Below are 72089 nucleotides of genomic sequence, written 5' to 3' on the forward strand. Positions count from 1 at the left end.
ATTATTAAATTGTAGGTCTGACTTATAATCTCTCTTGTGGTGAGTTCACTTCCCTTGCTGGTTCACCTTTAAACCAGCACAACAGTGCAGCAGCAAGTTTAAGGAGAATAAGGGAAATACTGCTTCTATCATCTTTCCTCATTTTTAGACAGGTGAGCAAGTGCTGTGTCCTCAGTGTTTTAATAACACTATGTTATCTGCCTAACACCATATTCACATTTGTTACAAGTCATATTTTATTCAAACCTGGTACTATACTAATTCCACATACAAACATACCTGACATTTTGTGGCCTTTTTTGCACTTCAGAGTTTCAGTGTATGCAGAGCAGCAAATGAATATTCAGTCATACAGACTTTTTTGTCATATTTGCTTTTCCTGCCAGTCACTGATGCAATTCATTTTTCTAGAGCAGAAAAAGACATTTGGAAATATCATTTTGTAAAGGGACGTTCTATTGTTCTTTATTACAGAAAAAAAATAATTCAGGAAAAAAGAAGAACACATAGAACGTGCTATAGAAGAAAATACAAATGATCACTTGCAATTAGAATAATACTTCAGCCCTTGGGAGGTGGATTAGAAGAAGAAGAAGAAATAGGATTCAGTTGAGCACTAACATGCCCAAATTTAGACAATTTCACATGAGCAAGATGTCTTTCCTTTATAATCAACAGCGGTCACACTCAGGTGAGCCACAGAGCCATTCATCACAACCTAGATTAGACACATAGAGCTTGGTTCAATCACTCAGGCAGACACTAGCTCTATCCAGTTCCCACAGTAGCCTGCTAGGTCTCAGATGCCACTCCAGAAGGGTGTATTTCCCTCCCTGCTTTAAAATATCTTCTAGCCCCATGCATGGGTCTTCTGTACCCTCTTTCACATTGAATGACACTAGGACTCTACATGATGGTGACAGAATCATGGCTGGAAAGAGGGATACAGTTGCTCCTTACTGTCATCTGCCACATTTGCATGCTCCAGGATGTATAAGGCACCTATATTTGGCAGGCAGGTATGACAAGGGTCTTAGAAGAGACAGACACCTCCCTTGAAAGACAACTACAGTCCAGGTTCACAGTGGTCCTAGATACCTCTGTTACATGGCTAAAGCCAATCTCCATTACCTTGTCAGGTCATTCTGGAGGCACTACTGTTGTAGCCAGACTTCCATCAACTGTAATGGCAGCAAAGATCTGTATTTTACACAGAGATGGCTGAATGCACAGGTCTTAATCTGGAACTGAATCCCTCTCAGAGAACTGGAGTTCCCAACTGTTTTGTTATTATGTGGCTAGCCTTAGATAGCTCAAGAATTTTATTTTTTTAAGTCCAGAGATGTAAATGGTCACAGCATAAACAAAATCCATAATTCAAAGTTCTTCATGAAATCCATTAAAAAAATAATTCTGATACACTCTAACATAATGCCATTTACCTCATCCTAAATAATGGAGGATTAAAACTTCACAATGGTGAAATGACTTTTTCAATATTACAACAGAAGTAAAAAGAGAACTCCAGACACCTGACCCAGTCACTGAGCCACAATTAATTATAAAAAAAATCAAACGGCCGGTTCCAGTCATATTGTACCTATCGGACTTCAGGTCAGAAATACGTCAGTAACTATGTGAACCCATTTCTACACAAGAGTAGTTTCACTGAAATCACTTTGCATGAAAAGTTTCACTGAATTCAAATGACAGCTGAATTACTGTCTGTGCAGTGTAAGTATTTATTTTTACTATACTGTACATGCACTCTGGTCTCAGTTTAGCATGTTCATCTTGAGAGGATCTAATTTAATTATTCTCTTTTATGGCACATTCTCTGGCAGTGTTATCTTCCAAATACTCTAACATTGCCAATATTATGCCCAGCTATGTCAGGAATGAATCAGAAGCCATGTTAAGACTTGTTATGTCAGCTTAAAAATTCATGTTATCTACTACTTGAATACTCACAGAAAGTCTCAGGGCACTTTTTCTTTAATTAAATTAAATTCTGAATGTTTCTCAATAGAAGAGAGAGTTTCAAGGCAGTGAAAGCAGGGCCAGGCTTATCAAGCCCAAACAATCATTATTCTGAATCTTAAACAAGGTCATTCTCCAAATCCTTCTGAAATTCCTAAATTTCTACAGAACTACTGCCATTTTAAACCACAATTACTTAGCTAAATTTATCTCTACTATAATGACAATGAAGCAATTAAATCAGTTTTAATATACAATCAGTATAGCCAATTAAGCCCAACATTCATTGATTTTGTTGATTCATAGTGTGAAGATTGAAAGCCCTCACATAATGGCTGGATTCCAATCTCATTTAACAAAGCTGGGAAAAGTTTTGTGATTTTATTTCTGTTTATTCACCAGAAGATAGAACTAAATTAACTCCTGAATCTGCATATTTTATATATGTATCTAAATAGCTCCAGCTTCAACGTAGTATCTAAGCCCCTCCTTGCATTTAAAAATAGAAAAAAACAAAACAAAAAGAAAAAAGAAAAAACAACAAACACAAAAACACCAAACATGAAACCAAAACAATAGCAGGCTGCTTCTTTCTTCCTTTTCCGTCTGAAGGGGGAAAAAAAGAAGAAAAAGCTTGATTAGTTTAAGGGAAAGGGAGGTTGTTTATTTGCTTGTTTATGTTTGTGTGTGATTGAGTAAATGTCGTGTGTGTATGTTTGGAATTGGCAGGCAGCTCCTTATCTGTGCTGGCAGATATGTCCATGATCTAAAAACAGCCGTTTAGAACTGGCTGCATGTCTCACTAAACACCAAGAAACAACTTCAGCAGCTGCCTCAGAGCTGAGTCCTTCTGAGACCTCAATGTCCACTTTCTTTTGGAGGAAAACACTCTGAACAGCAGTGGGAGTATCTCACCTGCTGATTCCAATCCTCATGCTATCCATCTTCTCCAGCTGGGCAGTATGTTATGTATTGCACCTACACGATCCATTGTCAGCAGAGAGCAGACATACAGAATATAGTACACCTTGTCCATTAAATCTTTGGCTGGGACTCACCTAACACTAGACAGCTGCAGGGTGGCTGTCTCCAACTAAGCTGGTCACCTCAGGTTTCCACTACAGTCACATTGTCACTTTTATAGCACAGACCATCTGACCTATTTTTGGATGACTACTTCAAAGTACAGGAAATCATGTCCTAAAAGCACAACTACTTTTCTTGTTTGTTTTGTTTTGTTCACTAACTAAGAGAGGGTCTGGAATAATTAGTTTGAAGTACAACCACTTTAATCTTAAACTACAGTAAATCAGACCCCAAATCACAGAATCAGAAAATGATTGAGGTTGGAAGGGACCTCTAGGGGATCATCTTGTTCAACCTCCCTGCTCAAGCAGGACCACCTGCAACTGGTTGCCCAGGACAACATAGCTTTTGAATATCTCCAAGGCTGGATACCCCAGAAACCTCCTTGGCCAACACCTGCCAGTGCTCAGCCACCTTCACAGTAAAACAGTGTTTCCTGATGTTCAGAGGGACCCTCCTGTGTTTTAATTTGTTCCCACTGTTTCTGGTCCTGTCACTGGGTATCACGGAAAAGCCTGGCTTATCATCTTTATACTCTCCCTTCAGATATTTATATAATAACTCCCCTGAGCCTTCTCTTCTCTAGGCAGAACAACCTCAGCTCTCTCCACTTTTCCTCATAGGAGAGATGCTCCAGTCCCTTTATCACCTTAGTTGCCCTCCATTTGACTCTCTTCAGCATGTTCATGTGTCTCAGGTACTGGGAAGCCCAGAACTGGATCCAATACTCCAAGTGTGGCCTCATTAGTGGTGAGTGGAGGGGAAGGATCACACCCCTCAACTTGCTGGCAATGCTTTGCCTAATGCAGGCCACTAGAACATCTACCTGCTTTGCAACGAGGGTGTATGGCTGGTTCATGCAAAACCTGAGTGGAGATTGTAGAGATGTTCTGAAGTCCTCTGCAAATGGATGAAACCAAGCCATTCCGAACCCAGGTCAAGTCCAAGTCATTCATTCTGCATGAGCTATACTAAGCCTATGAAGAGAAAAGTGATGGTAAGAACATAGGGGACATAAGCAGCCCATATCCCAGCAACAGCTTCAACAGGAATTCTAAAAAACCAACAAGAAAAATCTTTTTTATGAGCTATCACATCTACACATTTTTATGTATCCAGGATCTATTGTTACACATCTGCAGGAACATGCAACAGACTTGCAGCCATACCGATGAACAGCTGCAGGGCATATAGGTGTATATCCCATCTGGACCCTACCTCATACCCTCTCTACCCTCAGGACCTTGACACTCTACAAAACATCACAGATTTTTTCATACACAGAAGAGAACACTTTGGTATGACTGTGAGTAGGTCACTCTTTCATATATCCTATTTTGCATTATATCTTACATGAACTCTATTTTGGATACAACAGGTAAACAGATGAAAATGCACTTTTTATCTTTTTTTTTTAAATTTTGTCATAACACTGAATCATCCTTGGTGAGTGCTCTAAATTTTTCATACAATCATAGGAAATCCAGGACAATGCCATTAATGGTTCATGCACTGTTTTAAAGTCACAACACGTGCAATTTTCATAGAAATTAATGAGTTGCCTAATTTCAGGAGGTGTTCCAGATAATTTTCTATAGAAGCAGTTATTCACCTGCACACCAGGAATAGTCAGAAATGAAGAGTTGAACCCATCCTCACCATTGTTATTGCTGTCCTACCTGGGTCCTTCCACAGCTGGAAGCTATTATGAATCTCACTCTGAGGCTATACACCACCTTCCACTGCATACCTTTTGGTATACAGTCTTGAATTTTATTCAGAAAGCCTGAGAAACTAGCCTCCAGCTCTTTCTGTACCCTTCCAGTTTCTACAGAGCTTCTGAGGCTAAAATTAATAACTAAATAAGTAAAATCATACACTGGGTGTGGGGTGGGGGGGTGTATGATGTAATACAACAGGAAATAGACTGAAGTCAACAGGAGTCATCCAGGCAATCTTCTCCTCCAGAGCATGATCAATAAAATATAAACCATTCCTGGTGTATTTATTTTATCTGTTAAACATTAATTGAAAGAAACATAGAAAGCTTTGTGACCTTAGTTATGCTGCCATGGAATCTCCAGAAGAGAAAAACTAGGCTCAATGCCTGAAATAACTCTTCCCTTCAACAGGGAATTTTTAACAAATGTTTTTCAGTCACTCTGACATATCCACCAGCATTTACTGCTTTGAGGGTGGAGTCAATGAAAAGGTTTCTCTCCACATTCCTTAAATCTACAGATCTTTTCAAACAGATTACACTTTAAATGTCCTTAAGATTAACAGCAGATTCCAAACTCAAGTTAATTTACAGTACCTCTTAGAATTTTCTGGACCATTGGTTTGTCATTTTTTCTACTGGCCTCAATTTGTATATGAAAAGTTGAAATGACTGTTGAATGTTACCCTAAAGATCTGAAGCAGTAAACCAGAATGAAGTAAGTCATTGTTAGATTCGCTAAATTTGATGACAAATTGTACATTTGGGGTCCTGACCTTGGCTATTTATAATGCGGATATCCAAGAATATGTTCCATTTACTGGAATAAATTGCTGTAGTTGTCTTAAATCTTTCTTACAAAAGCATTTTACAAACTTTATTTAAGAATTTATAAGGTTTAAAATGTTCTCTCCTACTGAAGGAATGAAAGAATCTCTTTAAAAAATAATTGGTTAAATTTCATAGGGCTTCCATCAGTGCTTTCACTTTGTCATGACTTGGAACACACACAGCCACAGAGCTGGCTGAGGAAGGGTAGCTGTAGACTGCCTCAGGCCCCAGCTTGGTAAGTGACATTTACAGTAGATGTCTTCAGTAAAAGGCTGCAGATTCCCCACCCCTTCCCCTCATGAGTAAACTGAAGCTCAGACATTCTCCCCCAGACTACTTTTCTGCCCATTCATAATTTGAGGCAAGAACAGCCCACTAAGGCTGAGGATAGTCAGATCTCTGGCAGCCCAGCACTGTAAGAAGCATTCCTTCTGTTATTAAAGTCTCTCTTTTTTGTTGTTTTTTTTTAAACCCTTTTCCATGTATTCAAAATTGATCTTCAATTAGGACAGCAGATTTAGGCACAATGTTGCATTAGTATTCAGACTGAAGAACTGATAAAAACATAATAAAGTTTCCTGCTTTTTTACTTCTGGTTCCTCTGTTTCTTAGCAAAAGATGGGAACGTGTTTTTTGGGCCATGGAATAGCAATAAAAACTTACAGTCTCTGGCTAGGTATATCTCATAATCACTGACTGTCACTGAAGAGAGGTGCAACTCCTCAGCTTGCATTATGCTTTCTTTCTAGCTGTGCCTTTGCACTTAAGGATACCTACATATCATGAAAGCTGAATACTCAGATTGTGTATTGACTGTAGTGTCTGCATACTTTTCTTGATCCTAGCATTGCCCATAAAATCAATAATTTTAATTCTATTGCTTCTACCAAGTCATGGAAAAAGGGATAAAAATAAGAGGATCATCTAGATATACCCCTTCTTCAGGTAAGATTATCCATTCACAAACAGTCTGGAGATATATTGGACAATTCTGAACACATATGCTGTTTCCTATTTCTGAGAGTGCATTGCCTCACTGTCTTTAAGAATCATTCAGTAACAAGTCAAATATCTTAAAGCAATGGAAGTGTACTATATTGGTAGTATAATTTTAATCAACCATGTAATTTTGCCCCCAAAGATATTAGACTGCTTCTATTTTCCTTAAGACTCTTATAAATGGTCTTCATTGTATTTCAGTCCTTTAATTGCTAGTCAATTCCCTTACCAGTCATGAAATCACTTTATCTGGGGACATTTACCTTACGATTTCTTTATTTGGGAGGCTTCATCTTGAATTTTGCAACTGCAGTGACAGAACATGAGTGGAAACTTTGATGCAGATGAGCTCATCTGCAGTTCAAAGGCAACAGAGGTACTTGCCACATCACTATATATGAACGTTATTTTCTTCTATTATGCGGCAGTGAGCATGTAATATGCAAATTTCTATTAACAATACAATCAAGTTTGCCAAGACAAAAGCAGTTAACAGATCTGCTAAAGGAAGAGGCACCTAAAAATACTTTCTCTGTGAACAGTTTGTATGGACAATGCTACTGGAACATCATAAAGTTTGGTTATACTCTGCTTTAAAAGTCATTCTGCATAGAGACAGCTTGAAATGACATACAAACTAAGGGTTTTCATTGTCATGGAATTCAATATTCCTGCCTGCAATATTTTGTCTCCATTATATTTGATCATTCAGATCTTCAGAATCTGAGAAGAATTCAGAATAGCTAACTCTGGTGGTTTCTAACTTATAAGCAGAGACTAATATTTACATAAAACCTCAAAAATTTCACTTGGGCTTGGTGTTTGCACAAAAGTCAATGTGCCTTAGATCGCAGGAAAAGTATCTAAACCCTTGCCACATCTTTTAATCCTTCACCTCTTTAATAGTTTCTTCTGATAAATCTTCAGGCATTTTCCATTTTTTCTCTCAGAGTTAAAATGAGAAAGGGTAAAATTAGCGCAATATTGAGCTGACAATGTAGTAGCAATTCCCATGATGCTCTAATATTTCAGTATCTTGTCACCATTTTACCCATTTCAGAGGAATTGCATGCAACTGTGATCTCCATTAACGTTATATCCAGAATTTTAAAAACCTCACTGAAAGGAGTTGTCATTCAAAGTGGCCTCAGAGAGGTAAATCCATAGGATATATTGGTTAACCCAACTATAAAACATCACAGCCACTAGGATATTAAATAACTGAGTTATTCTTCAGACTCCGATAACAACCTTGTCCCTATGCATACACTAGGCTAAGCTTTGCCTTGGTATCTTACAAATACGTTGTGTATCTTTACAGACTTGGGGGTTTACAGGGTTTTTTTTAGCTTAATTCTTCACAACCATAAGGAAAACCACATTCCCCTCTCTTTTTCTGTGACCTCAACCCTGTGATATTTATTTCTTCTGAAAACACCAAGATAGAACTGCAGGTATGCTATTGTCAGTTATGGAATGATCAGCCTCAAACTTTATCACCTGGTGGTAACTTTTAAAATTAAAATGCATCAACATTTTCAGAAGTTTCTTCTTACTGATAATTTTAAAAAGTTACAGCACCTCCTGTTCCCTTGTGTATTTTGTTTTAATTATTTAAAACTGCAGCCCTTTCATTGGTCCCTGGCCTAGAAACAACACACCACTGCCTCCAACAGAAAGGTATTTTGCACGTGGCAATCAGTCCCACCTGCGCATCCAATAGATTGAAGAACTGCTTTTTACTTCTTTGGTTGAAAATGCATTATAACGTAACAGCCGTCAATAACTACAGCTATCTCTGACTTCTAATGAAGCTACAGCGCAGTGGTGTCCCTGCTAAGCAAGAGGAGGGATGCCCTTCCCTGGGCAGGAGCACTGCCCCAGCCACGTATCCGGGCGGGACAGCACCTGGTGCGCGGGCACAGCCGCGGCAGCGGCGCTGGGACACGGCCATTCCCGACGGGACGGGCAGGCTCGGGGGTGCATAGGCTCTAAAGTCACCTTCTACAGCAACCACAAGAGCAGTGCAGGGATCCAGCACCACGCTCCTGAGGCACATCTGCCTGTCAGCCCCATCCAACCCCTCCTGCCGCGTTAGAGCCTCGGGCCCCGAGGCGAAGGGTTGCAACACCCTCCACGTACACACACGCAACAGGAGGCAGGAAGGGCAAAGTCCTGCCTGCTGGGCGCCGTGACCCCGACAGCTCCCAAAGCCTGCAGGGATCTTTCCACTCCTCCTCTCCGCCTGAAGAAGAGGAAACCCGGGCTACACGGTAGTGAAAGCGAACACAACACCCCTCCCGCCCCGCCCGCGCTTCCGCCGGCAGCGCGCAGGCCCGGCATGGAGGAGGAGGAGGACGACGATGGAGGCGGCAGAGTTGCGGGCAGCGCGGCCGCGCCCGGGCGCTTCGTGCGGTGCCTCTACGCCGTGGGATTCCTGGTAAGCGGGGAGGTTCCTCGGGGGCCGCCGTGGCCGGGCGGCCGTGCCTGGGGAGGGGAATCCGCTCCGCTCCGGATGAAGGCTGCGGGTTCCGGGCGCATCGCTGCGGGTGTGCGTGGCGGTGCGGGGGGGGGGGGGTGTGTGCGTGGCGGTGCGGGGGGGTGTGTGCGTGGCGGTGCGGGGGGGGTGTGTGCGTGGCGGTGCGGGAGGGGTGTGTGCGTGGCGGTGCGGGGGGGTGTGTGCGTGGCGGTGCGGGGGGGGTGTGTGCGTGGCGGTGCGGGGGGGGATGTGTGCGTGGCGGTGCGGGGGGGGGGGGTGTGCGTGGCGGTGCGGGGGGGGATGTGTGCGTGGCGGTGCGGGGGGGTGTGTGCGTGGCGGTGCGGGGAATTGTATGGTGGTGCGGGGGTGCGTGGCGGTGATGTGCGGTGCGGTGCGGTGCTGTGCTGTGTTATCCCTGAGACAGCCCTGCAGCCTGGGACACAGGTCGCGTTGGTGTCCTATGAATGTCATGGAGTAGTGCAGCGCCCTTAAAGCTGAGTCTTGCCGTGTGCGTGTAAGAGAACTGTTCCTGTTTCCTTATAATACCCGTGGGTGATGTAAACTTATTAAAAAACCCAAACACTAAAAACATGGGGTTTTCTAGGTAAAAAAAATAAAACGAATCATAGAATCGTAGAATCGATTGGGTTGGAAAAGACCTCTGAGATCAACAAGTCCAACCCTTGGTCCAACTCCAGTCCATTTACTGGATCATGGCACTCAATGCCACGTCCAGTCTGTTTAAAAACCTCCAGGGTTGGTGAATCCACCACCTCTCTGGGCAGGCCATTCCAATGCCCCAATGCTCTCTCTGGATAGAATTTTTTTCTGATATCCAACTTAAATTTCCCCTGGCAGAGCTTGAGCCTGTGCCCCCTTGTCCTATTGCTGAGTGCCTGGGAGAAGAGACCAACCCCCACCTGGCCAGAACTTCCTTCAGGTAGTTCTAGACAGTGATGAGGTCACCTCTGAGTCTCCTCTTCTCCAGGCTAAACAACCCCAGCTCCCTCTCCCCATAGGACTTATGCTCCAGTCCCTTCACCAGCCTTGTTGCTCTCCTCTGGACCCGCTCCAGCACCTCAATATCCTTCCTGAACTGAGGGGCCCAGAACTGAACACAGTACTCAAGGTGAGGCCTCACCAACGGAGAGTACAGGGGAAGGATCACTGCCCTGGTCCTGCTGGCCACGCTATTTTTGATTCAGGGCAGGATCCCATTGGCCTTCTTGGCCACCTGGGCACACTTGGCTCACGTTGAGCTTCCTGTCAATTAGTACCCCCATGTCCCTTTCTGCCTGACTGCTCTCCAGCCACTCTGTCCCCAGCCTGTAGCGCTGCATGGGGTTGTGGCCAAAGAGGCCCTTCCTGAAAGAACACAGTTTATAGACTTTTTAAAAGGCTTATACTCTGTAGTGATTCACAAGCCTCAGGAAAGTGTCAATTAATTTGACATTAAAAGAGATAACTTTGTAAATTAATTACACTGAGTACGAATTACACTGTGAAATGTCAGGATATTGTCTTACCTGCTCTTAAGTTGGGCACTAGAAACAACATATCTGGTTTGTGTTCTGGAGCAAATTTTCCAGAACAGGTGTATTAGAACAAGCTTTGCTTCTTAACTAACTCAAACACGGTGGTTCTCCAGCCCAGTAATGTCTTGCTGACACCAAGCTGGAGCACACACAGAAATCAACCAAGTGGGTGTCCTTTTAGAGGTGTAGAGTGTGGTGATATATCATCATACTTGAGCTGTTGCTTATGGGGTAAATTTCTTGTAGCCAGGCAAATACAGGGTATCTGTCATTCAACATAAGGAATTATATGTGAAATGAGAAGTAACTACCCATCAGAGGATGGTGGTTAATGGGTCTTGCTCTTGTTCTACCTACATGCCTGTGACAAGCCCAGTACTGCCAGGGCATATTCTGAGACTTGTTCTTTTTAATGTCTCTATTGATAACCTGGATGAGGCCATTGCACCTCTCTTCAGGTTTGCAGATAACACCTAAGATTGCTACTGAAGATACTTTTAAGTCATGTGATCTGTTTGTTCATGTTAATGTGTTTAGTAGTGATTCTAACCTTGGAAGTCTCAATTTCAACCACAGAAAGATAATTAATGACAGATTGTGAGAATGTAGTGATCCACATTGTTACAGTTAATAAGGCTCTGTCTGGGGTAGTCTGGTTCAGTTCAAGCAGTCACTGGTGAAAGGTGATCTTGCTACAGTAGATCTTCCCCAAGGGACAGTAGATGCTGTGCCAGATTGTAGTAGTAGTGAAAGAACTACTAGGTCAACATGGTGAGTATATCAAAAGGGAAAAAAGGAAAAGCAAAGTCTTGTAATCTTCAGGATGGGCAATGTCCTTTGACCTCCTCTTACAAATGTTTTTCATTTACACTTTTTCTTTTATCTTTTTTTTTGTGTGTGTGTCTGTCTTCACTGCATTTCTTAGGCTATACACAAAGGTAGTCTGTAAGTAGGTTTAGATCTACTGTAGGTTCTTCTCCATTGCAGTTGAGTTAAGATATTGTAGTTTTGCAAAAGATACTTTCTTTGCACAAGTAAAAAGTATTTTAGGTGATTGAAATAACAGATTACTTTGAACATAAAATACTGGTACCAAGTACTTTTCCTGTTAAACAGGTAAAGTTTAATATATGTTAAAGGAATAATTAATTTTTAAATATATATCTTCAGAAGGATTATATCTGGTGGGAGGGGAGAGGATTGATGTTTTCATAAGTTTAGCTCCTCTGTGAGGCAATCTTTCAGTTTGTGTTTTGTAATTTTGTACGTACTTGATGCATTGTAAAGGTTACAACATACCACATTGGCCATGAGAAATTTTCTTTTAACTTTGTGTTGATATGGAGGTAATTTACTAGTTTGTTGGGTTTTTTTATGTTGACTGTTATTAAGCCAAGTTTCTATTGTCTTTGTAAAAGTTATTAAACATTTTCCTGCCTTCTTTTCAGGATTTATTTGGGGTGAGCATGGTTGTTCCTTTAATGAATCTTCATATCAAATCTCTAGGAGCAAGTCATACAGTGGCTGGAATTATAGGTGAGTTGTAGTACTTGACTGATTTACCAAAGAATAAGATAAAGCCTGGATTATGCCTTACTGTAAGCTGGATATTGTAACATAATTCTTCCTAGCTAATAGCATAATAAAAAGTAAGGACAACTTCCAAGTAAAACTTTAAGGGCAGCCATACTGTGTTAGACCCAGAGACCTGTCCAAACTTGCATACTGACAGTAGCCAAAAGCACATGCTTAGAATAGAGCACACTTGGAAAGAATTAGGAAGGCTTGCAGTAACATTTGTACAGGTGCTTTTCCATTTGCCAAGAATTCACAGCTCAGCAACTTAGGGAGCCAGAGGTGTTGCTTGTAGTTTTATTATTATTTACAGACTTTGCAAATGGTACTTCTGTAGTTGGTTCTCCACAGCTTTCCAAAGCCCATGATTCCTCCGAGTTTGATTAAAATCCTTGCAGCTGTCTTGGCAAAATATTTATTCACTTTGAGGAATGTTTACAGGTAGATTCTGAAGATGTGGAATTTTATCTTAAAATATTAAGTGATAAGGTAAGTTCTGTGGCTCTAAAGTTCTTTAAAGTGCATTTTATGGTACTGTTTATTGTTTGTAGTAATACAAGTATGATATTCTTTGTAGCTGTGTGTCATTGACCTGTGCTTTTTAAATCAATTTTTGTTATCTTGCTTTTATATTTTAGCACTTTCCCGTAATAACTCTGGGTTTACACTGACTTGACATTATCACTTTAAGCAGCAATTAATTAGCAATATGTCTTCAGTTTGTTTTGATTTTTAACTTTAAAAAAACCTGGGGCTCAAGGTGTATTCTTATAAATGAGAGTCTGGCATATGTTTCTCTCTGCTTCTCTTTGCTCCTTCCCTTCTGTCACTAAGTGCTGATAAATTCCTAGTGTCCAAAATGAAAAAGTAGCGTCTGTGGTTTCTTCAGGGCTTCTGTGGTGCCTTGTAGCAGGTTAAAGTGCCAAGTGAAAAGTCATGAGTCCCTCACAGTAACTTCTGATTCTGAGAAAGCAACTATAAATGCTTAGATCTGCTTTGTGTAATATACATACAAAGCAACATCATTCTACCTTACATAGTTTTACAAGTTTTCAGCACTTTCTTCTTTTTATTTTTGTCATTCCTGAAACTATTTCCTTGATAATGCACTAAATTCCACCCTTGGTTTGTTAAGCTCCCTTTTCCCATTTTTCTGGTAAATTATTCCCAGAATTTCTCTCATTTTTTATCATTTAAAATTTTGTGCAGTTTTCATTTAAAAAAAAGTGTGATTTTTAACACTGGTATTTTATTTGTTTTAGGATCTCTCTATGGTGTAATGCAACTATTTTCCAGCACTTTTGTGGTGAGTTCTAACACTGCATTCCAAGAGCATGTGGATATTTATATGGATTGTAGGGCAGAAAAGGATGAAGCTAATAGTGGTGTTTCTTGGCATTTTGAAAATGCTTAAGGTGTTCACACAAGCATTTTTGGTTGGAGGAATGACTTTTCAGTTTGCATGAAAAATGTTTGTTTTATTTATAGGGAATTACTACATTTTTGAGTCCCAAACAGAATACAATTTTTAGACAAAAGTTAGAATACAGATTTGAGCTCAGATATTACTGAGCATGTCTCACTCACACAGGGTTGTCTTCAGAGTTTGTGAAGGTAGAGCAGTTTCCTTTGGTACAGTCTCCTGAGTCAGCTCTTTATAATCCTGTTATCTAGTTTGCTTTCTTTGCTAGTGAGCAGTGCCTTGTAATTCACCATATGGTCTAAATTGCATTGCAATTGTATTGCATCTTTGCTCTTTGTTTGGTTTTGTTTCCTATTAGCTATTGATTTTTTACACCCTAATATTACCCTGGTACTGGTTTTCTATCTTTCAAGAGAGCAGATTTTGAATGTCTCATGAAAAGACTTTCAGGGTTTGTTATACAGGCCATCTGGGATCGTTTTCTTCTAAAATCTTGTGGCATTTCCTTTGAACTGCAAGGCCATTGTATACTTCCTTAAAAAACTATTTCTTCTTTGGAATCAAGCTGATACATAAGCATGCTAAATGCAAGTTTTCTGTTTGGCCTTTGCATAACTACTTCTTACTTACCTGAACTCAGATGACAAACTCCTCATAGCTAAGATTATTCCTTTTAGGATATTCAAGTGTCTAATACACAGCAACCATTGATGCAAACGAGTATTTGTGGTTGGTTATAATAAGATTTTCAGAAGGCTCCTACTGTTAATACTTTGTGGTGTGTATTGCAGGACTGTATTTTTAAAAGGCAGAAATCATTTTTTAAAAAGCTTTGTACATAATATTAAATGGAATCATAGTTTTGGCAGGTGCACTGCTGGCAGGGCAGAACTCTGCTTGTGAATTCCAGATTTTGTGCACTTAGGAATGTTGTGTAATAATGTTATTAAGCTTTCATTGACAGTCGTTTGATCTGTTTTCTAAATTTCATTTAGAAGCAGTGATTGTTCACTGTACATGGCTTAGTGTTATAAAAAGCTAATCTTTTTTTCCTGCTTTGTAAAAGGGCTGCTGGAGTGATATAGTAGGAAGACAGTATTCCTTGCTTGCTTGTATTCTTCTCAGTGCACTGGGTTACTTTCTTCTTGGAACATCCACCACTGTGTTCATGTTTGCTATTTCCAGGGTCCCTGTAGGTAAGTAAACACTTGGCATTTTGCAGTTTAAATTGCCTGTAGTCTCAGCTTGAGAGTTACTACTGGAAAAATCATATATGGATGGCTACACAGCATCATCACCCAGCAGCACCAACTGAACCTTAGTAATGGAAAAATCTCTACAAATCAAGAATTCTCATGACTTTTTCCTGAAAATAATTTGAAATGTTGTTGTGACTTAACCCACCAAGCAGCTAAACACGACAAAGCCACTTACTCACTCCCCCTCCCACAGTGGGATGTAGGAGAGAATAGGGATTTAAAAAAGTAAAATTCATGAGTGGAATTAAAGACAAGTTTAATAAGTCAGAAAAGGAAAGATAGAATAATAATAATAAAATAGTATTATAATGTACAAAACAAGTGGTGCACAATGCAGTTGGTCACCACTCACTGACCAGTGCCCAGCCAGTTTCTGAGCAGCAGCCCCCAGACAGCTGTCCCCCTAGTTTGTATGCTGGGCACCACACCATGTGGTGTGGAATCTCTCTTTGGCCAGTTGGGGTCTGCTGTCCTGGCTGTTTCCTCCCCCACCTTCTTGTACACCACAGCTTACTCACTGGTGGGATGGGGTGAGAGGCAGAAAAGTCTTGACTGAAGATAAGCCCTGCTCAGCAACAACTAAAACATCATTGTGCTATCAACATTATACTCATTTTACATCCAAAACACAGCACTGTGCCAGGAAGAAAATTAACCCTATCCAGATGAAACCGGAATAAATGTATACTCAACAACTGCCACAACTTTCATGCTACCTTGAATGGCTGAACTTTGAGGACAGGAGTGCAGCAATATCTTGAAAAAGGCTATTGTAAAGTTAGTCATAGCAGGCACACAATATACCAGGTAACTACTGGTAATCTTGGTCTACAATTGCAGTGGAGAATGGAATGGAATTATATGTGTGTTGCTTTTTTCTTAGGCTGAAAATATTCCTCAAAGTGATACTAGAAAATTTCACTGAAGTTTAGGTCATTGCTTCAACCAAACATTTATGTTGTACAAAAGCATGTATATTAGCAGCACTGAAGTTTGTGCCAGGGTTTGTATCTGAGTTCTAAAATAGCTGAACACCTATTGCATGTATTCTGACACAGTAAGTATTGCTGTTACTATAGGGCACTTTTATGGCCCGTAGTTTTGATTTAAAAATTCCTGTTTCTTAAAGACAATCTGCTAATTAATTGTTTGGTTGATATTTAATTAGATGAGCAGTAGATGTCATGCTTTTTAATCCTAGCAACCCAGTGACTGTAACAGCATTGGCATGGTCAGAAGGAAACCACATAAAAGATTGCATTATTAATATTCTTGCAGTATGCTTAACTGTCTGTACTCTTCTTTTGCCACCCACCAGTTTCCAAAATGAATTTGGTGTGTTACAATCTTAGCACTCTTCATATTCAACAAACTTGGGGGAGCTATGTTCATAAACAGACAAGCCATTTCTGCTCCATTCACAAGTTCCTGTTTTAGCGGCTATTTCATTCCTAGAGTGCTTCAGCACTTCTCTTAGTTACTTCTTCTTTCATGAGGGCTGCAGGAGCACTTCTTTGACACAGATTCCTGAATAATTTTGATTCCTAGGTCCAAATCCTTATACAGCCAGGATTATGGTCATGGCCAAGTGTGCTGCATGACTCTAGCACTGAAGAATTTGTGATTAATGGACTCTTACAAATATAAATCATACAGATTTTGACCATTGATATTTCTGATAGATTCTGTCAACTTTAATCTTTTGGACTGAGCAATACATGTTTATTACTTTGTTTATATTGTGTTGCAGGTATTTTCAAACACACACTCTCCATCTCTAAAGCCCTGCTTTCTGACTTGGTTTCGGAGAGAGACCGCCCGTTGGTAATGGGACGCTTCAATGCAGCCTCCAGTGTGGGCTTCATTCTGGGGCCTGTTGTTGGTGGCTACCTTGCAGAGTTGGAAGGTGGCTTTTATCAAACATCCTTCATCTGTGCCTCTATCTTCCTTTTGAATGGTGGTAAGTTATATGTCACTTCTTGCATCTTGGGTCCCTTCATTCAGTATTTTGGTGGTTTTTTGCCATCTGTAATACCTTGAATTTGTAGTGTGTTTATCATCTGTGGCATAAATGTTCTTTATACCAATACTACTCTTTGAATTTGAACCTGAGTGGAAGGGTGTGAATTTTGAAACAGTTAACCTCTAGGTGCATCTCCTTTGTTTTAGGTATATCCGTTTTACATTCAGACACAAATGAGAACTTTTGATGTGCCCAAACGTGAAAACTAGAACTAAAATTTTGGCTTTAGTCTTTAGATTTGTTTAGAGGGGTGTGGGGTGGCATCTCAGTGTTTTCTTTTATTGGTTTCACTGCATTTAAAATTGAACTGATACTGTGAATAACATTAGACTTGTGATTTTTTTAGGTGAAATTATCATTGAAGTCCTTTTTAAAATTGTGTGGTCAAACTAATGTCTTTCATGTAAAGTTGATACAATTGAATGAAATCAGCTCATTTCTTGATTTACATAGGTCTTGTCTGGATGTTGCCCTGGAGTGAAGAAAAAACTAGCAACAAGGGACATCACCAAGACAAAGGAACAAATAGTTTCTCAGCAAAACCAAACCATGACCTGCACTTGAAATCAGCAACTAATGGAGCTATGACAAACACTAATCTTTTCCAATCTCCGTGGATCCAAGTTGCAACAGTGCTGAAGAAGATTAAAGAGATTGCATGCTCTAATTTGTGGGATATATTTTTAGTGCGGTTTCTGATGTCTGTTGCTATACTGCTGTACTATAGCAATTTTACTCTGGCTTTGGAGGAGAGATTTGGGGTGAAACCCTTGTTTTCTGGATACCTAACAAGCTATAGCAGTGCACTTGGAGTCCTGGCCGGTTGTCTGCTTGGACCAATAACAAGACTTTATCAGCACAACACTTACAGAATTCTACTGCACTCCAGCACTTTTACCTGCACGCTGATTCTCCTGTATGCATCAGCTCTGAACATGTGGATGGTCATTTTGTCTTCCACATTCTTAGCCTTTTCAACTACTATCGGCCGTACTTGTATCATTGATCTTGAATTGACCATTGGTGGGAATGAGGCCAGTGGTACACTTCTAGGTGTTGGACAGTCTGTGACATCAGTGGGACGTATAGTTGCCCCACTCCTTTCTGGAATTGCACAAGAGTTCAGTCCTTGTGGCCCTCCAAGTCTAGCTGTTGGACTAGCTTTAGTAGCTATTCTGATAATGAATGCAAACAAACAAAAATACTGTAGTCACAGAAATGTGAAGTTAAAAAATCAGTAGCCACAACTTTGGATTATATAGATGTATCTTCACCTTCCAGGCTTGTGCAGTAGTTACACGATCTTTCAAGGGGGCACGTGATGTTCACGCAGAGACAAATGTTTCTGCTCCAGTGATGTTAACTCTAGACAAATGTCATTCTAACTGGTGCCACTGGAACATTTGTAAGAGGGACAGATGTTGCTATATTCTACTGGCTGTGATTTTTTTTAAATTGATTTTTAACCTTTTTCCAGGGGAAAAAAGAATGTAATAAAATGCACAAATCCTGCTTGTAGGTCATATTTGAAACAGTGTTTAGATTGAGAGATTGTTAAAATACAGACATTGATTCTTATTATTTAATCAAAGGTGAATATTTGTTATTTAACCAGAAGGAGAATTTGCAATATGCTTGTTGGCCTTCATTTCTTACGCTGTGGTCTTTTGCCATTTGTCTGCTGTGACAGTAGCTCAGTTAACAGGGTGTTTGCTTATGTGATTTTTTGAAGCATACTTTGTCTACAAAACTTGCTGCACACTATGATGAGGCACTTTGGGATAGTCATCCAACCCTTGCCAATTCCTGGTCTATGCCATTTCCTGGGTATATGCTAACTTTATGTCTTAGAAGACCTAAAATGGACAATTTTAGTGTAATACAGGACCTTTCAGACTGAAACTGAGGTTCAATTTAAGTTTTATTGGAATTTGAACCAGTGGTTTCTGTTTAGTAATAACTTTTAATGTGCAATTTCGGGCATAAAATATTCGTTAATATTTCCTCTGCAATTTTTCTACCTTCTTTTTAAAAATAAATTTCCTTAGTTCTTCTGAATTTCTGTAAAGGTGTGCTGTAGCAACTAGCAGTAGGTCATTCATCTGGATTAATGCATCCTCTCTCATCTCAGCCGTGTGTGTCATTTCAGGGACAAGAGAAAAAATTTTCTATTGGTACTTTGTTTGTGTGCATGGCTTAACTAATGAGATGTTACTCTCAGAGCTATACTGGAAGTTGTGGCATTCCTGTGCTATTTACTGTTCAAGCTCATATTACTTGCCAGTCACCACTGTTTGTATTTCTTCTGAAACATAGGAAGAATGTATTTTTCACTGATAAGGTTCCATATGTTCTTCATAATATTACTTGATGAAAATACAAAGTCAACTATATATAATTGTGAAAAACAACTTAGTTATCTCCATAAACATCTGTACAGACACAGTTGCTGCATCAGGTGAGTTATAGATGGTGTTTTACATTTTTTTTTTACCTTTTCCAACGTCTAGTAGTATTCAGATATTTGTTGAAACATTCCATATATTAAAAACCTCTGAATTCTTTTTATTTTATATAATCAGTGTCTTATTACTGCTATGATTTCAGTACATATCCTCAGAGTTCTTTATTAAAATAATCTGTGTTTCATTTCTCCCTTGGAACTTGATTTTCAAGTGTCATACCTTCTCTTGCCTTGCTTAGTAGATGCCCCAGAGCATTGTTGCCCTAAATTTCTTGTTTTCTTTCTTTATATCTTTTTTTTTCTTTACTTGAAATCACCTTTCTTTATGTCAGGGACTTTTTCCATCTCTAGCAGGGAGTGAAGGAAAAGGGTAGGAAAAAACTTGAAAATTCAATATACGTGAATGATTTAGTAATGTTTCCAATATTTGTTGGTTTTATGGGGTAACGTAACATTTACCTTTCTAAGGTCCTGCACTGATTAAATCTGGCTTGTGTAAACACCTATACCAACATACACAGTTGCCTGATTGGTTATAAAATCTTTACAACTTCACTGGTTTATACATAAGTGAAAAATGTGCTTTCCCCAGTGAGCAAACATTTTTGTTTTATTTTGAAAAATGGTGGTCCATATAAGCTAAATAAAAATGAAATTAAATAATACAGTTGAGAAATCTATGAAAGCCTGTGGTCTTGGGGGCATGTTTAAGGATTAGAAATAAACTGAAGTGACATTCCACATCTATCATTTTGTCATTGAGCTTTTTCCTCTCTTCCTTTGCTCAAACTACAGCACAAAATAGAAATGTTTAAGTCAATATGAAGTGTAGATACTTTATTTTTTTACTTGAAACTGGTTAAAAATGATCATTTGAATCTGCTTTCATTTCAAATAAAAGGCTCAGGAACTAAGGATTCAACCAAGAAGGGCCTTTTTAGTGAATGAAAAATGAAAAAGAAGAAATAAAGAAAAACAGAGAACTTAGCAGTTTGAGATGAAGTGCTTAAAGCTACTCTTCCTAGTGCCTGGAGACCATGTTTATGTCCCTTGTGTTGCCTCTTAGTTGCCCTAACCGTCCCAAGTTCAAAGAGTGATCATTCAGTGGTGGTCCTGGAGATGAGGAGATGTGATTCCCCCTTTCAAGCTGAGGGAGGAGCAGTTGCAGCTATTTTTGGCTACAGTCTAGTGGGCAAACTACTGAATTACTAAGTGGTTTTGTGAATCCAGTTGTGCTGTCTGAAGACTAACAAAACAGATCTGAATATGGAGTAAAAGAGTTTCTACCAGGAAATCACTGCAAATTAGATTCTTGTCTTGTTGCTTTATTTTGGCTTGGTTTCCTTGGGTGTGTAGGAAGTGTCAGGTTTTGGTTTGGTTTTGATTGGGGTTTTTTTTTTTTGCTTTTTGCCTTTCAAAATTTTCACTTTGGTAAAAGTGATTTTTCTGACTATTTTGATCAGGCCATGTTGAAGAGACTGTATATAAAATAGTAATTTATATTTGTAAAACAGCTGGTAGCACATGATATGCACTGATTTTGTTGTATTTAAATGACAAAGTAAATGTAATATTTTTTTCCCTTCATGCTGATGTAGGCTGTGTACATTTGAAGAGAACCTTTATAAACATACCAGTTGTGATGGGTTGGCCTTGACTGGACACCACATACCCACCAAAGGCACTGTATCACCCCCCTCCACAACTGGATAGGGGAGAGAAAATAGAGCACAAGGCTTGTGAGTTTAGGTTAATGACAGGGAGAGATCACTCACTGATTACCATCATGAGCAAAACAGACCTCAACTTGGGGAAATTAATTAAATTTTTTAGCAATCAAAATCTGAGCAGGATAATGAGAACTAAAATAAATCTTAAAAACACCTTCCCCCCTACAAAACCCTACTTCCTGTGCTCTACCTCCTCCCCTGCCACAGCACAGGGGAGGTGGGCAAGGGAGGGTTTATCATATGTTGTTTCTGCTGCTTCATCTTCCTCAAGGAGAGGAGTCCTTTCCCTGCCACAGCATGGGATCCCTCCAACGGGAGACAGTCCTCCGCAGACTGCCATAAACTGTTTGTCATGAACAGCTCCAGCATGGGTCCCTTCCACAAAGTGCACTCCAGGAACAGGCTGCTCCAGTGTGGGTTCACAGCATCAGAAGTATCATCAGCAAACCTGCTCCAGTGTGGGCTCCTCTCTCCTGTGGGTTCACAGGTGCTGACAGGAGCCTTCTCCAGTCTGGGCTTCCCATTAAGTCAGCCTTCTTTTGGACATCCACCTGCTGCAGCATGGAGTTCTCCATTGCATGCAGGTGGATATCTGCTCCCCTGTTGACCTCCACAAGCTGCAGGGGGGTACAGCTTCTTGAGCATGGTCTTCACCACGGGCTGCAGGGGAATCCCAGCTCTGGTGCCTGGAGCCCTCCTTCTCCGACGTCAGTGTCTGCAGGTTTGTTTCTCTCACATATTCTCACTCCTCTCTTTTCTGGCCACAATTTCTGCACAATAACTTTTTTTCCATCTTAAATGTGTTATCCCAGAGTCCTTATTACCATCGCTGATTGGCTCAGCCTTGGCCAGCGACGAGTCCAGCTTGGAGTTGGCTGGCATTGACTCTGTCAGCTGTAGGAGAAGCTTCTAATAGCTTCTCAGAGAAGCACCCCTATAGCCACCCTGCTACTAGAACCTTGCCATGTAAACCCAATCCACTACTGCATAATTCAATTTCTTGTCTGGTTTCATCTAAATTTACTCACCACAGCACTATCTTGGAGGTCACTACCATTCTCATTTTCTGAGAACAGGTTGATTATTGAGCAAGTAATGCAGCAACAAAACAGGCAAAGTGCTGCTTATGAACTGGCTTGCTTGTTACTGCAACCACTCTATAATGCCATTGCATTCCTGCTGATGGGAACCTCTGTGGGTATGTGGAGGTGCTGCCAGTCCCCATTTGGTTATGGATGTTGGATACCCTTGAGTAAATGATCCTTTATAGCTTGGCACTTTGGAATTTGAAAACCCAAGACTTGCCTGTGTTGTTATTGCTGTAATACTGAAGACTCATTCACAAAGAGCTGATCATGAATCTTGGAGTAATTGGAACCTGAACTTTGAGAATCAAATTATTTTGATTGGACATCAGACTGCTTTTAAAAATGAAAGAATGTAGAGCTTGTTTTAAAGCACAGTCTTGAAAAACTTATAAGTTACAAAGAGAAATTAATCCAAATTTCTGATTTTAAATACCAGCATCAAAGAACTAATTTTTGAAATGTGCTTCATAATAGGAAACAGTCTTTCATTTTGTCAAATGTGTAATTAGGACAGCTCAGAAATGAAAAATAAGTAAACTGGAGTACTTAACCAGACTCTTCCATTGCGTGACAAAAAAATTACTTTTTGAAACAAGACCTTTGGCAATTAGGGTGCTGTTGTAACAAACCACATATTTAAACCTGAGAACATTTCAGATCATGAACCACTGAGGGTTACCACAGCAGCCAGTGTAACTACTGCTTTCCCTTCTGCACTCTTTGTCCCCCATTTTCTGTCAAGTCTCCTAGGATAAAAAGGTTTTCAAAACGTCAGTGCTGTGTGGGAACCATATCAGGGCTTTCCGTCTTGGGAGAGGAATAATGCTAAATCAATCTCCCTTGTTTATTACATGGTCTGGCCATCTAATAAATAGGCCAAGAGGAAGATAAAACTCTTTTGACTTGAAAGTTTTAAGAGTCCTCATTGCCATGTATCAAACACAGCTGCACGTTCATCTAGAAAATGTAAGTTATGTCATGATCTTCTGAAAAAATGGCTAGAAAAAGGACTGCTAGTCATCCTACTGTCCTGGATTTAACTAGCACCTAAATCAGGTAGTCCATGATTTCTCTCCATATTGCGTCCTAAAGTGTTCCCTCTTTCTCATGCATGCAGTTGGCATCCTCTCCTCCATGTTTTCTGGCCTGAACCTCTGATCTGTTGTCGGTGTGGCTGGAAACTGTGTATTGCAGATACCATGTTTTATGCCTATTTACAAGGATACTTGTACAGGATCAGAGCTCTTGTAGTACAGAAAATATTCCTCCATCCAGTTTCAAAATCCTTCTTTTCTTCAGGGGCTGGGACACGTTGGCAGAACTTGGACAATTGTGGAAATGATGCATTTCTTGCAGCATCAGCTGGTGTCCAGAATTGGTGGACTTGGCAACTTTTGAGAAAGTTAGTAGAGGGTGCAGTGTATTTGCTCCCAGAGAGCCCAAGATACTCTTCATAACAGCAGGCATGTTATTTTGGTGAATTTTTTAACTTTGTTTTTCCATGTGATTTCTATGTGGCTTTAGTGGAGAAGGATTTTCTCAAGTTTCTAAATTGTTAGGCAGCATGGTTTTCTTTTGTTGAACTGGTTTCAGTGGAGTTTGCATTACACTTAAGTACCGAGTAGGACAGCCCTTAAAATTTTGCCTTTCATGGCAAAATATTGTGGTTTTTTTCATTTATCTGCCTAAAACAGATAACTGGATCTCTCTCTACTCTAGCCTTTGCTATACTTACTTTCTGAACCCTATTTACTTTCAATTTATAGGCCTCTCAGAAGCTGAAGGGGGAAATAAATTCTCAGACACCCCTAATTCAGAGTGGAATATACATATTTTTCTTAAAACTGGACAACTGGACTTGCTTCATCAAAAACACATTAAAATATCTATACTACAGAGTGTACTGGGGAGTCTATCTGGAAACAAAATATTTGTATGTGGCTTTGGTGAGTTTCCCAGTCACTGCTGAAGATGTGGTTTCCTGCAAAAGTGAGGAGCATGTCAATACATGACTTTCTCCATCAGATGGTGCTCGAGGACAGATTTAATCAGGCATTTAATCTCCAGGAGACAAACTCTCCTTTATACAAGACTGAAGGAAGTGTCTCCTCTGCAAGCTCAAAAAGTACGATCTAACTTCTTTTGACTTTGCAGGAAAGGAAAAAAAAAGACCCAAACCAGAATAAAAGTTGAATGAGAAGGGTTACCTGGGACACTGACTGTCACCTGCTGCTGTCATTGCTACTAAAAGGAGAACACTCAGGAAATCAGTTCCCAGAGATGATGAGGATCTTATTCAGCAGTAGCAGAAGAGACCCTGAAAAAGGTGGGAGGAGCAGGAGTCATGAAGGCAGAGAGTACTTGCAAGGACACAAGAGTCCCACGAGATTTGGAATTCTCCTTCACAGTGTAACCATGCTGGAGATGTGCCTTGATGCTTGTATTCTGTGGCTTTCAAAGTGCTTTGGAAAGGTAACAACATGCTATCAGGTTTTGAAGCACCAAGAGCTTCATTAAAACGATCTTCAATTTGATGTGCTTGTATCAAGATCTGAGCATGCACTGCACTAATGGGCAACCAGCATTAGCAGTAAGGTTCCTGAAACCTGCATTCATTATTTAAAATTGTGCCATAAAAATACCAACCACTTGAAAAAAAAAAAAGGCAGCTTTCCCCAGATAGAAGCCAAATGCTTGGTCATTAACAGCACATGAATGAGAAAACTCCACAGAGAGTAAACTCAATGTTGATGTGCAACATTTCACATTTATTTATTTTGTCAAATTTCAGATGGGCTTAATATAAAACACCTAATATGAACATTCTGATCTGCAAGGAGTATGTGGTCTCAAAACTGAAATCCAAACCCAAGGCTCTTTTCTTATTTAAACTTGATTCAAATAACGCAGTGACAGAGCATTCACTGACAATTTTACTGATGAAACATACTTTGATGTTGAAAATTTGTTTTTAAAACTTGCTAGTTTTGTTTGTATTGATCTCCACAAAAATCATTTGTTGAGAATAGCCATGAATATTTGATTGATATTTATAACATTCACACAGCCATCCCTTGGCAGCTTAGACTTTGCATTTGCCACACAGCAGAAACTTCCATAGCTGGGACAGAGGAAAAAAGAATAAAATACCTGTGCTAAGGAAAGAGCTCGGGAAGGTTTGATATTTCAAATATTTTGGAAAATCTATTAGAAGAAGGAAAGTCTTAAAACCCCATTTATCAACTCCACCCACAACCATTTTAAAGAAATCTACCCCATGATTTTAAAAGGAAACTGATTTTTAATAGTTCTTTCAAAACACGCTTAAATAATAAAAAAAATTATTCTTATTGCCCAAAGATTTAGAAATGTGCTAATGAAAGAGAATAGTTATGATTTCACAGTGTACATTCGTCAATGAAAGTTATCAATGTTGTAACAAGTAGAATGAAAATGATTTCTGCATTGTGCTGAAATGTGTATCTGTGCTAAAGCAAGCTCAGTACTTAGATTAAGTGGGACAGAAAGTGCAAATTCCTGAGAGCTACAGTTGAGTATAATTTATTTTAATGCTCCCTCCCCTCCCATATGTGCTCAAATGGCAGCCATTGGTGCTAGGATCAAGAAGTTCATGTTATTAAGGTGCACAGTGACTTCATCTGATTCCAAGGCCCCACTCTGCTACTTTTCTGTAAAAACAAATTAGATGGAACATTTTTGTTCCTTGGAGTGCATAGCTCAAAGAAAATGTTATCTTTCCCCTTTTACAGATGAGGAAACAAAAAGTAAAACATATTGATCAGGGTCACAAGCATGAGTGAACAAGCTTTCGTAAGTCTCAGTGGTCCCACACTCAAACAGGAGCCTGTTGACTTTGTGTACCTGCAGTGTTCTGCAACTGTTCTACTGCTGGATTTGCATTGCAACCAAGAAACTAAGGTGCAAAAAGCAATTTTGATTAAGAATATTTTTTATCCACTTGAAGTTTTCTCTTTTTAGGCTTTCCGGTGTCCTTCTGGTTGCTCTCAGCTCTTGCTGGCATTAGGGAAAGCGAAGGTAATTCAGTTTTTCTTTGGTGATCCTTAGTACCTTTCAAAGGTAACATATTGCCAAAAATTCAGAAAGTAAAAATTCAAGCTATTCAGGTCTTGTCTCTGTTGCAAGTCCTTTTTATAAGCTGTATTTGCAATTCTGGCCCTACAGCTTATTCCTTCTCTTCTTCCTCTTTTTCTGCATCTCAGGTCTTCAAACAAACTGGGCTTGAGGAATATATTCTTCTTTAGAAGTCTATATGATAGGTGCATTGTGCAATTTTCAGTGTTAGTCATATTAAAGCTCTGGTTGAAACAAGTATTATTGATTATAAACAAAATCTGAAATGATATACTTTCTTTTAAGAATCCATTCATCGCTGGACTTTCAACAATAATTTTCAATGGATAAATGGGTATTGAACTTTCATTACTTGGTTCCATAAAATATGATGTCATAAGGCACATTATCATACTATTTTAATAGTGGAAATAATGTAATTAAATTAAAGCATTGTCATAAGTTATTTATAAAAGAGATGATTTTTTTTAATGTCTACAACTTTGCAATTGCTCCAGTATTCCTTTTACTTAGTGGCATTGACTTGACTCAAATGGAAGTGGTTAGACCCAAACTGAGGCTTGTTTGGTTATTTTAATGGATCCTGCAGTCTGATCAGATAGTGTAGAATCCTAATTCAGTATGTCCATGGTTTAGTAGCAATAGTTCTCTTTTAGCTGTGTTCAGTACGGCTGGTTCTCAGGCTTATTTCTCTGCCTTTCCCCTTGTGATGCCTGCCTAACTAACCGTGGTGGTGGCACAGGTCTTGCTGACCCATGGTCTGCAGTCAAATCTTCCCTGCTCAAAGTGCCAAATCTTGGTCTCGTCAGCAGTGGCTGCCTGAATCCAATGGATGGCTGAGGCAAGGTGCTTGGTTCCTGCTGCTCTCCTCGTCCATCCTGGCTCCCATCAACTTCATTCTTCCACTCCACCCTAAACTCAGGCAGTGGCCTCTGCTGTCTCAGTCTCTGGTCTCTCAAGATTTTCCCTGCTCTGGGTCTTAGATTGAGCACAGTAGTAGCAGCATCCAACTCAGAATCACTGCTGTCACCCACTGTTAATTGAAAACAAAATTAAAATTTTAAATGTAGACTATAACTGTTTCAGAAATATTCAAATAACAGCATACTGAGCACTAGTAGCCACAGAAGGTTTTCCCATATTTCCTAAATTTGGTGCTTTCTGATTAGATACAGTAACAGCCTCTTAACTTCGCCAGTATAGAGGACAGATTTGAATTACAAGCACATTTTCCCTCAAAACTGTGTTTTTTAGAAGGCCTCACTCAGCTGCTCCTTGATTGCTAAACGCCTCCTTGTTTAAATTGGTATTTCCCTAATTCTGGCTCTGGACATGGAAAACCTCTCTTTCTCTGAGCTACACAGGGTCTAGCCCCTGCTTACATCCAAGCAGGAAACAAAGATTAGATTTCTTACCCTCACAACCCATGAAATCTAAACTGAGAGGCATTTCCAGAGCACATGTAAAGGGATTCTAGAAACGTGACTTTGGAAAAGGAGCATCAATATCAAGCAAAAGATTTTTCAAGGTCAATGTACAGTGGAAGGAAACATCCCACCCTTAATACACTTGAATGTAAGACATGAAAGAAAATCCACAGTGCAAATCTTACAGGTTGCAAGTGCTGCAGATTAGTTCTCCCACTCACAGGAGAGTAGAAAATAGTTCAGGGAAAGCTGATCTGATTGTTTAGGGAATGCATTTAGATGATCACTACCAGGTAAACCAAACGAGATTGTCTGGATATGTACACATGCATATATTTTATCTCAGCAGACTTCTTTAAAATGAATTAACATCTTTATCAAAGCTTGAACACTTGAGTAATTTGATAATCATTTTAACAATAATTTATGAATTCCTCAGATTTTTTCTTAGACTGAAGTCAGATATGGTATTTCAAATGCATCAAAGTAAAGAACTGTGTATTGTGCAACTGTCAGCAGAACAAGTTCCATTAGTAGCCTATGCTCTTTCTTTCAAAAAGGTGAGGAAGGGGTCAAGAAAATATATCACCATGTAATTGTCCATTCACCCAGATAATTATAGATCAAGGAATATCTTCATCAGATTGTGTTTTCAGGCTTTTCTCCTCCTAAATATGTCAAATTAAATATTTTTGACAATTGAATAATCTGGAGGCACATTTTCTCTCTAATTCTAGGTGACAGTAGGTGACCTCTGCAGACATAACAACAGAATAAAAGGCATCCTACATTCAGGAGTGCAAAGATGTAATTATTAACAGACAAAAACATGGTCTATTGCTAAATTAACTGGAAAGAGTGGAAGACTAATTAAGATGGAGATCAGGATATTTTAGTAATTTTGCAGAGATTTAATCTTCCCAGCAAGAGATCTTGATGGTAGCTTGTCATGAAAAGAAATGCTCGTGAGCATGGTATAAGCATGGCAATGCAAGCCGTAATAATCAAAATAAATATATAGAACTGGGAAAAGTTTTCACATCAAATAGTTGTTTTCCTCCAGATTTATATTTTTTTGTTTTTAGAATTCAAGAACTCCAATATAAAACATTTGGAAATTTTGGCGGGGGGGGGAGGGGAATTAACGATTTGTTTGCAACCCACAGCATTTTGAAGACAATAAACCACACCTCATGGTCTCTTTCTCCTCTCTGGCTTGGTTCTCAGAGCAGTATTCTCTACTCTGATCCCACTGAAAAGAGAAACCGAATAGGCTCACAGTCCAAGATATCTGGACATTATGGAACAAAGACAAGGAGAATGAGCCATGGAAGAGTTCCTGGTGCAGAAGTGTTCGTAGGCTGCTTGTTTGCTCACATGAGGAGATATGCTGGCAGGACTATGCCACTACAGAATAGGAAGTGAGAAAGCCCCACAAAATGCTGCTGTCCCGCACGTTTCCCCTACACTTACATTCCTGCTTTAGGACAGACTGCTTTTAATGCTCTAATATTCTGATTTCTATAACTGGAAAAAACTTTTCTTCTATGTATGTAAAATGGCTGCAGCACAGTAAGAGACAGCAGAAAATTTTTCATTACCTCTGGAAGATGTTTTATTTCTCACTCGTAGTTTCTCTGGGAGTTTAGTATTTTTAGGAAGTGAAAGGAATCTTTTTGTATTTGCAGCAGCCTGTGTGCAAAGAAATATAAAAAGTGTTAAATTGCTGCAGACTAGTGTACCTGCATAATGTGTGTTAAGATCGCATCTGAGGCTTGAACAGGTTTATGTAGCTAAAGGGCTGGAGAGTAGTTTGGGATTAGCTAATACGTGATCTTTTACTACACACTCAACACTGATTGATGTGTTAACTAAGGTAAAGACTGAGTAATCTCAAACAGTTTAATCAAATGAAAGCCTAGTGATATGCCCTCTGAGATCAGAGTTAATAAATATGTGGTCTCTAACTTCAACCTTGCATGTACAGGTTTTCCTAAAGAAGTCAAATTCTGCAAGCGCAGAACTTCATGCAGCTCCATGTTTGCAACGTTTCATTAGTCAGCTGCAAAATTTGGTTGAGACTACGCTTGGGCACAAGAACTAATCTGTATTCAGATTCTGCAAGTGCTTTATACATATAAATGACTTTATACAGTTGACTAGTCACACTGAAGTTGATGGGGAAGTTAGGCACCAGCGTGATCATTTACCAGTCCAGGGCATCATATCCTTGTTTTCCCCAGAATAAACTTTAAAGATCGAGGGAGCAGAGAACACCTCATATTTCCTGGAACATGAGAGGTACTTTCCAGGACAAGTTGCTTTTTTTGAAATTCAGAAGTTTCTCAAGGACATTCTTTCCTACATTTGTTACAAAGACTTTTTTAAAAACTTTACAGTCTACCAGCTCTCCTCTGCTTGTACCATTCACTGTAGCATACTCAAATAGAACCTGATAGAAAATTTATTTTCCATGAGAGATTTCCCCTCTTTGGATTTTTCTTATTGTCCTCTCTTTTCTCTTTTTCCTCTTCTCTCTGTGGTGGATTTATCCAAGGACAATTATTTTTAAAATTATCGCCTGTGCATTTTAAAAAGTTGTAAGACATCCTGTTTCTCTCCCTGACACAAAAAATCCTGCTGAATGTCCTCATTATTACACCTAGAAATCATATAATTGTATGACCAAGACAACATATGTAACTGTGGTTGACAGGGAAAAAGTCATTCAGGAACAGTCTTACTGTCACAGTGAGCACCATAGTAGCCCTGCTAATGAGATACAGCACTTTTGGAGGCATTACAGTAGCCTCAGCTGCTGGCAGACAACTCTATCAATTAAGACAACAATCACTAAGTCTTCCTGCAATATGAAAATACATATTTATAGGATGGCAAATTTCCTTGATACGTGACATGATTTGGAGGATCAGCTTCCCTGCTGATCCAGTGTGCTCCATTCAAATATAGTCAGAAGTAGGGTTATTGCAGGATTGTCTGAGAGAGCTAAATATGCCGCAGCAATTCTTGTAGGTGGAAGGCTTTTTCCTACTCCATGTCAAAACGTGAAGTCCTGACTATATTTTATGAATACTACACAATTTTTCAAGTGAAGAGCTCACTCTCACTTACTCAATTAAAAGTTCTCATTCCCATACTTTGGAGAATACTGTAAATAGTTTTTCTATTTTAAAGTAAATTTTTTACCTCAACTATCCAGACTTCTTCAAAATACTCATCAAGAATACTGACCTTAGAACTACCTTGTGTACATATAAAGCCTGTTCAGCTTCTCTGAGGTAAAATTATGGTAGTAGATCCCACTCCCGTATCACATTCTACAAGACTGCAGCTTTGCTGAAGTGGTCAACACAAATTAAGGAGCCTGTGTGTGCAGATCAAGGTACAAGGGTGACATTATATGTGCCATTGTGTTCCAAATTCAGGATTTTTTTTCTGCATGTCAGAAGACTTTTTTTTCTGCATGACAATCAGCTACAAAAACCCTGCTTTCTATAAAAAAAATAAACAAAATTAAAAAAAATGCAAGTACCGGTCTTTCTCTTGACAGGCTGTTTGTTTTCCTCAGGCTCTCCCTAAGGCTGTGCCGTCGACGGATCAGAATTTCTTTGGCCTGCTTTTCGTTTGCATCTGCAGCCAGGCTATGTCGGTTGTAGGACATTGTCTGAAATATAAAAGCCATGATCACAGCCTGAACAGCATGATGTCAAATGTGTTGAACTATATGAACAGGGCAACACAGGCTTTTTGCTTTAATGTTTTAACAAGCATCATAAATCCTTGTGAATAAAGTTATATTGTAGATAATTAGGAATGAGAAGAGTAATTACGCTAGCACTTTTTTAGTCATCTGCTTCACAATTACCTGTTTAGTTTATTGGTTTGTTTGCATTTTTTTTTAACCTGCTGATATTTATATTGAAAGAGAAAATGGAAAAAGCTGGCTTAATACAGTGTTCATCCCCACACTTGTAGTAGCTTGGTCAGTATGTCAAGGACACACACTTGAAAGTGATGAGTCACCTAAGGGGAAGTCATTTTTACTTCCAGCAAGCTGAAGCTTTCTCCACTTTTGAATGTTTTCCAAGGGCTCAGGCATTCAAACTGCTTAGCCACAGGAGGGTAAATCTGAACTGTCCTTTTGCTTTTAGTTCACTATTTTTCCAGCTCATCACCTCTGATCTTAATAAAAACAACTTTACAACTGGAGGCAAATAGGAAATCTAATCCCATATCATAAAGTGACCAAAATACTGATATAAGTAGACAGTGTTGGGTTGAATTTGCACCTATGATCCTATTTCAACACTGGAAGTATGTTTGAGGTAATATGACAAAAAATTGGACTTTGTCAGTAGTGTAAGTAAGCTAATTGCACTGAGGAGTATGGATATGTTACTGTACATATGATTGGACATGAATTCAAGGCAACAGAGGTAAATAAGAACAGTAATTATTATTCTATGGTAGAGCAGATATATTAGCCCAAAAATATGATAGGAAGATAATCAGCATATTCAAAGATCAGTGGAATATTTAAGAATGTAAAACTTCATCCTTACTCGATGTCGTATTTGGTAGAGATTTTTTGTTAATATTTCCCTCATGTTTTCCATTTCAGTGGGAGACAGTGGTTTTATCTTTCCTTCATGATATTCACTGTTACAGGATGAAAAAAAAAGAAAGTAGAGGAAAGAAAGAGAAAAAAAGAATGGTTTTATATTTAAGATCGGAAATTACATTTTAACTATTTCCTTTGTTAGAGTTGGAAACATTTCAAAACAACCAACAATGAGGTGAAAATGTAACATGTAGAAATGAAATCTTGATTTAATTTGAGTCAGTGGTAAGGTGCAAAACTCAGTCTCCAAAATGTGATATAAATGACATTAAACTCTAAGTTGAATTAAGTGCTTTTCAAAATGCCCCTCAGGCTTCTCCTGCAGCTATTCTCAGCAGATGGGCATGTTCAAGACCAGCTCCACTCTACACAGCAAATCAATGTTCCAGTGAGCAGCTGTCCCAGTAAAACTACACACTCTGGAAGAACACAGCTCCTTGAGTGAACTACAGACAAAAGGCTCTTGTTTCACATCCTCCTACTGTTCTGGTGACATTCGGACACAAAGTGTCTTATGTCACAGTGATTATACTGACTGCAGACCGGGATGTGAAATAAATTATGTCACCCAGATGAAATCCTTGGCCACACTGGTATCACTTGCTTACCTGAGAGACCCCGATGATGGGACCTTGCTTATCATTCCACTTTCTGCCATCTCTATGGCATGCTTGATTTCTAGTTTCTTGTATAAAGAAACAATGCTGGATTTAGGCTGGTTCTCGCGGATTAGAAGTCTTCGCAGGTATTTATTGTCAAATTTTTTAAACCTGTACATGAGGCAAAACAGCCCAACCAGTTAATTTTTACTGTGCATAGTTAAGTTAATGCAATTTCAAAGGAGCTTATTCTCTGAGAATGTGTCTGTTCATATTAACAACCTACTGCTAAATAACATAAGAAAGGGTCAATTTCATCTTTGCTTCAGATAGATAGTTTTAACATGTGTTTTTGGACAGTCTCCCTAGCAGCAACTTTTAAGGTATTCTCTGTTATTAGAAAATATTATTTTTAATTCTCCATTTTCATCAAGGCAAAGAGAACGTTAAATATTTACTGTAATAACAAATAAAAGGTCTAAAATTTGCACAGACTGCTTTTTCTTTGAAATTTTAGCCTGCTCTTGTAAAACTTTGGAAATTCTCCCTTCCTCTAAAGCAACTTGGTTGTTTACTGAGAAAATATTGATTTCAGAAGGGATGACTTTCTTTGTTAGAAAATATTTTGCCCTGCAGTCATTCTGAAATTATTCTTGAATTTGGGTTTGAAGGTCATGAAGAGATAGGACTCTTCTTTGCTCTGTAATCTTTTAATTAAAGATCTTACAGGCTGGAGAAGAAGCGAGGTGAGTAAAGAAAAGTAGTACCCATGTCACATATCTGTCAGAGAAATGTCCTCACTGAGTTGCCCCCAACTCTTTTGGAGCAAGCTCTCCTCAGCCCTTCCTCTTTGTATAAAACACTTGAATTCTTGGTGAAGCAGTGACTAGAAGGTGGGTGAGTGATGCCCATGCTTTGTGTCTAAAGAATTTGGGCATAAAAGAGTGTATTTCTGAGAACAGGGAATTAGATCCAAACAAATGATGATGATCATTCAGCAGCTAAAGGGAAAGTATGAATTATTCAGGTATTGCTGGGGGTAATCTTCTTAACTGACACTAAGTCTTAAATAATACCACCAAGAACTGTGGAGCTGCCTGACATTAGGATCTCTCATGCACCTCCTGCCAGGTACAGCCTTGATATTTCTAGAGAAAGTCCCATAGCTTTTGTATGTTTACTGTTGAACTAACCTCTCAACACTGCTAAGACCTACAATTTGCAGGAGAGCTGGATGGGACAGCAGACACACAGGAAATGCTCTGAAATAGTCAGAAACAGGGAGAGGACATGCACCCTCAGAAGGTACCATACTTTACCCTGGGATCAGAGTGCTCCCTTTCTTCCCAGCTGGAGATTTTATTCTACTTGCTTGTGGTTTAGTAAAAACAAATTATTCTGCTGTTTTCCCTTTGAAACCCATATGTTCTGAAAACAACCATCCACTTTCAAGAGTAAATGCTGAAAATTAAATATGATGCCCAACAGCATTTGTTTGTTGCCATTCAGCCATTTCAGCCTCTCCTGTATAATAAAAAATTCCCACTCTTACTTATCTCTCCAAAAGTTGTGACCCCAGTGTCCGCACACATCTTCAATTCCAGTCTTCACATGGTCAAAGAACTAAAGGAAAACATTGGTTCAATACATCAAAAATAAAAATTACTTCAAGAGTTGAACTACTAAGAAAGTGAAGATTCCAAAACAGTAATATGTAACAATAATTTTGGTAATTGCCGAGGGTTAAATGCAAGCTTTACAATTGTTGTTCTTATAACAGCTATTAAAAAGAAATCTGGTACTGCACATGCCTCTCCGTAATACTATATGCTGAATCCTTGTCTTCCTGAAGGTGACTAGGAATTTCATCTATACAAGGGTTTCATCTATGATACTTAAGCTGCAACATACCCTATTATAAATTTCTTCACTGACAGCAGGCTGCTTTTTATTTGACCTTTTGACATCAAGAAACTCCACCAGTGGGCGAATTGTTATTCCCTGTGAGACACAAAAGAACAAAATAATTATAAAAGTGAATTCACTCTTTTGATTAGCAGGTGTTGCACTTAGCTATGAAGCTCTTATCAGCACAGACTCTATTAATGTAATACAAGGAAGGATAGGGCTCCCTAGTGCTAAGAAGTCCTAGAGGGTCAACCTAACAAACCCTATCGGGAATACGTCACCTATCCCATACATAATATTTTCAAACCTTTGGTTTCAGTTCTATGTGTTAGAAAAACCCTCACTTGTTTTCTGAATTAATAAACAGATTCCTCATAATTTGAAAAGGAACATATAAAGTCCTCTTTTTTTAGTGATTACTTCCAAAACAGGTAGTCAAAGATATGTCAACAGTAGAACTAAAATGGCTATTTAAGAGCATCACACTAAGTCTTTTTGTACATATGTGTCCTTGCCTGACTATTCTCAGAGAAGGAACAAAACGTTTTGACTATGCCAGAATAATATAATGGTTTTGAACAATTATTTGTGGAAGAATTGACATAATTTGTTTACTTGTATAGGCACAGTGGCACAGGGGACAGGAATGAATCTCTTGTGGTTTTGAGATCCGTTCCTACTATCCCAGAGAGCCAGGTCACATTTCTTTTTGTAAGTGAATAAAGCTTTATCTTAAAAGTAGTTAGGTTTCTTTGCCCCATTGCTCATAATGGAACACTCATCCTGAACCTTATTGTTCTGATAATTAGAAAGCTGCATCTTAATTGCATCATGGTCACTGTGTACCACTTTGTTCTTGTGCCAACATTTGACTTTTTAGTTTAAACAGTGTTCACTCCCTCATAAAAACAGTAATTACAGTCCCTCTTTTCCTTCATTTTGCTAAAGCCAAGGCATCCTGGTCTCCTTTCACATAACAGCCTTACCAGTCCAGAACATGACACTATGCTCTGATGGAAATACGTGTCTCAGTATGTCTTTAGATTTGCCTTTCTTCTGTTCCCACTGCAGTGCTGACTTAAAATCTACCCCATTACCAACTAATACACCTGTTTCTTTTATCCTTTCTATTTTTCCAGAGGTTCCCATTTCATAAGACAAATTCCTAGATAGAAGATCCTAGCAAGAATATCCTAGCACTTAATTTGTGTTCTATTTCATTCTATTTCTATCACGTTGGCCCTCAGTTCTTTCTACAGAATACTCTGCCTCAATGTCACCCTGAGAAAACTTTTCAAAGTCTGTCATCAAGAAACAATCAGCAACAAAAACTTCTACATTTATGTGCCATGGTCAATAACGATAATAGTAACCAAACCATCCTAGGAACCATTTTCAAAGAATTTCATTAATAACACGTCATCAGTCTATTATCCAGCTGGGGTGGTCGAACACTTGAGGAGGTGCCCAGAGACGTTGGGGTATCTCAATCCACAGAAGATCCACAATTCAGAACTCAATCTGTTACCTGAGTAAAACGATCTAGCTTTGAAGGTGGCCTTGCTTTACGCACAGCATTGGACTAGAAACCCCCCCAAGGTGCTTTCTGACAGACAAGTTCAGGTTCTTCCACACACCTTGTGCTTTTGTAGTGATGTCCAGCCCTCGGTGTCTTCCTTTCTCTGCTCACTGTACACTATATCCAACACTGAACTCCTGAGTAAATGCACCAATTTAAACATTCTAAAAAAGGAATTAGTGCTGCAGCTGCACCCAGATTATCTTTTATCTCTATTCCAACCTCACTAGGTCTTAAATACTTAACACTACTTATATGTTAGCATGAGTACTTAATATCTACTATACTTTTGCTACCTGCCTGTGGTATGAATAGCATCTTTTTTTAAAACTATGTCTATGTAGAGTACTTTCAAGTTACTTCCTTCCAGTAAGTCAGAACGTTTGTTTTTCTACACATTTTTTTATTTACAACCTGTTTGAGAAAGAAGTTGAGAAGAGGAAAGGTACTACCTGAATGAAAACAGTAAAGAATATCACCACAATAACAGCAGTGATGAACAATTTCTTCCTGGGAAACACAGCAGGAGGAAGCAGAAATACAAGTGAAAAACAAATAGCTCCTCGGAGGCCTCCATAGGCAATAATAAATTGGTCCTTAAAAGTGAGAGGTATTGTCCGGAATACATTAATGATCTGAGTCAGAACAAAAACACCTGAGGGAAAAGAACATAAATGTAAGGAGGAGAGGAAAAAAGGGAACTTAAATTACACAGAAATAGCCCATGATGGTATTTGTTCAAAAACACTTCTATTTGCCTCTTACCTTTTATTTGCTTCTCACCTTCTACTTGCTTCTCCAATATATATTATTGAAGAAATGAAATATTACTTAGCAACTTGAAAACACTATGGAAGACTAATTACAAAAGGCTAAGAAGCATCATCTTAAACATATTTTGTGAGCTAACCACCTCAGGTCTGCTGGATTTAGGACCTGAAGCAGCTAATTGATCTCCACAAGACAGCTATCTGCTAGATCCTGCACCTCTAGAACAGCAATAATTCTCTGTGTCAGTATAGACCAAGACTGCTAATTGCTTTTTAATAGGATTTGAGGATTTTGAACATTTTGGCTTGTCACCTCCATCAGTCTGTGCTTTGAACCTTGCAAACTCCTATTCACTCAGTTTTACTCACATAGACAGGAAGGATGCAGGAGTGGCAGTGGGGGAAGAAGATGCCAGTGCATCTCAGTGTACGGTAGAGAAAGGCTCCAGGGATGTGGCAGACTGGAGTAAAGGTATAAAGGCAGGTGAAGGAAGCAAGCAAGGGGGGCAAGAGCCGGATGCCAGTCAGGCTGCTTGGCTGCTTTTAAGCATAAAATATTAGTTGTCTGGTTGCAGGTGCAGTAGGAAAATAGCCTGTATTTCTGTTCTGGAAGGAAACTCGGAAGCTGGAGATAAGGGTGCAGGGGCAGATCAGAGCATAAGCTGCCTTTACACATGGAGGGACTAAATCATTACAGGTGAAACTGGGGAGAGGAGCAGGTTTAAGACATTTCCAGGTGAAAAAAAAAAGAGCTATACTGTAAACTCAGGAGGGATCAAAAAGTTTCTTTTATATATATTTATACCTGAACACTTCAACTACAGCATTTCCTGGTTTGGTACTGTTTATGTCAATGACTGGGAAAATCCCAAAGCTAGTAAAAATAAATTTAAAAAAACACCCAAACCCTAAACATGTTTAATTGCTATACTACCTCTAATTCTTTTTAGCAAAATTTCCTTATTTGTAAATAAATGTTTACTTAAATATATTTATTCTGATTAATAAGCAGACTGCCTCTCAATTTAGATGGGCAGGATCAGAGCAAAACTGACTTTTAGGTTCCATTTTGGAGGAAAGTGGAAATTGACCCTGCAATATAGGACATTCTACAACCTGATTGGCATTTTCTACTTGATGAGAGGCAAAACACTTCACTTGAAAAGAATATGGATCCATAGTCTAAGACCTGCTTACCCAGTGCCCTCCAGATTAAACAGAAAAGGAGGGTGAAGCTAACAAAGGCCCAGTTCCACTCATGGTTCTTCCCAACTGTAGACACTCCCATGAAGATGAAGATTAAGGTCTCACTGACACTGCTCAGCATCTTCATGAAATATTTTATTGTTGTATAGGATTTTTGAGACACATTTTCCTCCACGTATTTATTCATGGTCATGGCACAAGCTGTAATCCTGAAAGGCAAACATTATCCCATATTTCACTGGCTTTATTTTTTAGCATCTCTCATATCTACTATATTATTCATTTTTCACAGTTCTCTTTAAAATGCAAAGCATAACTTATTCAATAACCAATTTCAAATTTATAGGGTTGGCGAACCTGCAATTTTGGGCACAAGTTTATTTTTCCTGCAGTGGGGAGTTTTCTGAGAAGACATCAATACATGGAGAGTTTTGTCACATACCAAATGCACATGGTCTTGCAAAGGTCACTCAAACTCTGTTTTGAAATAGGTAGACATGAGAGACAGAGACAGCCCTGAAAAACAGGAGTTGCTGCATCTGTTGCTACTGAGGGACATCAGACAGGATGGCAAGTGCAGGGGCAGGGCAGGACTTCCCTCCCTACCAGCAATTGTCCCACCTCAGTGACAGTAGCCAACTTCTCTTTCCAGGCAAAGCAAGCAGCAAGGCTACAATTTGTCACCCTTCACCACTTTAGGCAACTGCTTGCCGCACCTGCTTATAGGGCTGAATAGGAGAAAAGCACCACCAGAAACCACACTGGCGCTGTTGCACATTTAAAGCACCTAAAAAGTAATGAAATGGGCATCTCAGTTGATACATGAGATAAAAGAATGGACTTACTGTAAGTACTCCTACATGTCCATTTTCTGTGTTAGTAAACAGTTTCCTAATCAGAAGGAAGAGCAAAGAATGGGATCACTTGATCACTATGTTCATGATACAGGGATGGTTGAGGACCATTCAGCTACAAATTTACAAGTTTAAGGGTAGTTAGCAGAGCTGGCTGGAGGGTAAACTCATCTCAGTGTAGGGAAGCACAGCCTGAATTGCCTAGTAATTATCAGGGTGGGCAACTAAGGCAAGATACCTTGTCAAACAGCTGTCATTCCTCGTTCTACTGTCTAGGGCAAAAATATGTCTTCTCTGATTTCCCAGTTAAAAACATTACACATACCCATGTGTGGTTTCCCAGTCAAACCATGTACACTAAATCTAAACAGAGAGAGATATGTGTATTGACTGTCTTTCTGAATACAGCCCATGAGGACTTGTCCTACAGCTATTTATCCCAGTTCCACCAAGTTTTCAGTTTATAATTACTTGTCAACATAGGGGATACTTCTTCTCACTGAAATCTTTACACTCCTTGCTTCATGGCGTAGGGTGGCAGGTTTACTAGCATCTCTTTGTAAAAAACTTGAACTCTCCCATGTTTTGTGGAGAAGCCACTGCAGAGTCTTCTGCTGAGCATGACCTATCTCTATGCCAAGAGCCCCATCTCTGCACCACTCTGAACCAAACACCTCTGAATGTGAGAGCAAATGGAAAGACAGACTGGGGGAGAGCTCAGAAAAACCTCACTGACATTATGAACACACATGCCTGGGATCTTCCAAATAAGGGATTAAAAAAATTTTCACAAAGCAGAAGGAGGAATTCTAGAAGTAGCAGTAAGTTCAAAAGGACCTGCATACAGTGAACTTTCTTAGCCTTTTGCAAAGGGGTGTCCAGAGCAGCAGCTGAGGCTGTAGTCACTGGAAGACTCTGAACACATTTCTCCTGATTAAAGTCACTTTTTTCTGGAGTTTCCTTCTCTTACACGGAGGCAGCCAGATCCACAAAGTGGCTGGGCAGCAATACTTCTGAAGGACAAATCTACTTTGCTGACTTCTCTCAAGCAACAGAGGCCCTGCATGTACATCAGAGTGAGTAACATCCAAGGAAGCAAACCTAATGTGGGGGATGAATGCAGTCTGATGGGGCAAACAGTGGCTTAGAAACACAGGTGGAGAGGCTTGCTAGCAGAACAGTGTCCCTAACCTGGCCTTCACCCTGCATTTTTCTCTACCTGTACTTGGTGACAGAGAGGCTTATCTAGTCAGAACAAAATAAAATGTCCATTGCCATGCAAAAACCAGCTCCAAGCCTAAGCAAACTGCTAGGCTAAGAGGAAGGAAAGCCCCACTAAGACTATCCCAGAACCCCCATCTGTATTTAGTATGACATAATTGTCAGCTCTCTCCTCACTGTCAGATGATTTCACCATAGTCTTGAACAGAAAGATCCTCTGTGGTCCACAAGTAGCATGCTGCCTGGGAAGCACAGCTCATCCTGGTTACATAGGATCCACTGTGGAAGATATGGTGTAGATTTCAGAAACACGCAAGCTTCCTCCCTGAAACCCCCAGTAGTTCAGCTAATGTTGACCAGATCATGCTCTTCACAGCTGTCCTCTTTGTTCTAATCTTACAGCTGCCCAGACTAGGGACTTATAACAGATCCCACAAACTGAGTATGTCAGGAGGAAAGCAGGAGAGGACCTGGGCCATACATGAGTATTGTCTTGACAAGAAGCAGTGACTTGGTCAGGACATATACTCAAGCCTAGAAGCTGTCAAAACACTCCCAGGTTCCTCAGTTTAGACACAGAGTCCAGTGATCAACCTCAAAAGTACGTGTGCAAATCTTCTCAAATATGCTCTCAAATCTGCTTAACACTTTGACCCTCCAGAGGTATCACACTCAGTAGCAAACCAGCTCTTCACAAGACACAGAGTGCACTGACAGACCTACAAACATCTCAGGTTATGCTATGGGTTGTGGCAGCTCTCCTGTGTGTGCACTGCTTATCTACACAAGCATAACAAGCCTGATTCATCCCAGCTAACTCCCACCAATGGCACACACAGTGGAGCTGGCAAGTGCAGGGGCAGCAAATATAGCAAGAAGGCAGTGGGTGGGCTGCAAAACAGCCACTTCCAGACCCACGTTTTTTGCAGAGTCTCAAAGCAGCAGCTTAGTGCCTGGAAGCATTAGGGATGTCAGGTCTGCATCAAAGGCACAACGAAACACTCAGTACTATTTATTACCTTCTTAAAATAAATCATTTTCATGATTATAGTAATTTAGGAAAGCCCTAAGCATGGGGAACAGGGAAACATGCTCTGGACAGGGTTTGTTTTTGGATCCTGAGGTAATGGAGACACTGTAAATAGATGTCTGATAAGAATCTGTCACCAGATTAATCAGGGTTTTTTCAAGCTGTAACTTAAAACACCTGCCATGCTTAACAACTAGAATTTAAAGGGACAACACTCTTATTTTCAGTCACATTTTGCATTCATACAATTAGTGTCAAATAATTGAGAAGCTAGTTCAATGTTAAAACAAATAGTGCTGTATATTATTTGTTACTCTTCAGGTAAGTAATATTCTACAGCTAATCACTGCTCACTTTCAATATCTTCAGAGTACTTATTTACATTAGAAAAAACACCTGATGATGTCTCTTTCATTTGAAAATTATAGAGGGGATATAGTGTTAGAATATAAAATTAATGTCTTTATGCAAGATTTTATGTACATTATTATAATATGTTCTTCACAAACTAAATTTTTACTATCATGATAATCAAAGCAAAAGCTTAAGTGTGTTTTATTTTATATTTCTCATCCTCATACATTAATTCTGGCTTCCCATTCTGTGACCTGAGGTAGTTGTCTTGGTCAAGAAGGGGAAGGAAAAAGCAGGTAATTGAAATTAATCTGCAACATTCTGTACTTCTGAAGAATAAAAGTCTCCCTGTATAAACAGTAGAGTTTCTGTCAGGACTGCAATAATCTAGGCCACTGGGTTCAATCATCAAGTTTCCTTGACCTACTAAATTTACAGTAGTTTCAATGTTTGTTTCTTTCAGGCTGCTAATTCACTGTTGATAAAAAACAGAAGCAAAACAAAACAAAAACAAAAAAACAACAACAAAAAAACAATGCAAAAACATAAACAAAAAAGGGGGGAAAGAAAAAATGAAACCTGTATTAATAGCTCTGCTACTTTCCAGCCTTAAGCAGAAAAGGCAGCATTATAATTACAAATGGAACCAAGCCAATAAAGTTCAGATTCACATCTCTGTTTTACACGCATGATCCTCAGTCATGCCCAGCTCTAATTACAGGAGAAGCTCTTTCCTCTTCTTCTGAAGGTTTTCTCACTGCAGCTCACAGGGACATGGTTCAGGTCCTACACTATTTCAGCCAAGTAACCTGGTGCAGGGGTTACATGGACGATCCAAGAATCATTTGTCCTTAGAACGAGTACACAGACTTATCAGAAGAGGGACAAGCACCTTTCATTCCCTTCTATTCCTCTGCCAGTGAATTCCTACTTGCCCAGGAATGAGGCAATCTGTGTAAGTATCTTTTGTATTTGATAACATTCTACATTCCTGCTCATGTCCTTTCCCTAAAGTACGGTACAGAATGTAACCACAAGGTCTCTCTGAGTATCTTTATAAACGTGGTTATGAAGGAAGTGGGAATCAGTAGTTTAACTGACTCATGTGGATATTGGTGAAAAAGGGGAGATCAGGCAATTATTTCCCATAGCCTGAACTATAAATAGCCACAAAAGCAAATACTGAATAAGCAAAATGGGTTGTAAGGGACATTCCAAGGTCATTTGGTCCAACTACATATTCAAAGGAGGGCTGACTTTTCAGTCACTCAAGCAATCCTGCCATCAGTCACTCGCTGCAGAGAACGACAGGCAACTCAATACTGGTGCATGGTTTTGCACTGTGACACAGAGCAAACTACTCTCTGCAGTTCAAAGGCCAATGAAATGTGAAAATCACTGGGTAGATTTACTCCAAGGGGATGCAGAGACTGCAGAAGCTCTAAGGTTCTCAGCAGCACTGCTGGGAGGGAGCATGCTTTATGGCTTATGCCAGCTGAGACCCTGCATGGCTGCAGAGAGCCCTTCCATCTTGCCTGGGGTGGTACTGACGTACCCAAATCTGTTAGCTATTACAAAGTACGATTAGAGTCAAAAACACGTGAGACACTTGAAAGACAACTTGTTTTCTATTGAGCTGTTTGAGAGAAGAAATATTTTGTGTTTCCTCTTCTGTTGTGCACCCACTCAGGAGGCACTGTTACAAGGGAAAATTACTAGGTTGTTAGTGCTGTGGGAAGCACTGGTGTGCTGGTGGCAGGCACTGGCATGCGGTGGGTCCACTGACCCACCAGCAAACCCGCCGTGTCCTTTCTACTGTGTCCTGGATGTAGCAGGTCCAAATCAGTATTTTCACGAACACTGCCACTATTTCTTTAATGTACGATTTAGCCACGTTTTTAGTTTAGAAACCCTTTAAGTATTTGATCATAGGGTGTCAAGGACATTTGGCTTAGGAGGTGGAGGAAACTAGAAACCACACAAATGCTATGAATAGAAGCAATGGAAAGAGATGGCACTTTTATGAACTCGGTCAAAGAGAATGCATATGTTACTTTATTTAGGCTCATATCAGAGAAAGAAACACATGCAATCTTTAGTTCTTTACTTAAAGTACCAATCCCTCTTGATTCACTGCATATTTCTATTTTTATACTACTAAAATCATCAGCTGTAAGTTTCCTTGCAAATTACTTCCCAGTCCCAGAAAACCTTATACTGACATAACTGTGATATTAAACCTATCTTCACTTGCCTAAAAGATAATAATCAGATTAAGTATTATAAAGTATTAGTGATACTAAGAAGTAACATGTGAGCCTATACAGAAAGCTATGCTCCTAATGCCTGAATGACTCATATTTGCCACTAGAACAATAGAAAATCATTAAAGAAGGTTGGCCTTTAAAAATATTACTTGGAAAGAGAGCAAAACCTTTAAATATATCAAATGTCATAAAGGCTCTTTCTAAAGCTGAGAATTTTACAGTATAAACAGAATGAAGAGAGAGGCTGTGCCCTCTTTTTACTGAAACCCATAAGTGAAAAAACAGGAGTAAAAATATTTTTATCTGTTGGAAGTGGGAAGAACAATATTATTTTATACAGGGCATACAAGGGACATTGTAACACACAGGCACACATATCAAGATACTAAACTAAAAGATTATATCACCACAGAATTGCAAATTCTAACATTCAACCAATCCTTATTGTGCTTATAATCCAGCAGTAGTTTGCTTTAATGATACATACATTATGTTCATAGAATGGTACTCACTGGCTGCTCACATGACTAACTGTTATACATAGTTTCACTATATATTGGCATCGAAAGTGAAGACAGTTCATGAAGTTCCGTGATATCAGTCCCACTTCCTCCCTGCCACCACTGCCCCTACATCACTGTGGGCCACTCCTCATCCATGCCTCTATATCTAGTTCTACGGTCACACGAGGACACAGGTCATCAAAGTTATCTGGGTTAAAAATAAGCCCACTGAAAATACAAGTGAATATTTTTAACTTGAAACATTTCAAAGATATGGTTTATGATGTGATGCCATAAGCAGTTTTAGTGACACAGCTGGTGTGGTGGCAAGTTGAGAGAATGGGGTGGAAATGCAAGGAATTGGCCGGAAATCCTCAAGCCAGCATCTCTGCTATCCACTGTGGAACAATGCCATATGGCAAGGTTTGCAAGATCTGATCCTCTCTTCAATTTCTTTTGGCATTCTTACTTGAGTACTATAATTACTGAAGTTTGGGGTACTTACGCCATGATGCCCGAGAGATGAAACATTTCAGCTGTTATGTATGACAAGTAACTGTACAGGAAGACAAAGAGTGGCTCAATCACTCGGATTTTATGGGTGAAACGGGTGGTAAAGGCTGCTACAAATCCCAAAAGGATTCCAATCAATACTCCACCGATCCCCACTATAAAGAAGTTAGCAATCCCAGCGAATATGTCAATAACCTTAATTGTGCGCATCTGGCAGAAAGACTTGAACAAATTGTACAGGACCTAAGAGGAAAAAGAAAGCACATTATGTTTTTGAACTCTTCATAATTTCTGTCCATGTCATTATGTTCCTCTGTTTATATGTCGATCTTTGAATTTCTGTATCTACCTTGAATTCACTTTTGCTGTTGTTTATCTCTGGCATATTATTTGTCATCCATATATATCGGGGAGATACATAAAGATGGGTAAAAATCACTATTCCCATTTTTGCAAATGGGACAGGTATCTTAATCCATGCCATTCTAGGGGCCGGGAGCATAGATCTATCTAACTCTTCTTTAAATTAATTTATTTGCACAGCTTCTAATTTCTCCACAAATGTCAATTTTAGATTTTCCCTAGATGAAATAAATAAAATGGAGGGGAAAATACAGTTTTGTAGTCAGTAAAATGTCAGGTTATTTTCAAGTATCTTTGAGAGGTGAAATACTGAATTAGACCATAGAATCAACTAGTATGGAGACTGGGAGGTTGCAGGGGGGTGGGAATGGACAGTGACCACCTCAACGAGTAAAAGAAACATGGCACCCATTAAGTGAGTGCTCTAACTTACTGACCATTAGGATGGTTTAAAGACAGAACAATCTGAAGTCCACACTTCCCTAGTATTCAGTATTTTAGTTTCTCCAAAATAGACAATGGAATCAGTTCCTTTTAAAGAAACCTTAAAGGGTTTCCCCATCTGAAGACTTACATGGGAGGTTTAAGCATTCCAAGCTCCCAGACCTGTAATATCATGCTGGCTACAATGTCCCCTTGCACAGATAGAAGTTTGGTCACAGGCACCTATTCCTATCACAGAGGGTTCGCAGGCTAAGCCAGTGAAGTCCAGTCTTCTTAGACAGCTTGCAGGAGTTAAACCTCTGCTTTCTTTCTGGACTTCTTAGTAAACCAAACAGGTTTCTCTATCAGGAATGATATTTGAGAGAACAATGTTTTATCAGCACTTGTATTGTGCCAACAATGTAGGTGTTTGAGTAGTAGCTGGGAAGGATTTCTCATGTTTGCAGTCTTGTTCTCTCTCACATGACAGAATATAAATTGTTCAGCACGTTTTAGCCAAAACTGGATAGGTCTTACAGAGCTAAAAGTTTAAGGCAAAGACATGGCTTATTATGGGTCCTTTGGGCTAAGTGAAAAAAAAGAACTGAAAAAGAAAAGAAAAAATATATTCCAGAGCAGGCATTACAATAGAAGGTTAAATCAAACCTAGAATGGTCATCAGTAATTTTCACTACAAAGCAACAAATATGGCAAGAGCAGGATCATGAACTATTTATTTGATAATAATGATGCTCTCAGGATGAGTCCACTTGGGAGAAGTGTCCTTTTTCACCTGGACAAACCCCTTAAACTTGCTGCTCTGAGCCAGACTTCCAGCATTTTTGCCCCATTCCTTGTTATTATGTCCTGTGCAGGAGAGGAAAACATTTTCACAGATTCCACTGGTTTTCCACCTGTTTTGATATGTGGACCTTATGGATTTGCATGAAGAGAAGTATACCAGAATTAAAACTACTGTAGTAGGTGCCTTTGTTGGTCACTTTACAAGGGTCTCTCAGTCCACAGACTCCCAGGATTCCATGAATCACAGATGGAAGAAAAAATACTGTTGACTTGTGTTGGTTGCAAGGAGTTTCCCTGAGTCACTTGTTGAAACTTGGGACAATCATAAAGTTGTGTTTTCCTCTAAGAAACTTACAGAATCTGACCTGGCAGAATGCTCACTTGGTATGTATTAGGGAAGATGATTATTTTCTTTAACTGAAGTTTTAAATAGCCTTTTTTATATTTTAAAAAGTAACTATATATACAGGGCAAGTCTCCAAAGTAAGGGCACTGCAAGGCACTTGTAAAGAAGCAGAGAATTTTAATCTACCTGAGTAATAGCTTTCCCGTAACATCACCTCATCCTCACAGCACAGAATACACCCTGGAAATAGAATGGAGCCTGTTGTTCCCCACAGAGACATCCCCATAAATCTCAAGTCTGTTGCCGTAAGTTATTTGAAAGAGGAAAAGTAACGTTTTCCTTTGTACCTCTGCCATGGTAGAAGCAGCAGCTAGGACTATGGAATGTCGTGAACATGATTTTAATCTCATTCCTATTGTCCTTTATTTACACTGTTGTAAATGAGATCAGAATCAGGTTCTCCTTCCTTTTACTCTACAGCAGTTCAATTTTACAGCTCTCTCTCAACTTCCAGGTGTGTTAAACACAACTGGTCACATTTTTTAATGCATTTGGTATGAGAACAGGGGGATTTTTTTTAAGTCTAAGATTTTCATTTACTTTCAGCTTTCAGCTGAACTCACTGAAGGTTACACCAAGAAATATTAGTCATGGATCACTTTTTAATCTTGTCTCAGAGTATCTCTGAATCACTAATTGCTTATTTTCATCCTTTCTCAGTTATTAGTTTTTAAATCTAAAATTAAAGCACTCTAATGTTTTCAGCAGAGGCAGAATACAGAGCTCTTCTTTAATGTTTTCTAACATGGGAATAATATTATTGTCATGGCACTGGCTCCTTCTTTGTGATTTTAAGCCCAGAATTGGAATTTAAACTGCTAACATGCACCTGTCATTTTACCATTTAACATCACCATACCAGTTACCCTTGACTCAGTCTTTTGGTAAAGCACCAATTCTGATCAAGAATCCAACTGGCAAACATTGTCCTCAGCCAAATTCATGCTCCAGAATTCCACCAGTGGGGGAAAATGAATATCCACATGCACAGACATATCACAAAAACTATCAGGCATGAAAGACCTGAGAAATGCACACTTTGCTTTGTGTACAAAATGAAGGTGTGGTAACACATTCTCTGAAAAGGGAAAGCATAGAGGACACTGCTATTCTGTACATGCTTTTATTAGGAGCAGCTAGGCAGTACAAGCAGGACAGCAGGAAGAAGGGCTTAAAGTATTTAGAAAGCATGTTTAGTAAAGCCACTGTTTTGCACTGCCTATCTGTGTTTCTCCTGGGGTTTTTGATACTGCAGTGGCCATAGGAATTAGGTAGCTTTCACTGATGGCCAACCTGCATTCAAGTCCCCTTCTACTCCATCTTCACATCCCACTGCAGGCACCCACCAGGGCAGGTGGGACTCAAGGCCTCCAGCAAATGAAAGCTGAAGGGTTCTGAGCTCTGCCTGTTAGCTGGTTTTATCAGCTTCCTCTGTAATACAAGGGCAGGGAAAGGGAGAGCATTTACAAAACATCATCTCCTCAGTGCACATAGCTGAGTAACCTCAGCATTACCCCACCAAGGTCTGCTACAGGCAGGGGAGGAAAGGTCCTCTAAGGGCACCCTACCAGGAATCCATAGGACAGCCTGGGTCACATTTTAAGTACAGTCACATGACTGCAGGTGTGCAAAAACATAACAAGGAACCATTAGCAGACCAATGCTGTGTGTGTGGAAACCACTTGATCTCTTGCCAAGTGCTACCTTTAAGCAATAGCCAGGAAGTAAGACAGACCAAAAGTACTCTAAATTCCTTTCACTGCTTCATGAATATATGTACAGCCAGTGCGTTACTGGGCTGGTCCTACAGACTCCTCAGAGTATCTTCCCTGTGTCAGGGCATCTGGACAGGCAAGTCATAAAGAAAGACCACCTCCAGAGAAGACAGTAATGATACCTACAGGAAAGCCATGAATTAATCTGACATATCAGCCCCTACAAAAATGTTGGTTTAGAGTAATTTGCCACTGGGCAAAGGCACACATGAATACTCCTGTCATCAGGATGCAGGATTTTATTAGCTAATCTTGCTGTACTAACTGCTGCTGTAGTGGAAAGATGGTTAACTTTGTGATTGAAAAAAGTGATTTTGGTTGGAAAAATCCACCAAAAAACAAATTTTACATTAACATAAATCCATATCCCTTTCCCCATGAAAAACTTGTATGTAGAGCATTCCAATGAGTAAGTGGCCATTAAGAGTGAATAGAGACAGGCCCAGACATGGCTGAAATTCTGAGCCTTTTGAAACTCAGTATGTACATCCACTTATTTACAGGACTGTCTTAAGGACCAAGGCTCAGATTAAATGATGAAATATATACGCATTAAGCAGATGAGACAAAGTCTGAGAAAAGCGCAAAAATGGTGAGGCAAAGTCCAAGAAGAGAGGAAAACAGATCAATTGTTCATAAAATGGGACAGGAATAAGAAGCCAAGGACAGAGACTGGAAAGGTGAGGACCCAAGTTCATCAATCTTTCTGATTCTTCTATCATATGAAAAACTGGACCTCCATATCTCACAAAACCAAATGCATACCAGGACATAGCTGGCATGGGCATGATTTCAAGTAAGGCACAGATAAATGGGAATAATGTCCCAGACATGGTGTCATCAGGTAACACAAAGTACATTGGGGGTGTTAATGGAATTTGCAGATTGTTGTCCCCAGGTCAGCACCACAAACACAGTTCAGCTAGTTAATGATTACAAATTACTGCTTCCAGGTGGCTGTCCTATCTCATCAGTAGCCTGGGACACATGTTTTGGTGGTTTCAGGGCAGTTCCAACTGGATGGATGTAAGCAAAAAGTTAACCTCAACCAGGTCCTGTGCCATCTCAGTGATTTGCCCATCCTTCCTGTGAACACACTGGGACACCTCACATTGGTCCTTTTCTCTCTCCTGTTCAACAACATTTCTGCAGGTGAAGAGAGTCAGGTTTGATTACAGAAGTAACAGAATTACAAAGATACAGAAACTACAGTAATCAGGTAGTTAAATCCCTACAGTAAATATGCTACCATTATGCATTACTGTGGTTTAGTAAGATTGTTGTGGTTTCTAAATCTAAAGTTTAAAAAATTACATAGACACATTAGCACTCCTTGTCTTACATCTATTAGCAAACTGTAATAACCAAATACGAAGAGATATAATGGAGTGGCATGTAAACAATCATTTATCATTTGTATCAATTAATCTTTTATCAAGTAACTTACCACAGTTATAGCATCATTCAGCAAAGACTCTCCAAACACTAGGATGTAAAGTTGCTCATTGACATGAATGTTTTCAAAGACGGCTAACACTGCCACAGGATCCACAGCTGAAATGAGGCTGCCAAAGAGCAAATTCTGCAGTAATGTGATATCAGTCAAACCAAATGCACTGATCTGGCAAATTCCATAAAGGGAAATTCCAATGCCGATGGCATTCCAGAGCGTACCCACCACAGCATACCAGAATATGGTACCAAAGTTCTCAAAAAAAAGACGAGTTGGCATAAAATATCCAGCGTCGAGTACAATGGGTGGTAAAAGATACAAGAAAAACACATCACTGTTCATTACAGGTGGGGACTTCTCCTCTGCTCCAAAAATAATCCCACCAAGAAGCAATCCAACCAGAATAAGGAGACAGCTTTCAGGTACTATTGAGGGTAACTTGTGATAGAGATGAAAGCCTTCAAAGGAAAAGGAAATGGTTATTTGTATAGAATGCATAAGATTACTCTGGATTCTGCTATCTTAGTTTCTATAGCAAACAAACAGCAATTGCAGGGCAAACTTCATTTTCATTGCAAAGACTGAACTGGACATCCACAACAGGTCAAGGCAAATATGTTGGCTAGAATAGTTAATTCAGTTAATTTGGTGGAGCAACAAATAGCTGGACTTCAGAGCTAGGCTGGGTGAAGCAACTATGTGCAAGGGTTCTCTGTGAAAGTGTGGGTTTTTTTATAATGTGGAACCCTCCAGAAACACAATCCAAACACTTCTCTAGGGCAAATTGCATCTAGATGGAGAAAAAAAATCATACTAACCACTCTTTCACCCCTGGACAGCTCCACAGAGGAGTTTAAGGAGTACATTAATTTCATTTTTAAAGTCTCAAAGTTAGTGAGGAGAACTAACACATGTGACCTGCACCCAGTCACCCATGGCCACTTCCTCTGCCACCATGAGAAAGCATTTATAGACACAATTATGATTTATGGTAGAGCCTCCAAAATAATTTCATAAGAAGCAACACATTTTCCATAAAGGGACAATAACTTTTAGCCTGAATTATTATGCTCATTCTTCTGTATTATATGAACAGAGACAGTGTCGAGATTCTCTCACAAAAATGTGTGCTAAGTACTGAAAAAATTAATTAAAAGAGGTTCTTATGAGGGCTTAATGATTGAACGTTCCTTAGCCTACTAAAACTCTCAAAGCCATGCAGTTTTGATTTAAAGATTCCAATTACTTATAGAAGTTGGCTGTTGTAAGGATAATTTTGGTAATGAATGAGAAAAGTTTTGAAGGAACCTACTCTGGTCAATCTAATGGAACGATCCACCTTATGCACCAAGGTCACATTCCAGGTCCCAGCGATGCCAATCTTTTCCAGACTCCTCCTTATCTATATTTGGCCAACATAATTATATAGAAATCTATCCACACCCACAAGATCCCACAATTCCTGCCTAACTAAAAAGCATTTAAATTATTTTAAATGAGAGCTGCACAGAAACACTGGGTGTGGTAATAACGGGCGTCTATTTCAGTAAAACTATTTCAGTAAAAATCACACCTCTAATCGAAACAGTTAAAGTAGTGCAATCTTGGTACAGTTTACAACCAGTTTCCCAATGTCAGCCTTCTGTATCTTGTAACACCTATTTTGTTAATTCTCCTTTCACCATAGATTTTTTTCCAGGTAAAAGAAAGCCTGAACTTATAATTATGAAAAACAAATGTTTAAAAAGGACCAGGGGGAAAGCTGTTTTAATCTACTAACCTTTTGTTTATATATTCTATAACTATTAAAGCTATTTTTAAAAGCAAACAGCTCAAGCAGCATTTTCTTTTCCTTTCTGGATCAACACAGACTGCTTTAAATAATTAGAAACACAGCCTATGTGACTCATTGGAAGGTCTGTCACTCAGTGTCATTCTTCGAAATCAGCATCACTAATGTCCTTTATTGGCAGAATAGGTAATGAACCTGAAAAAAACAATAATTTGTGGTTGGAGCCTTGACTCTTCAGCTTTCAACCACTTCCACATCATTTTATGATTTTCTTAGTTTCTGCACTGGCAGAACACCAACATTTCCAATACTGTGATCACAAGATTTCCCCTGTGTAAGTAGGTTTTGCTAAAAGTCTTTTGAAACCCTTCAAGAGTAAATTTTAAATTATTTTCTAAATAAAAATTCAAGAGAAGAGAATTTTTGTAAATGCAGCTTTTAAGGAGAAAAAAACCCCTAGACATCTGTAATGTAAGGGCAACAGAATGTCTACTGTGAATACAAAAATGAAAACCTTTTCTTTTTGTCTTTACAAGCCACTCTTGCAAGGTCACACCCTCTCAGAGACGTGGGACTTCACCTCATCTTTAAAGGTAATGGAAAGCTCCCACTAAGTCAAATATGTAAACAGCATTGAAACTCCTGAAAGACTGCCTACCTAACGCAAGGCATTCAAGAATGCTCAGGGACAAGCTATCATTCCTGATTTGAGGGCAGAGAGCTAGGATTTAGAATCCAGTGTACTTCAAGCCATATGCAGGTGCCCTGCAGGATGATTTTCCCTGCTCTGACAGATTCACAGCCAGAGGGTCAGAAGCACCCTGGGAGCAGGTTCCCTGAAGTACAGGAACTTGCACTGAATGCAGGACTACAGCTACTTTCTTCTCCTCCAACTCTGTTCTTGGACTCCAGACTATGCAGTGATCCAACTTCAACAGCATGGAAAATGTTTATCCAGTAAACATATTCCACATATCATGGCAAAAATGGCACTAGGACACTTGCCTAAAGTGCAAGCATGTTTCAAGCTAAGAGTACTTAGAATCCTGGTTTTCTACTTTTTGGGTGAATTCCAGTGCTTTCTGATGCTGGAAATGCCACTGAGATAAGTACCTCTGAACAGCGTAAATCTCTTCTCAGGAGAGCAGTGTTGGAAGAGTATCAGCTCAGTTCCCAGAAGAAACACTTCTCATTTTTGCATTTGTGATTAAACAAAGAAGTAATGGGAATCTGGATCAGTTACACAATATTTTGTGGTTTTAGTAGTATAAAACTTAAGCAAAACTGAGGGATAAGCAGATTAGTCTCACTGCTTAGAGACTCTAACATTCTTCAGGTACAATGGGTCCCACCTAATATACTCATCAGCATGTGAGTAACAAACCTCTGGTATCAACACACAAAATAAGAAATAAGTAGAGGTAGTCAGAAAATAACTCCACTCAAGGCAATTTATTAGATTTTTAAATGTGCCCTTGTTCTACACTGGAATAAAAACACCATTTTTCTAATTTCTTTATGAAAATATACCTTGTCAAAATGTTCAAGTTCTGCTTGACAGCTTCAGGTTTTCCTTTCTTATGCTTTCCTGCTCCCTCTAAACCAAGCCTACAGTGACATGATCACAGCCAAGATCAGAGAAACCTCTCAGATAAATCCCCTATAAAAATTAGCAAATGCTGAAACATCTCTGGTGAAACTGTGCTTCTGTGAAAATCTTTTTGTTGAAAGACTCATAAGCAGGTGCTGCAGTTGAGTTTTCTCTGGGATACTTCACACACTGAGAGAGTTGTTATTACACACGACCCTATCTTCTTAGCTCCTCACAGCTGAAAAGACCTGAGGGCTCTGTTCATAAAGGTTTGCTGCTTGGCAGTGCCAAGTGTAAGCATACAGTGCCTAGCCCCAGAAAGGAATTTGCGATGCCAGATTAAGCTCCAAAGTTTCCTGGGCAGAGCGGGAGTCTCGAGGTAGATTTCATGCTGCCTGGCATGACAGGCGCAAGATGCCTGTGCTGCTCAGCAGGAAATGATGGGGAGAGGAATGTACCAGAGAGCCTCGTCTATCACAGGGTTGCTCTCAGGGCTACAGGCAGGGAGATGGGCTGGAAAACCCTCTCCACCCCTTTGAGTAGAGACACATGGCCCAGTCCCAGAAATCCACGAGGACTTGGCAGAGCAACATTTCTACGTGTTGGTGGTTCAAGAACTGCTCCTCTGTGCTACCTTCAATAGAAAATGTGGCAGTAAAAATTTGATGTGAAATGTGACTGAAGAGAGATGGGAGCCTGAACTTGGAAGGTTTACCTGATGCACTTGCTGGATAAGGAAGCACAGACAGAGCTCCAGGAGCAAGAACTGGATGTTCCTAATTCCAGTCCCGGAGTCAGGGCGCCTGCAGATAGGTGTGGTGAAGCTGAGCACTGCCACACCTAGGGCCACTCCTGGATCTGGCCCTCACTTCTCTACACACTCACACTGACAACAGCATGCCCTAGATTAGCCACACTTGCTTTTGTCTGGTGTTAACTAAAGGGATTTAAAAATCATATGCATTTTTCTTCATTTATGCAGTTTGCTTGACTACTTCCTGCAGTCAGACTGGAAAATTAGTAAGGTAAATTTTAACTTTTTACTTTTTAGATGCCTATGCACCAGAAAAATACCATGCTAGTCAGAATGTACAGTCCTACAGACCATTATTGTGTCTGTATTGTGTTTACATGTTTCAAAGGGTTTCTCTGTAATCTTTAATAAACAAAAAGCTTTTCACTAGTTCTAGCTTATTCAAGAGTTCTTGCTGTATCTACTTTCAGAAGTCAGAACAATTTTACTCAACTGGCTGAGATAGTCCTTTACCAAACTCCCTATTTTCTAGTTATTACAGTTCATGATATACTTGAGTGGATCATATTTGAACTCTGTCCTGATTCTGCAATCACCTTGATGCATACTCAAGACTAACCATGCATCTTTAATGCATTAAGATACATGCATCAAAACATAGGCGTGCTTTGCGATACAGTATTTCTGCAGGAAGTGATGATGCCATAGCAAGTTTCTTGGGGAAAGGATCAGGCCCCCAGCTACAAAGTTAGGAGGTGAGTAAAAATTTTTCGTTTTGCAGAAACCTAGTTACCTGATCACTAACCAGAATGTAACACAGTCTATTTAAATGTCACAAGCAGAAGTTAAAGTTTTAACTTTGATAAAATGTATTATCAGAATGAGCATGATCATAGTTTCTTATGGAAATCTGTGCTGCAAAATCAGAATTCTGAATTAAACAACTGTAGTGTGGGTAAACTTACTTATTTTGTTCCTACACCTTTATTCCTTCCATTACATTCCAGGTAAGAAGATACAAAGTTTATAATTCAGAGACTTACTGGATCTTAAATAGCTGTCTAGGACACCACTATCCGATGTTCTTTAGATTATTATGCTGTACTCATTACTCTGTTTGGGACATGGAAAGCTAATTAAAAACATGACATATATATATAAGGTGCACAAAAATCAGTGAAACTATGCAATACCAAATGTTTTCCACAGGAGGGAAGAGGTGGCCTTCCTTACTAGTACAGTGCCGTCTTTCTTGTCTTTCTCGGGACATCAGTGAATGGTGCGAAAGCAGAGTAAGGAGGCTTACTCTCCCCTCATTAATATTTGCTTTCCATCGATCCATTGTCCCGTTTCGAGCCTGTCATTACACCCGGCGTTATTTTAAGAAAAAGAAGATCGTGCTCAAATGACAGGAGGGCGATCAAGGAAAAGTCAGTCACGCTCCGGCTGCACTCCGGGTTTTACGGTCCTCATAGCCCAGGGTTTACCCGGCGCTGCAGAGGGCTGGAGGTGATCTCTCCTCCTCCGCACCTTTCCTAACCCAGAGAACCCCGACTTCTGCCACCGGGCTCCCGCTCTGCGGAGGAGCATCCGCGCCCCCCGCCGCCGGGCATGGACGAGCCATCCCCGCTGTCCGCTGCGGCGCCGGGGGGCGGGCGGCTCGGGCGGGCACGGGGAGGGAAGGAGGGAGGGATGGAGAGAGAAAGGGTCGCCCCACGGCCCCGCTCACCGATCTTGGCGAGGGAGGCCAGCAGGATCCAGAGGGTGATCTCGAAGGGGATTTGCACGTGGGGGTAGTCCAGGGTGAAGACGTGGAGCCGCGTCTCCTCGAAAGCGGTGCCGCTGGGGCTCGGAGGGGTGCCGGTGCCCATCGCCGCGGCGCCGGGCAGCTGCCCTTCCGAGGTGGCCCGCGCCTCCGCCGCCCCGGCCGCCAGCGCCGCCAGCACCGGCACCAGCGCCGGCACCGGCAGCGGCCGCAGAGGCGCGGCGGGGCGCGGGAGGCCGCCGCGGCTGCCCATGGCGTCTCCGTCCCACTGCCCTACAGCCCCGTGCCGGCCGCCGCCACCATCCCCGCCGCTGCGGGCACCTGCCGCCGCCGCCGCCGCGGCCCTGCCGGCTCCGCCTCCTCCCCGGTGACTGGGCGAGTCCCGGCCCGGCGCCGCCGGCCGCCCGCGGCGCCCGGCTCCCCCCCGGCCGCCCCCGGGGCCGCCCCCGCGGGGCTAAGCCGCGGTCCGGCCCCGCCGCAGCCGCCTCCGCCGCCCCCGGGATGGCACGGCCCTTGTCAGCCGCCGCGGCCGCGCCTGGCCGGGGGCCGGTCCCGGTCCCGGTCCCGGTCCCGGTCCCGGTCCCGGTCCCGGTCCCGGTCCCGGTCCCGGTCCCGGTCCCGGTCCCGGTCCCGGTCCCGGTCCCGGTCCCAGCCGCCGCCAGGTGCTGCGGGTTGAGCGTGTGCTGAGGCACCCGGGCACCAGCTCCTGCCCTTCAGTACCTGCTGGGATGAATGGGGCTGCACAGGTGTAGGCAGAGCGGGGGGGATTTTTCTTTGACTGTAGATTATTCTAAGAGAGATGTGTATGCAGTCATACAAATACAAGTACATATATATGTATATAAACTAATTTATAGTGTTAGCACACTCTATATGGATACGTACACACCTACAGATACATATAGAATCTCTACAAACAAGCATTTTAGAGACTTTGTGCATGTACATCTATATACATATGTGTGAATGTGTGTGTATATATATATGCATATGAATGTTTCTATGTACATATATTAATAAAGTAATTTTTACATATGTATGTATGTGTATGTACATATCTATGTTGCCATTACCAAATACAGAATAGGTACTTCTACCATATATGTGACAGACAGCATTCTGTTCCTGCTAATTAAGACTAAAATTCTGTTAATTTGGAGAGTTAAAAGAACACACTCTGTGTACATATATATATGTAGGTTCATATATATGTATATGTATGTTGTAGAATAGTATGATATATAATTATATAGTATATATTTAATGTATGTAATTATTAAATATATGTTTCCTCCTATCAAGCATGTGATAGGCCCAGTCCTGTTTCTGTTAATTAAGAGATTTACATTCTGTTAATTCAGAGAGTTAAAAGCACACACTGTATAAACATATAAAATTGCTCAGACATATATTCTGATATATGTATATATAAATATATGACTGATAAAATATTTATGTGTGTTTGTGTGTTGCAAATACTGAACATGTTGTTGGCAAAATACTGTTCCTGAAGGCACTGGGGTCTGATTCCATGAGATACTGCTGAGCACCAGCTTTCTCTATCTCCTGAAAGAATGGAATCTCACCCATGATTTACTCATGACTTCACCACTTATGAGTAAGACAGTATTCCAAAGCTCAAACTCATAAAATCTTTAGAGCACACTGTTCTGCATACCTCTATAGCAAAGCATGTCTTTCATGACTTCCAATAAAACTAAAGCAGGAAGTAAGAGTTCACCTTTTTTTCCCCAAATTTGTCAGTGACTACTGTTTCTGTAGCATGTTAAAGTTCAGAATCAATTAGCTGAATAGCTGTAGTTTTCATTTACTCCCAGAACCTGATACCAGGGCACTAAGCCTATGGTTTTAATGACAAATTTTAAGACATTACATTAATAAAAAGTTGTTCTTTATTTTATCCACAGTTCAGCAAAGAAAATATGTTTTAATATCAAACCAGTGTATACATCATCTAACCCTCTAGCTGCATGCAATATCTTCATATCTTCTTTTATTATATCAGATTCTCTGAAATAAGAGAAACATATAAATATTGCCAGTGCTGAAGACATTTGCTTTATATGGAAAAGGAATACAAAAAGAAAACACGCTTTAATTTCCAAATCTCCTAGTCCCTGTCAGACTATCCCAAGAAGAGAAGTCTAACCCTCAAGTAAAGGAGATAACATTACCTTTCACATGCAAATCAGATTATAAATAATAAATTTAATTCAGTTTAAAATTATAAGATCTGTAATTGTACTTGAATGTCTCATTTTATAACCTTTCCTGCAGATGAAGGCAACCTTTCTGAAAAGTACAGTTATGAAAATGTCAATATCTGCTCTCCTAGGAGCAGTGTTACAGATCCCTTCTAGTTATCTATGTTATCTCACTGGACTGAGACTTATCTTCAATAGTGTCTAGGAAAAAGCATTGGCAAGAGCAAACTGGCCAAAGCTATTGGAAGTATTGTTATTTATATACTTTCCTATTGACCCTTTTCTGTAATATCACCTCACAGTCCCCATCTTTGCTGGAATTCACATGCCCATTCAATAGTCACAGCCAAAATACACTGTAGAGCAAGGAACTGGACCACTGTCCAACAGTTCTGCAGGTGCCCCAGCTGCCAGATCAGCATTTGGAAATTGTGAACAACTGGCTGAGGATTTCACTTTGTCAGAAGAGGATAAGGAAGACTTTAGGTGGAAAAAAGATTAGGCATACAAAAGTGGAGGAAAGTCCCTTCTCATGGAAAATATTGCCCTTTTCACTACAGGCAGTGAGGGATGACAGAGCACGGCTGCTGCATACTGGCAGAGACAGAGAGATGCTTCAGCACCCAGGTCATGCCCTTACAGTCACACAGTTTCTCCCAGGCATGAGAAAATGGACTCTTCCTCAGAGCACCATCCACACATTTGCGATTATTTGCCTTCTTACTCTTCGCCTCTCCAAAAATAAAAGGCCACACACATAAGAAATCCTTCTAGCTCTGACATTGTTTTGGGTCTTGGTACTTGGCTAACTTTCTTTTTCTATTATGAAAATGAGAAGCTAAAGAAAGAAAAAAAATAGATGGAAAGATGTCATTAATCCTCAAGCTGGTGACTTAGATGCCACTAATATAAAGGGAAATAGTACATTAACAAGATCCCAAAACACTGGGAGAGTGAATACAATGGGAGCTGAGATTAATTATAAGTTGATACTATCTATTGTTACACCAAAATAACATATTTTGTGGGTGGATTGTATAGATGAGAATATCCACCATTTGAATATTACAGGAGAGCAGGGAAGTAAACCTTATTTGACTTTGGAGCTAATTGAAATAGATGCAGTGAAGCTCAGCACAGTATAAGGTGATGAATATCTTGTGGAGAGTCTGTCAGTGCTGCTTTTCCATTGCCATCACACATGTGCAGCTGGTCCCACAGATGCTGAGGGGTTTCACTACCAGTAGGAAGGTCTTTAAATCCAGGCAGAGATTTGCCTGAGACTACAGAATGTGGTATGATATTCCCATTATCTCTGCTTCACACAGGCCACATGAGACAGCAGCAGCAGCTCCACTCCCCTCCACTGCCCCTCACACTGTGCCCAACCCTGCAGGTATACGCACAAGAAGCAGTTCCTCCTGAAGCCATGACCAGGGACATCACCATATGGAGAAAAATATTCCTGAGCCTCAATGCTGCCTGAGGAGGGGAGGGAGGGGGGTTCCCTTAGCCAGAGAGAGCTATAGAGGAGATGTGAAGGTGTGTTCCTGGCGCCACAGTGTCTCGTCATGGCTCTGCCCCTGACAGCTCAATGCATCTGCTCCCACTTCAGAACAATTTTCTGTCGGGTCGCTCTGCACCATTTCAATGACAGCACAAACAGAAAGCACGTACGCTGCACTTGCCTGATTGCAACTGATCCATAGAGGACCTTCCCGCAATGCCCCCAGCGATGCCTCACTGCCCATGCTGTGCCATGCCATCTGCAGCCAGAGTACTTTCATCTCTTTAATTCTGCTCACAGGCATTGTCTGTTTTACCAGATACAGTGCTAACAGCATTTCACGTGACAAAGTGAGTGCTATTTTATACATCAAGATGCTAATTCACATGATTCAGTTTGTTTACCTTTTAATCCATTTATCGATTAATACTGGAAATTGCTACCAGAGCAAGGGACTGCTCAGGGTACCCACAATGTGCTGCTTGAGAAAGAGAGGCATTGGCAGTACCACAGAGATTTGCAATAGCTTGAGGGGTTTATACAGGTGTTATGATAGTTCAGTTTTACTTTTGCTCTAGGAGGCACTGGCACTTTCTCATTGTAGGCATGACATTGAGTTAGAAGGTTGTACTTTGTCTGTGATTATTAATCCAGCTTTATCTTTACAGTAGGAAAGATCTATCTCTGTTGATATTATAAAAATTTTATTTTCACAATGTAAAAAAAAAAGATATTTTGAACAAATGAGAATTTTCACTGTGTCATAAATTTAGCTCCATTTGGGGGGGATTTCCTAAAGTTCATGAGATCATATTTTTACACTTGATTTTCTGGCCTGTCTTTAATATCAAGGAAGCACTTCCGGAAAATGCTACTGTGACTGTTTCAATAGATCTCCTATGACCAGTATTATAGGTGATCCCTGTAAATATGACAAAAACCTAAAATTGGTTCAGGGGAAAATCATAAATATATTAATATGTATTTGTCCATGATTTTCATTACTTTTCTTTTTGATTGATATTTTCAGCAGATAAAGAAGAAAAAAGTTATATTCTGTTACTGGTACTTTATTTTGATGGAAATTAACACTATGCAGGGGGGGTTTACTCTTGCATACATCCTAAATTTTCCCAGAACACAGTTCATATACCAGTATTGTAAAATCAGTGTTCCTGGCTCAGAAGAAAAGTATCAATTTCATCATTCTTCCTAGTTACTTCTCTAAAACAGCCAAAGTCTTTCTTTAGTTTTCCCCAAAAGTATAGCACAGGAGACTTAGACACAGACCACCTTGCTGAAATACATATTTACTAAAATAAATTTGTTAAAATTCTAGTATTTTCATTAGAACAAGAAAGGAAGTTTTCAGGCTATGTCAGGTAAAGAGATGGTTCACCTCGACATTTGCAGCTGTATGGGAATCAAAGTAACACAAAGAAAATCTGTGCCTCTGGTACATGCAACCAGGATATTCAAAGAGTTAAGTGAAAACAGACACTAAAGAGAACACATAGAATATTTTTTTATTTATTTAGAAGTAGTCTCACTGGATTTTCAAGGATTATAATATACAAATATGCTTGACTGAGGGTTGTTTTTTTGGGGAGAGGGGAACTGGTCACTCACCTACATACAATATGTTAACAACATTTCTCATAATCTATCCCATTAGGGATTAGACTCTTTTTATGAGGACTATGTCATCAGGGCCTTCGCTGTATAAATCTATCTCTAAATCCATTCATTAGTCAATGAATATCTCAGCTATAGAGTGATTTATTATCTGAAATCAATAGTCCATTGAGGATGTGTTTTTCCACAGACTTTTCCAGGACTGCTTAGCAACTGCCCTCATAAACCAGGTCCACCAGAGGCATTATACCTTCCTCATATGGGCACTTTAATGGCAGCAATTTAGCTGTGCAGGTCTGAACTTTGGTAAGCCATTTGAATCTGTACAACTTGGGTTTTTTGGTTTTTTTTTAATTGGAAAAAGAGAAAGGGCACAGGTACAGACAGCCACATAATATTACAGACTCAAGGAGTGGTAGAAGCAGCAGTTGCCAGGCTGTAGGCATGGAAAATAAGGGAAGGAGCATAGCTATTTTTTTAATTTTCAAAAGCACCCTCATGAATTAAAAAAAAAAAAAAAAGTGCTGAATTCAGATTGATGAACTCTGTTTTACTGGACTTTCCTTAGGCCGCACTCAGCAGCTGCTGCTGCACAGCACCAGTCACAAATTATTCCAGCATGAAACCCCGAGGGAGCAACATGTTGCTGCTTCTGTGGATTATGGGCAACCACCTTCCCAAAACCAGAGCTAATCTGTGTATCAGAGTAATTGTATCCATGTGAACACTCTCCCAAAGACCTCTCCTAAGGCCTTCCCCAGCCAGCAGGTGTGTACACAGGCACTCTGCTCACCATGAGTAAGCATCTCTAGCAGGTTCAGCTAGGAAAGCCTTTTGTGCCTCATATCAAATAACAGAGAGGTTTTAGCAGCACTGCAGGGCATCAGAATTAAATATCATCCCAAAGAACAAAAAAAGGACCTGCCATCAGCTACTGCAGAAGAACTAAGTAATGTGTCAAGCTCCAGAGGAATACTTATAACCCAGGAAGACTTATAACCCATGAAGTTAATATTTGCTATTACTTGAAATTAAAGTGCCCTTCTTCTGTTCATAAGAAAGACAAAATCAAGAGAAGCTGTCTAGAGGGGGCTGTGCTGGTTTTGCTTTCACTAGTTGTTTCAGGGGATCTAGGTATCACTGAAAAATGATGTTGTTAGGCACATTTGCTGGAAATCTAGAATTGGAAATGACAGACTCATCTCCTCTCTTAAGGATTAGAGCCATCTAATTGTTTAATAGCTAAGCAACATGTTTAATGTTTAAACTGTAAATCCCCTCTTTAGCTCACTCTGCACCAGGACACTTAGTCATTGAATGATTTCTGAGGCTGTGTCCCCATGCTGGCTGTCAAAAGTAGCCACTGTTCTCAAGCTTAGCACCTGTCATTGCCATGAATACAGAATTACTAATTTAAATGTTTAACTTTGGGAACAAAAAAAGTTAATGACTAAAAGAATGCCTCAAGTTTCAGCCTTACAATGGCATCAACAATGAGAATTTTCCTTTGAAAGCAGAGCTTGATAGGGTATGGTAGAGATGATAAACATATTTTTTAAATGCTTTTCCATGAGTTCAAGTGTTGGAATTGGTGACTGACGTGATTTCTTCAGTGCTGTAGCCCATTTGACAACAGTGGCAACCTTTGAAGCATAGAGGTGTAACCTCTGTATGCAAAGGGCACTGTGAAGAGTGATCCAATACTGCTAAGATACATTTTCTACTTGCTGTTTGCCAGTAGATTAACGGCACAAGCATGTTGAACGCAAGTGTTGCTTTCAAAAATGCTGAAGGGTTATGGATTTTTTTTCCCTCAAGAAAATTTCCTGTAAAAATAAATGTTACAATGTTTCTCAAGCAGTACTGAAGCAAGCAAAAAATGTATCCAAGCTGTGCTCTGTCTTCAAGGAAATAAGCTTTCATCACCTTATTCTCTGTTTAGCACAGCCTAAAATCTGTTTTCCCTTTCAAGTTTGTCTAAGTGTAGCAGGTCACATTTAGCCCCTTGATAAGGGCTTTTCTAAGACGACTGAGATCTTCAGCAGGAGTCTAGAAACGTCTACTGGGATGCCTTACAGAATGTCATCCTGTAGCAGGGATGTGGGTCAGTTTATAACAGTAGCTAGAATTGCTGTGCATGTGTGGGTAGCACAGGGAGTTGTTCACCCCACAGCCCCTTTCTCATCTACCCCTTGTTTCTGACACACTCTTGTCTCTCCTTTTTATCGCAAGAACCCACCTACAAAATACAAATAAATGCACCCTGTGCTTGCTCAGTCAGAGCTGAGAAGCACTGGTCATCACTGAGCTACAAGGAACCATCCTTTAGCAATGGCATAAAAAAATTACCTCAGATTCTCTGCAATACTTAAGGCTGACTCTGTTTTGAGTGATGCTATAGGTCTCCCACTGAACCCTCGAAAGGGATCCTCACAGCAGAAGCAGAAGCAGTCACAGTAAAAAGAAGGCACTTTGCAATTTAAATTGCACTGAAAGCTGGTTCCTGAATTGCTGCAGCAGTCATCCAAAGAATTAACTGTCTCTATGCTAATACTGTGTATGTAGGGGTTAAAGGGTGAACATGTGTTATCTAGAAAAAGAATTAACCTAGAATAGGTGTTAATTTTTTATACACTATGTGTAACTTTCTGTTAGAGTTCAGAAAGGTGCATTTCAAGGGCTGATGAATTCTTTCTTTTCAGTGGTTTGAGTTTTTATTTTGCTTATCTGTCCTCAGTTTTCCTTACTTCTTATTCTCTTTATCCACCCTATCCACTGAAGTTAATTAGCTATTGCTTTCATCTCTTATGTCACTATATTTTCATTGGAGAAGGTTAATAAACCCTTACAGAACCTTTAATAGCTGATCTCATCTGCCTGGCTTTATGACCAGTAGGCAGCTGGTGTGAACATAAGTTATGATTTTTCGCTTGACTTGGTGGAAGTTTGGCTTTAAATTTTATAGAGAATATTATGTATTGCTTGTTTTTGATAAAAATTAGTCCATTTCATTGTTTCTATGATTCATATGTAAAAATAAACCTTCCTCACCTCTTCACATAATGTTGTTCATAGGCGAGTTAGCACAAAACAGTCAGATAAGAAATTAAAGAAAATCATAAATCTATTCAAGACATACCTTTGGAAAGTCCACCCTTCCCATTGCCCCTTAAAGATGAAGTGGTTTTGGAAGAATATAGTCAGTGAGGCTGTGAGAGGAAAAAGAAAGCCTTTGATCTGAAGTTCCCTGTAGACATTATAAATTTAGCGTCAAAAGGACTACAGCTGTTAAATTCTGCCTCTGCACCCCAGAGATAAAGGATACAGCATTCAGCTGCACATGAAACCCTCCCTAACCTACAGCTTGGATTTTAACACTTCCTAAGTGGAATAAAATCAGTATGTGGGGTTAACAAGGCAAAGCTGCAGTGGTTAGAGCAAGCAGCAGTCAGGCATCAAACACTTTTCTTTCTAGAAAGAGCTTTCTCATAGTCTCTCAGATATTATTGAACTTCATGCCTCATTTAACATTCCAAAAGAGTGTAAAGAAAAATGTATAATAATTTCATTATCAGTGGTAACCAAATTAAAAATAATTAAAACTATTAGCACAAATTGATGATATTATAAAACTTCTCACAGAATTTATATGCCATTTTAATTTGGAAAGATGGATACAGGAGCTTTCAGGAATGAAAAATGTGGACACTTCACTAGAAAGATTTCAGATGAGTGGAAACTTTTAAAAAACTAATGATTTCTCACTGCTTTAGAAAAAAACTAGACACATCAGCATAATGAGGAAGATGACAGATTTTCTTTGAGTCAAATTAATTCAGTTAACTTTCTTATATTTGATAAACATTTTAAATGCAAGATAAATGTAACTTATACCACTAGAAAGATCTGACAAGCCTTTTCACAATCCTTTGGTGGTCACCAGTATCACTTTGGCTCCCATAACCTCTTTATCTACCTATACTCAGGGTTTGATTATACTGCAATGCTAATAGTTTAGTAGAGAACAAATATACTGCTTCTGCAACAACTAACAGCCAGCACTTTTCCTTTTATATATAGATATTTAGTATATATATCAATACATGTAGCCACATGCACACTTACACACACATACATGAGTAAAATTTTATTTATATTTTATATATTTTCCATGTAATTAGCTCTGATAAACAGTCCTGTATTTGAAATTATTATTCCCTTTCTTCATGAAAGCAGATACTGCAACTAGAATCTGCTCCTGTATTTTTAAATCATTTTGACTAGGCATAGATACATAAATGTTAGAGTTCTCAACTTAATTACAAGCATTTAAAAGTTATAAAAAAAGCAGTAGGACTTGATTCCACAATTTCATATGGGTATCAAAATGTGAACATACCTCTTAATAAGAGAAAAGGCTGCATAGGGGAAAAAAGCAGCAAGCAAGGAAGCAAACCAACAAACAAACAGAAAAAAAAAAACAAACCCCCAAGAAAACAATTTTAACAAGTATAGCAGAAAAGTGTAGAGGAATGGTAAAGTGTGTTCTGATGCCTTCAACAAAAAAATCCACTCACAGAAGCCATGTCAGGATAGCATTACTTTATTGAGAAGGTTGTATCCATTTCCTTGTATTTTAACCTGCCCTTTATGCAACAGTCTTTCTTGGAACATTGCATCATGGAAAAAAAAAGGTGGAGCTGTTACACTCATAGTAATTAACTACCAGTATATTTTTTAACTCCTTCTGAGTGGCACTCCATATATACCTTCTGAGGAAGGAATATACTGCCAAAAAGCAGAATTAGCGAAATTTCTAACAGAACTGGCAAAAAGGCTTATCATTTCTTGATACACACAAATAAGTAAATCCCCTTTTCCATTTGCAGGTGCCTTGGAAAATGCCAGTTCTGAGGAGAGAGGCAGAGGCTGCATATTTGTCTCGTGCAATTAATCTCTGCTTGTTTTGTGGTTAAATAAACTTGTCACATAGGCAGTTTGGTTCTCATCTCATCTAGACCAGCATGTTGGTGTCAGTCCTGTAATGGCAGCAGAAAACATCCCACAGGGTTTGAAATAAACCAGAGCAGCTAGCTATCAAAAAATCCTTTGAGAGGAAAGAGGAATCTCTCTGGCCTGTGTTTTCTATTGCAGAAGTCAAATACCTTAAAACTTTAAGCTATATGAAGTCTGATAGCGAAGGGCTAACAGTTTTTTGATCCTACATGTAGTCCAGTGCTAGCAGCAGGATTCCAAGACTCAGTACAATACATGTGTGAGCAGATGCATTCTTTAGGCAAAATAGCTGGACTTCTTAGATGACCATGGGCATAGGGCCATGATACTGGTGATGATACAGCTGTTCCGATTATGGAAACTGCTTTCTTAGAGCTCATGCAAGTATATGGGTACAGAACTACAGTAAAAAGTACCAGCATGCTTTTGACAGATGCTCACAAGTTCAGCCCTAGCATCACATAACGTGTCCAGGTGCTGCTCATAGAAAGACCAAAATCTGTTAAACTCCCTTCAACACCTCACCTTCATTTTTAGGGTGCCTCATCTGTCCTTTAGCAATGGCACCTTGGGATCTATTTACGGCTCCTGGAAAGCAGCAGGCACTTCAAAAAGGCCTACTTGTTGCTACCCAAGCTCATCAATCACTGCCTGTAGATGCTGCCTCGTACAGCTGAGCATGAAAGATGCCCCACCTTGATAAACTGGACACAATCCTAAAGCCAGATATGGTGGTTTCCAATCCATTTCCCCACTGCTGTTATTAAAATCACAGATCAATCTGAGCAAGGTGCCTCCTCCCTCATTGGTCACTGCATATTCCTGAATATTCTCTTACAGTGCTGGGATGGGATATTAGTTTTGGCCCTTGATAGACTGGTAGCAGCATGCATTCCCCAGGTATTTTCCAAGTGACTATTCACTAGAGGGGAAAGGAATAATGGGTGAGGAGTTGGACTAGATGACCTTCAGAGGTCCCTTCTCAACCATTCTGGGATTCTGTCATTAGAAGGGATTTTCTCTATCAACTTCACAATGGTTGCCTGTCTGGGAACTTTTGATGAAGCCTTCTCTCCTGGGATTGAGTCTAAGGTTTCCCTCACCTGCATCAAGCTAAAAGAGGATGAGCAGAGAGATACAAATTGCCAAAATCACAACTGTCTAAAGAATGGCAGGTTCAGATGCAGTTTTCGGAAACAGGCATAATTGGTATGATTCAGAGCTGGCACTGAGCAGAGAAGTTGGCTTCTATCTCAGGAGGTCACTGAAACTCTGGGTTTGGACTGTCCAGTTTACCCTGAGAAATCATACCAGAATGCTTCTGTGTAAGGCCAAAACCAGAAAGTATGCAATTCTCCTCACTGCAGAAAATCAAGCAATTGACCCAACCAGCAATTACTGCAGGATCCAGATAATGCCCACATATAGCGAGGAGAAGTTTGGGGCTGTTTGAAATTAAAAATCCTGCCTTGTTGAACTCAGTTAAAAAAAAAGACCAAATCCAAATGTGATTTCACCCTACATTATGCTATTGCCAGTGTGGAGATTTTTTGGTTATAGATAAGGATCAGCCAGGGTTTATTGCAAAGTTTATTTTGTAGTAAGCCTGTAGCAGTAATTAAAGTTCCAAAACAGTTTTCACATACTAGTAATTTAAAGAAAAGTACAACTCTGAAGATGTAATTTTCCCTTTTTAATCTCTATCCAAAGATAATCATTAACTTTGAGCAAATTCCTGTCAAACAGTTATAATTGTATGAAAAAAGATACTTTTCCAAATGTAGAAAAAGATGACTGCTGACTTTTTCCTTTCTCTTCTATAAGATAAGCCAAAAGAGATGACCTCTGAAGTCTGGTACATAAACAAAACACAGGAACTTGTTCATAAACCCACTATAAGATTAAACTGGAAAATAACTAAATTATAAAGCCTGAATGCTGGGTAATAGGAATGCACAGTTGGAAAAGTGACAATAAGGTATTTTGATTTCTTTTGAGTCACAACCTGCTTCCTAAAGTATACCTGAAGTCATGAAGCTAATACATGTGAAACTGGGGCTCAGCTTTAGCACAGATGTCAGAGCATGAGTAATTTTGGATTCGCTGCAAAAGCTGTAGCTATGTACAGTATTACAAATGCTCATTTTAGAATTATGTCAAGCAGCCTAAAATAAAAAATCTTTCCACAAGGTAAGACAATAACTGGCAGAAAATATTCTTCATATATAATGGTTCTATGTGCTATTCTAACATAGAATTAATTTACTTAATATATAAACTCTGCCAGTAATAGAGCTTTTTCTTGGATTATATTTAGAAGGGTGAGTGAATGTGTATCTGGAGTCCTTTGACATGTAGTGGCCCCTGTAGGATGAAGATATATTGTTGTAAAGAAGTCTTTGATCTGAACTACCACTCATCTATACCTCACATCCTGTCCACAAAAATTTGTTAGATGCATGCAGAGAGAAAAGAAGAAGACATATTTCCTAGTAGTCAAGGAAAATCTTTGCCAGGATAATTAATTATCTATAGAAGATAAATCAATAATTTCTTCATGCCTCGCAGCATGTAGTTCTCAAATCGGCAGCTATAATATTTCACTTTGCTGTGTAAATTGTATAAAGATGCCATAACATTTACAGCATGCATAACATATGCAAACTAAGATTGGTTTTAATTCTTTACATTTGTGTATCTTGATGTTCTCAGACTGGCATAGCAAGTACTCCTCTAATATCTAGGTAACAATATCATAGTACACTAATGTATTATTTTGGTTTTTATCTATATCAAAATAAGATATTGCTTTATGTACGGCCTTTCATACTTTTTATTAAAAACGTAATGGACTCGGTTTTTTCTCTCCTTACACTTTCAGAAATCATTCTCTACAAATCCTGGATGAAGATACCATAGTAGATACTAGTAAAATGTCATTAGCAATATCCATTTGTCTTTTGCAAGAAGGATGTTTTAGGGCCAGCAGTGGTTCTAGAAAGTATACAAAAAATAAAACTTCTCAGGCTTTGGTAGAGGTATTAATAAACTGAAATACCTGAACAGGGAAAAATTCCATCTTGGTGATCATGGTCAGACCTCCCATAACACCTGACACCTCAGGAAAAAGATAGCAGTTTGTACTGCTGTGGCTCCTAGAAAAGCCAAACAGTGTGGGTGCCAATTGTCTATTGGGCAGATCAAAAACATAAAATAACTTTAAAACCATAAAGCCCTGCCCTTCATTTCTGCCTTTGTTTAATATGAGTAGTCCTTAGCAAAGGCACAAGTCTGAAAAAAAACCAAAATGGACACAATACTCCCACAAACTACTTAGCTCTTAATGGAAGATATCTTATTGATTTCAGTAACTTTATTCATATGGGATCAATCCTTAAATGCTTGGCTTTAATGAGACTACTCCCAACCTTGCAGTTAAGCATTAAGGTCCAGATCTTTGTGTGTATTTACATGTTTAATCATTTTCCTGTATCAGAGCTAGACCATGTTCCAAATTCTTGGTCATAAAGGCATGACAGTTCCTAGATACTTCTTTGTGCCACAGGCAGCTTGCCAACTGGAAAGCTTCTTTGCCTCAAAACTTCAAAAATACCGTGTGTCAGTCTGGCACAGGGAACTGGTCACTAAATTCCAATCATGTAATACACAGAAGCATGATGTTTTCCTTTGGTGATATAAACGCCTGGAATGCAGTATAGCACTGCAAAAAAAACCACATTTCCCCTCGTGTGCTATGTTCTGTCTTTATTCCAATGTGTTTTACTTCCACACCAAAGGAAGGGAAACAATTTTCTCAAAATAGTTTTTAAAAGGCAACTATCCTGATAAGGATTCTGCCTTCAGTGGGTGTTGGGAAACATATCTTTTTCATATGCAACAGGAAAGCTGCTCCTTCTTAGCACAGCTTACTTTAGGTTCTATTTATTTCCAGCAGAGTATTTGAAAGTGTCACCTTTCCTTTTTGGTTATTTCAATACATTGCTTAATTCCATCAACAGAGGTCACTGCAGCTCTTTTCCTCTTTGGTGAAAGCATGCCTTTTCCAGCAGATAAAGCAGAATTAATGGTCTCATCTAGCAGAATTTTAGTTTATCCATTAGAGACTAATACAGGAAGATTCACACATAGAGAGAGGCTTGGAAACAAAATAAAACAAAACAAACTAAAGCAAAAACCCACCAACAGTATTAACAATAATAATCATAAAGAGAGCTCATTTGAGCTTTGGAATTTAACCCAGTTCATGCAAACGTGTTCATAGTGATGTTTTGAGCTTTGTCACGACATCTATCTTTTCATTACCTAGGAACAAGACATGTACATCTGATCTTGGCACCAGCTGTTCTATCTGCTCTGCAGTGGTTGGTAAGTCAGTATTCAGGCATTTTTACATTAGAAAAAAATAAGAAAAAAGCTCCTGAAAGAGCTGCTTCAAATTGTAAGACTTGATTAACAAATTTGTCAGCAGTCATCACTTTCACTAGAATCTATATTTGCATACCCATGAAAATTATGTGGAAAGATTTTAGGATATTTATCATTAAGAGGAATTCAAGCCAAAGTGTCCATTTCAGCCAGCAGTAATGTAAGCTTTGCAATTTTCTATTGCTAAACCCATTACTGACGATAGAGCCAAACAGGGTTGCAGACAGTCGTTTAGAAATAAGCCAAATATAGGAATTGTACACAGTGAGACAAGGGAATATATATATATGTATATATATATATATTCCCTTTTTACATTTACATATAGAAATATCTGAGTTTATTGAGGAGGAAAGGAAGATTCATCTCAAAGCTAAAGCAGTCATAATGCCTACCTTTTAAAAGATGCTTTTCTTTCATAGGTGCCAAAAGGATTGGGTCCATGGAATACTACTTCAGGCACAGTAAGCTGCATTCATATGGTCACCATTAAGGTGTCTACACATCAGATAGCTGTCTGAGCTCCCGTTGGAGACAGTGGAGGCTGAAGTAATTATCAGATCACTGCAAGGCAGCCACTATTTGCCCTAAGTGCCACTGGCTACCTTGAGCAGATCCCCATGAACTTTAGCCCCAGGGGTGCAGTCCAGCTGCCCTAAAGGTACTCCAAGGGGCCTCCCTAACCTCTGACTGCTGATCCAGGGAGTAAAGGGCTCCTGTGGTTCCTTTGCTAAACCTGGCAACACAGATGGCTCAAGGCACCTATGTATGACTTAGCCCTAAGTGTCTTTAGCTCCAAGAGATTTGTCCTAGTTCTAACACCTGTGCTAAACATCTGCAGCCTCCCACCCTCATCAGACCAAAACAAAAGGAGCAACGTCCAAGAGTTTCTGTTCCAGGTTCCAAGAACAAAGTTTATTTGCCATAGTATATTTACTTTTTACAAGTCCCTACAA

General features: G+C 39.7%; 2 protein-coding genes across 2 annotated transcripts; one reads left to right on the forward strand and one right to left on the reverse strand.

Annotated features, from left to right (window-relative positions):
- The first annotated feature begins 8772 nt into the window (after positions 1-8772).
- Positions 8773-20121, forward strand: MFSD9 (major facilitator superfamily domain containing 9). Its single transcript, XM_071577710.1, has 6 exons — positions 8773-9056; positions 12079-12166; positions 13468-13511; positions 14695-14824; positions 16638-16847; positions 17364-20121. The coding sequence occupies exons 1-6, from the start codon at positions 8958-8960 to the stop codon at positions 18149-18151; spliced, it is 1359 nt and encodes a 452-aa protein (XP_071433811.1). The 5' UTR covers positions 8773-8957; the 3' UTR covers positions 18152-20121.
- A 5616-nt stretch (positions 20122-25737) lies between these two features.
- SLC9A2 (solute carrier family 9 member A2) lies at positions 25738-56678 on the reverse strand. The gene is made up of 12 exons (XM_071577810.1): positions 56269-56678; positions 50397-50860; positions 45171-45421; positions 38428-38645; positions 36913-37115; positions 34885-34974; positions 34526-34596; positions 32983-33144; positions 32316-32412; positions 31286-31417; positions 29334-29424; positions 25738-27338 (listed from the first exon to the last, which is right to left on the reverse strand). The coding sequence occupies exons 1-12, from the start codon at positions 56555-56557 to the stop codon at positions 26968-26970; spliced, it is 2439 nt and encodes an 812-aa protein (XP_071433911.1). The 5' UTR covers positions 56558-56678; the 3' UTR covers positions 25738-26967.
- Positions 56679-72089: the final 15411 nt, after the last annotated feature.

This window comes from Pithys albifrons, chromosome 1 (genome assembly GCF_047495875.1).
Source record: "Pithys albifrons albifrons isolate INPA30051 chromosome 1, PitAlb_v1, whole genome shotgun sequence".
In the NCBI taxonomy this organism is placed as follows: domain Eukaryota; kingdom Metazoa; phylum Chordata; class Aves; order Passeriformes; family Thamnophilidae; genus Pithys; species Pithys albifrons.

Bases quoted from the DNA above. Each gene is read 5' to 3' on its own strand.
- SLC9A2 (XM_071577810.1), bottom strand. From the start codon at position 56,557: ATGGGCAGCCGCGGCGGCCTCCCGCGCCCCGCCGCGCCTCTGCGGCCG. The intron at 50,861-56,268 runs GTGAGCGGGGCC...TTTCCTTTGAAG, and splicing joins GGCCTCCCTCGCCAAGATCG to GCTTTCATCTCTATCACAAG. The intron at 31,418-32,315 runs GTAAGGATGAAG...TTTATATTTCAG, and splicing joins TCTACCAAATACGACATCGA to ACAATGTCCTACAACCGACA.
- MFSD9 (XM_071577710.1), top strand. From the start codon at position 8,958: ATGGAGGAGGAGGAGGACGACGATGGAGGCGGCAGAGTTGCGGGCAGC. The intron at 9,057-12,078 runs GTAAGCGGGGAG...CCTTCTTTTCAG, and splicing joins TCTACGCCGTGGGATTCCTG to GATTTATTTGGGGTGAGCAT. The intron at 14,825-16,637 runs GTAAGTAAACAC...ATTGTGTTGCAG, and splicing joins TATTTCCAGGGTCCCTGTAG to GTATTTTCAAACACACACTC.